The 72089-nt window shown below is 39.6% G+C and overlaps 1 protein-coding gene and 1 long non-coding RNA gene across 2 annotated transcripts; one reads left to right on the forward strand and one right to left on the reverse strand.

The window, feature by feature from the left end:
• Positions 1 to 2406: 2406 nt before the first annotated feature.
• On the forward strand, positions 2407 to 49726 carry MYB (MYB proto-oncogene, transcription factor; the record flags this gene model as incomplete). The annotated part of the gene is made up of 16 exons (XM_081313083.1): positions 2407 to 2429; positions 9317 to 9434; positions 14886 to 14957; positions 15639 to 15731; positions 17086 to 17306; positions 20057 to 20282; positions 21875 to 21955; positions 22653 to 22757; positions 25106 to 25360; positions 26785 to 27150; positions 28245 to 28387; positions 29970 to 30084; positions 30857 to 30982; positions 32979 to 33089; positions 36657 to 36764; positions 48309 to 49726. The coding sequence occupies 16 exons, from the start codon at positions 2407 to 2409 to the stop codon at positions 48423 to 48425; spliced, it is 2280 nt and encodes a 759-aa protein (XP_081169209.1). The 3' UTR covers positions 48426 to 49726.
• On the reverse strand, positions 26203 to 45124 carry LOC308659466. The gene is made up of 5 exons (XR_014024541.1): positions 44977 to 45124; positions 30875 to 30961; positions 30327 to 30502; positions 28237 to 28343; positions 26203 to 27018 (listed from the first exon to the last, which is right to left on the reverse strand). It is a non-coding gene; the product is annotated as an uncharacterized lncRNA (long non-coding RNA).
• Positions 49727 to 72089: the final 22363 nt, after the last annotated feature.

Raw genomic sequence — 72089 nt, forward strand, 5'->3', positions numbered from 1 at the left:
GGACCCAAACATTTGGAGGCTCACTGGTTGCATATCAGTGCAGTTTTCCAGAAGGTACCTGCACATAGCTGCAAATACAAAAAAGGTCAGACACAGTAAACGTATTTCATTCAGTAACATTTGGTCCTCCTTGCTTTCTTATGCAAAACATTATAAACTGCAGAGCCAGAAAAAGTCTCTGTGGTGCACACTCTTGTCCTATTTACTATTCTGTCATAATGAATTTAACTTAAATACTGCCAAAATTATAAACTGACTACAAAAAACAAGGAGGTACTATATGCATAGAAAACTCCCAAGGGTGGCAAAAAAAATCAAACAAAAATATAACAACAATAATAGAGTTGGAAGGGAATTTGGAGGTCTTCTAATCCAACCCCTTGCTCAAGCAGAAAACCCTTACCATTTTAGACAAGTGGCTGTCCAGACTCTTCTTAAAAACCTCCAGCGTTGGAGCATTAACAACTTCTGGAGGCAGGTTGTTCCACTGATTAATTGTTCTGTCAGATACAGAAGAAGAAACAAGCCATAGACTAACTCATACAGCCGTAAGACTGATACATCAGCATACAAACCAATATGATCTGGGCAGAACATGCTTAATGGCCAGCATGAACTAAGACGTTATTGAAAATGCAGGAAAGTGAAGATTATTTGAAGGACCATCTTTTCCCAGTTATAGCCACCCAACCCATTGGAGCAGAGAGAAAGGATGTAAGTCCCCTATCTTAAGGAGGTCCATGTAGGGCAGGGGTAGGCAACCTTGGCTCTTTTATGACTCGTGGACTTCAACTGTGCTGGCTCAGGAATTCTGGGAGTTGAAGTCCACGAGTCATAAAAGAGCCAAGGTTGCCTACCCCTGGTGTAGGGGAACCAAAAAGGGTCTTTCCCATGGTGATTGCCTCCCTGTGGAAGGAGATTTAAGACTGTTACTCATCTTTTGAAATGCTCGGAAGACATGGTTTTGCCAGAGGGACTGGGGACCCCAGGGCAATATGGCACCCATTAAGTAGTTTGATTGTTGTCACCAAGGAGGTAGGTTTATTGGGTTTTGTATCTGGGAGTCTGTAAACTGTTAACTTCGTAAACTTCTGTAAACTGCCCAGAAGGTGAGTTGGGCAGGCATATGCATTGGGAAAAAAAGTATGACGTGCCTTGGAAGTGTATACAACTGGCTAGCTAGGCCCTTGAATAGGAAAACCAAGGAACAGACTGCATGAACCTGGAAGGAAAGATCACTTTTTTTCTCTTGCATATATATGCAAAATAGCACCCCTTCCTACATACGTGCCCCTCACAGCTGCTCCTAATAAGATTGCTAGCTTCCAGGGGTAGGCAACCTCGGCTCTTTTATGACTCATGGACTTCAACTCCCAGAATTCCTGAGCCAGCATGGCTGGCTCAGGAATTCTGGGAGTTGAAGTCCATGAGTCATAAAAGAGCCAAGGTTGCCTACCACCCCTGTCCTAGGCTCTAAATACTGGAATGTCCCACAGACTTACAAGCCTGAAAATCAGTCTAATTTTTGCCTGTGGCTTTAACTAAGCGCTTCGCGAGCAAAGAGTCATTCAGTAGGGCGAAGTCGTGGGCAGAGGTATCTGTACTTCTCCTGTTGAATCTCTGCCTGTCACGGACCCAATCAAAGCGGGGGAAATTCTAGGTGGCAAAGGTGGTGGCAGATTTCGACAAAACAACAACAACAACAAAACCTCTCCTCAATTCTTCCAGAACCGGGAAGAAATAAGGGTGGTTTCCTCCTTGGCAAGCAAACGGGCATAAGCACCAGAGGCCGTTTGAACCAAGCACTGAACTAAAGCGTCCCAGGGGGCGAAGGCAACCCCGGGGTATCGTTTTGACGGAGCGCGTGCACTGGCGTCGCAGCCGTCCCAAAGTCCGCTGCTTTTGCGCCCCAGGAACCAGCCCCGCGTTCGTGTGGCCCAACGGGGAGGGCGCGAAGTGCACCTCCGCAGAGCGGGCAGGGCGCAGCGAAAGGCGCCTTTCCCCGCCTGCTCGAAGGTCTCTCCTGAAGCTCGGCTCCGAGCCGTTGCCGCCACCACCTCAGCCTCGCGCGCTTCGAGAGCCGAATGGGCTGAGAGAACTTCCCGAGAGCCAGCAAGAACTCGGAGCCAAGCGGCTCGAGGAGCGCCTGCGCACTGCAGGGGCGCCAGATTTGGCGGGAGGGGGAGTGTCCAAAAAGCCTTTGTTAGATGGCATCTGTTTACAGAGTTTACGCTTTCATCTCAACCTGTTTCCTCCTCCCCTCTCCGGCTCCTGAGAACTTAACAGCATAAGAACCCTTTTTAAGAGGAGACACAAGCCAAGCACTTCTTCCAGCTGCATAAAGCCCTCTCCTCCCCCGCCCGCCCACTCACCTCTCGCCTTTTCCCCCCAGTGACTAATGCAAGGATGGCCAGGAGACCTAGGCACAGGTAAAAAAAAAAAGCCAAAGACTGGAAAGTGCAAAGCAAATTTCTTTGCAACACCGAGGCATTTTTTTTATATTTTTGGTCGTTGCTTCTCGCGCGCTCTGTTGCTGGCTCTTTCGGTCTCTAGATATGTTGGTATGTGTGCGCGCGTGTGCGTCTTATTTTGTTTTATAGCGGCAAGATTCTTTGGGGGAAAAAGTTAAAAGGGTTGGAGAGAGATTGGGAACTGTTGCACAGGGTTCAGAGGAAGCGTTCCCTGCCAGTTCACCTGTCAGGACGTGCGTTAAATCGCTGTATTTAAATAAAATGCTGCATTGAAGCAGTTGGTGCTTAGCAACTCACTTTCTCCTGGGCTGTTTAGATTTTTTTCCCCACCTCCGGCGCTCATTACCGATTAGGAATAGATAATAACACTTGGATCCGTGCAAAATTTCCAGAAAGGGTGGGTGAGCATCCGACCGAATTGCAAGTTGTACGCGAGCCGAAATAATTTAAGAAGGACTCGAGAGCCGTCCCAGTCTTGCAAGGGGGCATCCGTTGCTTCTGACAGTCGCGGTCTTGCTTTGTGATCGTTTGGGGTTGCAAGAGGCGAGAAAGTGAGTACAGTCCTTCCGAAAAAAAGAGCAAAATGTCGGACCTGCAGGTAACCCGATTCCGTTTTCATTCATTCGTCCTTTCATTCATTCTTTGCGACTGGGAAAATGACAAGCAAGGGTGGAAGGAAGACTAAATCCCCTTTTTGCAGTTGTCTTTTTCTTTCCGAACCGCAAACCCATTGCCTTGGAATTTGGGTCTCTTTGTTGCTTTTTTTAAATTAAATGCTGGATAATGAAAGTTTGCGTTCGCATTGCACGCGCTGCTTTACCTCTGCGGGAGCTGGAGCATTCCCTGCAGCTCGGCATGGGACAGTTTGGCACCGCAGGAGAAGCTTGCAGATGGGGAAAGGACTGGTGGTTGTCAACTGTCACTTATTTGGTAACGGTGGAGTTTTGACCTTGCTTTGCGTGCCTGGGTTTGACAGTTTCTACTCAGGGAACTTTACCAAAAAAAAAAAAAATCTTGCGAGGTGTTCGTATGTGGTGACGGGTGATCGTCCGGGGCGAGGACGGCTTGTGGTTGTGGGGAAACGTTGCATGGTGGAGGTGACTGAGGCTACCCACTGCTTACTCCTTTTTCTCTTTGCACCGCGGTGGCATGCAGCAGCCGGGGAGCGAAAAGCTGCGCCTCGTGGTCTGCAGAAACGCTGGTTCAATGCGGGATTGTTTGCTTAATTAGCTCGGGACAGCGTCCACGTGGAGTCAAAGATTGCAAGTCTTTCTCTTTCGCCCTTCAGCAACTGGGCTTCTCTCTCCCCCTCTTCGTTTTTAACGCGCCCTCTTTTCCGCTCAGCTTTCCTTGGCACGGAAAGCGAAGGGCTAACCTTTGGAACTCGGGAAAGTTCCGCTGACTTACTTCTAGGAAGAGAAAGGGAAAATGAAGCGAGGGCAGAGCAGGCAGCCTTGCAAACCACCTAAAAGGAATCTGCGGGCCGTTGCTTGCGTGCACACAAAATCGCTAATCCGGCTGGTAGAAGCGATTGGGAAGGGAGGGAGGGAGAGGGGGGGGGAAATAGTCATTCTGCGCGCTGCCGATTTTATTTGAAGCGGTGGCCCGCTCGCCTTCCTCCGAGTTAGATCCGCAGCGCTGTGCGGGGAAGAAGCGGGAGCTACCGAGCTTTTTTGCACTTGCACTTGGGAGAAAGTGCTCGACCGTGCCAAAGGCGCCGTCTTCTCAACGCAGCGCGGGACTTTCGGGCCATTTATTTTTAAAGTGATGTGTAATAATGTTCCTCTTTGCAAGAGAGCAAGGTTGAATAGAAGGCCGGGGGGGGCGGGGGCGTGCGGCGACGGAGACACCGCCTCCTGTGTTCCAGTGGGATTGGGGAAGGGCCATCGTTCCCCCGTTGGCAACGGGCAGTACAGGCGGGGACACCGAAAATAAAACCCCCGGGGCTGGCTTCTTTCCAGCACCTGTCGGACTAGAAGGCTGGCGAGAAGGATCGCCAGTGACTGCCCTTCGCCTGACGGGCGAATTGCTCGCTTTTTCTTCAATCACAGTGACAGCGGTGGTAGTAGTAGTAGTAGTAGTAGCTGTAGTAGTAAGCGGCTGCAACAAATCACTTCCTCCCCGCCCCATCCCCTCCCTCCCTCTCTCTCTCTCTCTCTCTCTCTCTCTCTCACACTCACACACACACACACACACACACACACAGAGAGAGAGAGAGAGAGAGGTTGCACAATTGAAGTTCCTTGGCAAGAGCGAGAATTCGTGAGTGTGTGGAGTATTTATGCACAAATTAGCTGGAGGAACGGTCTTAACCCTTTCCGTTTCTGCAGCCTGACACGTCATCTCAGACTGCAGATCTGAGATCAAAAACAAAAAAAAGTGGATAAATGAAGGGACAGAAGGATAGAAAGAAAGTTGGACTGCTTTGTTGGTTGGCTTTTTTAGTTGCAAAATGTGACAGCAGCTGAGTTTACAGTGCCTTATCTGGAAAGCAAAAGAACAGTTATGGAACTCGGCTAAAGAGCCTGTAAAATTTATGTGAAAATGGAAGCTGTTGGGTTTTTTCACCTTGTCATAATTTTCGTTGCCTTGATGCCTGTTAAAATAAGTGCAACTCACTAGTAGGTAAAGCTGAAAACATACTATTAAAATCTATACCAACATCTGAGAGTGGAAAAAAATATTCAACTGTTCTGTTCTCATTACCATCATTAGTGACACAGAGCTCCTCAAGCCCTTGTGTAGAACACACACACACACACACACACACACACACTTTGCACATACAATAAACCTCAAATTCATTTTGCATGTTCATAAAACATGTCACTTGATAGTAGGGTCTGCTTCCTGGGAAGCAAGAGTCCAATATAGTTTGGTTTTGAGTATTTTATACCAGTTTTACTTGTCTCTTGTGAATTTCTAGAATAATGAGAATAGATGGCACTATATATATATATATATATATATATTACACACACACACACACACATACATACATACGTGTTTCCCCAAAAGTAAGACCCGGTCTTACTTTCTTTTGGGCTCTGAAGTAAGCTCTAGGTTTTACTTTGGGGGAGGGCTTACTTTTTGTTGGTACCTGTACCAGTACGCCGCGGGGGTGGGGCGGGGCCTGTGCATGGGGTGGAGAAGCAACGCAGCCAGCGGCGAGAGCGTGGTGGTGGACCAGTTGCTTCCCTCCACCTCCCAGACACATGCCGAAGCCACGCAGGGTAAGGTTGCCACGCCCGCTCCCACCCAGATGCCCTTGCCTCCCCCAAGCATTTTTTTTACTAACTTGCCTTTCAGCTGCATTTCATTTATCCCTTCGCTTCTCAGCCTTCACCGCGTGTTTGTGGAACTACCAGAAAAGGAAAAAAAACACTTCAATCATTAAAAAGTCTGATTGAACTTTTTTTTGTCCCACAAACACGCAGTGATGGTGAGAAGCGAACAGAGAAATGCAATGCAGCAGTTCGGAAACAAACGGGAAAAACAGTGTTTTTCCTACCCTAGTTTTTCTGTTTTTTTCCCATCTCCTGTTACGGTTGGGGGACAGTGGGGGTTAGTATTAACGTATGGTAGGCCTGGCAATGGCGTTGGGCGCAAGGCAGCAAATGGCTGCGTCATGCTAAAACTGCCTGTTTGCCGCCTCTTGCCCAATGCCACTGCCATGAGGCCGTGGAACAAGCCGGGTGGCGGTAAGGAACCTGTATACCGGTACTGTGGGTCAGATCCCTCTTCCCCGATCGGCTTCACCTTGTCACAGAGGCAGGCCGGCTTCACCTTGTCACAGAGGCTTCACCTTGTCACCTTGTCCATGCAAGCCCTTAAGTAGGGCATAGTTTTGCTGGGAGGGCTTATATTAGGCCCACGCACCGAAAATCAGCTAGGGCTTACTTTTGGGGGCAAGTTTACTTTCAGGGGAACATGGTATTTATTTGCAAAAATATGTATAATTATTTACTTACAAAAATATCTATAAATATTTATTTAGAAATTCTGATACTGGACCAGGTTACTTCAATCTCATTTATTAAAATGCATTTGAAAAATGGTATTTTAAGTGCATTCTATTACTGTATTGCCATAGGCACTCCTAAATCATCCATATTTTCTTCTATACTATAGATAGAATCTTTAAGCTAAACTTTCAAAACCTATGTTTACATTTCCCAGTTGAAAATTAAGGGGTTGCTCAATAGAATTTGAAGTAAGGCAACCTTCATTGCAAAATATTTTGAATTTTACCAATCTGCATGAATTAAACTGGATGTTTTTAGTAATTTCTGCTCTCATATTAACTTTGGAGAAAAGCTGGGGCAATCAGCAGCTGAGGTGCATTAGATGGGATTGAGGTAGCAACAGTACGAAAACTTCAGATTGTATTCGTCTTAGAGATACCTGTACTTGGGAATGAATTGTGAACGTCTTGTCACTGAAGAGTAAAACAAACCAAACTGGTGGAATTTATTTTGCATTGATCTTTGACCTTGCACACTTTGAGGCTACATTGCCATGCATATGTGCAAACTGACCCTCTTCAAAGTCATACTCCAAGAATTTAGTAGGATATATCCTTGTAAAATACGTCTGCTCCTCCTTCAAGTGCATATAAATTTTATTTAGGACATGTAAGTGGTAGGTGGGAATGACTTTGGGAGACAGGAGAAAGAGCGGCAGGCTAGACCAGGGGTAGGCAACCTTGGCTCCTTTATGACTCGTGGACTTCAAATCCCAGAATTCCTGAGCCAGCTGGTTCAGGAATTCTGGGAGTTGAAGTCCATGAGTCATAAAGGAGCCAAAGTTGCCTACCCCTGGGCTAGACAAACAGCCAGTAAAATTACAGTAGTGTCCATAGAAGGACATGGGAAGCTTTTCAGAAGAGACCCTCCTAGTTTTCTGCAGGGTAAAAAGGGTGGAGGGAAAATATTTCAGACTTCCAAGATTCTTCAATGTATCCCTACAACAGTGGTGGCGAACCTATGGCAGGCATGCCAGAGGTGGCACTCAGAGCCTTCTCTGTGGGCACGCTCATCATGCCCTGGATATGGCAACCGTCCCTCTTCAAGCAGCCGCCCGCTAATTCGCTGAGGTCCCACATGGCCGGATGCATCCTGTCATGGCTGGTTTCCATCCCCCCATCCCATCCCGTCCCGTCCCTCCTGGCCTTGCATGCTCTCTTTTTCCTGAGCACGACCCACTGCATTGCCTCCTCAGCTGTCAGCCAGCCATCCAGCTCAGAGGAGGCTTCTTTGAATTGCTGGCGGTGGGCTGCGGAGCCCCAGAGTGCACCGGTCGAGGAGCCGGCAGGCTGTGGCTGCTGACAGACACCGTCGGCCCCAATGCGCTCACTGGCCTCAATGTGCGGGGGCCGATGGTGTGAGGCAGCAGCCCCCCTGGCCTTTGCCTTGCCCCTGGCAATAGTACCCTGGCCCTGCCTCGCCTCACCCTGCAGAATGACCTCCTGCCTACCGCCCCACCTGCCAGAGACCCCCTGGATCTCCTCCATCCCTGCCCACCCCCCACAGGCGTCCCTCCCCACAAGCAACATGGAGGTGAACACGCCCACCTTGGCCACACCCACTCAATCTGCCATGACATCAGCCACGTCCACCCAGTGGGCTACGCCCACCCAGCACCCAGCGATAAGTGGGTTTTGGGTTGCAGTTTGGGCACTCGGTCTCTAAAAGGTTCGCCATCACTGCCCTACAATAAAGGTAGCGCTAATATACATAATTCATAATTCTTGCATGGACTACTTTGAAGGGCTAACAGTGTAGTTGAACTAGGATCATCATATTTGGTCTGCAGAAATCTTTTTTTATAAGTTTATTATTTTATCATAGAGAATAAAATGCAGAATGGTAAAAACAAACTGTAACAAAGGAAAAACATACATTCAACCCTAACCGCAACATAAAAAGAAAAAAAATGTACAAAAAAGGAGGAAAAAGAGGTAAATTAAATTTAACATGTGGGATCCTCAGAATCTGCAGAAATCCTGAAGATAAATTAATTTGGGGGGGGGGATGCAGAAAGCTCTCACTCTGCTGCAATCTAGTGCTCTAGAGTTTTGCCGGCCAGACATGGTAGTCCTAATTTGAACTCAGTAGAACTGTGATTCCCAAACTGTGCCCCAGGGTGTCAAGAGTGAATTCACAGAGGCACAGTGGAATATTTTACTAGTTAATACATGGAATTGTTAGTGGATTTACTGTGGTATGCCAAGATACCAAAGCACATAGTTTGGGAATCGCTCAGGGTGCTATGAACTGATTCTACAAGCATCATTGTACTAGAGTCATTGTGCATTTAATTAAATAATATGACAGTAGGATAATACAAAATACTAGTCTTCTAAAAATATAGGACTTGATTTTTATCTGAAAATTAAATGTGGATTTGTGAATTTATGAGGTGTTCTTTGAATGATTTGGCATAAGGATTCCAAATATGTACTTGGGCAAAGGACACAGCCTCTGTTCCTTTATTGTCCTAAACATTGTATTTTAATTTGAAACCATCATTGGTTGAACACCTGCCAAATGTGTAATTTACCACTGATCTAACAGCATGAGCAGGTCTAAACATGCATAGTAAGCAGAAGGTTGCCAACCTTTTGCTTGTATCTGTGGATACCAGAAACAGCAGAACCAGTTCAGAATACTAGAACAGAATGTAGAACAAAATCTTGTCTTGCAACTTTCCAGACAATTACCCCTATAACCTTTGCAAAAGTTGTTGACTTTTGCTAACTTTTTGTAGAAACTGTGATACTGAAATTAAACTCTCCCCTTTGGTGTTCTGTCTTAATTTTGCTTTCTGTTATTTTCTTTCTTCAGCATATATAGCAGTGATGATGAGGATGAAGATGTCGAGTTATACGATCATGACTATGACGGTCTGCTACCCAAGGGTGGAAAACGTCATTTAGGGAAAACACGATGGACCCGAGAAGAGGTAAACTGGCTCACGCTAAGAGTCTGTAGAAGACAAGAATTTTAGTGCTATTTGTGGCTGGCTTCTCAACAAGTGGATGAATATAAACTTTGGGTTAATAAATATGAAGCTGAACACTTATTTTTTTTCTCTCTCTTTAAGTTGCCATGATTTGGCCTATGCCAGGGATAGGCAACCTTGGCTCTTTTATGACTCATGGACTCAAACTCCCAGAATTCCTGAGCCAGCTGGCTCAGGAATTCTGGGAGTTGGAGTCCATGAGTCATAAAAGAGCCAAGGTTGCCTACCCCTGGCCTATGCCTAAAAAGACAGAGTCTGCTTTACAAAACAAACCACATATAAGTAGTTTAGAAACAAGCAACACTTTTGAAAAAGAAATATTGAATGTTGATGGCGCCAATTGTGATACTGAGGTGAAAATAGGAACAGATAAAAAGACAGTGGACTTAGAAGAAAGGCAATAGAGAAGCACTAACTAAATCATTATTATATTCACTTGGAAGCCTGAGAACAGCTGGTCCGGCAGCAGAAAACCTTGTTTCCACCACACTTCCCATGGAAATCAGCACAGCAGTAATCATGTCTTTGTATGTTGGTTCGTATGAAAAATGGGGGTGGTTCTAGGGTGGGTCACTGCTTCAGCTATTTTAAATACAGGGTTCAACCTGTTGCTATAGATCAGGGTTGTCAAACAGCCGGCCATGGGCCAGACGTGTCATGCAGAAGCAGCACCCACCCCATTGCCGGCAATGGCAAAACAGTCCCGATATGTTGCGTGATGTCACGTGACGTGAGTTTGACATGTCTGCTATAGATAATGACTGATTTCATAGCAGTTGGTCAACTGCAATAAGGTGTGTAGAAATTAGCATTATGCATTCGATAGAACATCTATAGAAGCCATTAGAAACATCAGTATTATGTGTTGCTGGGATTTATATGTCATGCTTTGGTTTCCACCATTTCATAGAGTCAGGCCCTGAGGCAATAACACATAAGCCAACTCTTCTCATTTCTAATAATTTTCATACAAGAAACAAAGACTGAAACTTCTTTCAGTCACAATTAACAATGCATATCCTTTATTCCCCTTGTGGACAGATAATCAGTTACAGAGAGAACTTAGCTTCTACAGCATGAGTACAGGATGGGTAATGACTAGGTTCGCACATTACACTTACCTGGAATGTACCCTGTTTTTAGCTTCCCAATTGTTATCAGGAAGCAAATTCAGCCAGTTGTGGCTAACTCCATAGCAGTAGCACTAAGCAATAGTGCTTAGACTTATGTACTGCTTCACAGTGCATCACAGCCCTCTAAGCGGTTTATAGAGTCAGCATATTGCCCCCAACAATCTGGGTCCTCATTTTACCGACCTTGGAAGGATGGAAGGCTGTCAACCTTGAGCCCGTCAGGATCGAACTCCTGGCAGTGAGCAGTGGAATGGTACAACTTGCCGTAGCTTACTTGCCACAGCCAACTTGCCACGGGACAACTCACCACAACCAACTTGCCACAGGAGAACTTGCTGCAGGACAATTTAACGATTCAGTTTAATTATTTAAAATAATTTTATTTATTTAATTTTTGTCATTCACATTTCATTTTTGTCCTTCCTTTTACATCATTTGTTTAATGATTCTATTCTACGATTTCTTTGATACTAGTATAACTTGTCCAAGAATAAATTGTCCTGCGGCAAGTTGGCTGTGGTGAGTTGACCTTGTTCGAGTTGGCTGTGGTGAGTTGGTCACAGTGAGTTGTCCAACCTAGGCCCATGAGCAGAGTTAGCCTGCAATACTGCATCCTAACCGCTGCACCACCATGGCTCTATAAATGTTCATGTTCAACATAAGGACTTGGGTTTGGCTAGCTAGTCTAAAGAAAAGAAGAAACAGGGATGACACGATAGCATTATTGCAGTATTTGAGGGGCTGCCACAAAGAAAAGGGTATCAAACTATTCTCCAAAGCACCAGAGGGTAGGACAAGAAACAATGGCTGGAAACTGACCAAAGAGAGAAACAACCTATGAGGACAATTAACCAGTGGAATAGCTTGCATTCAGAAATCGTGGGTGCTCCGTCACTGGAGGTTTTTAAGAAAAGACTAGACAGTCACTTGTCTGAAATGGTATAGGTTCTCCTGCTTGAGCAGGGGGCTGGACTAGAAGACCTCCAAGGTCCCTTCCAGATTCTATTCTATTCTATTCTAATCTAATCTAATCTAATCTAATCTAATCTAATCTAATCATCATGGTTAAAAGACAATGGCTTAAAATGAAATATGAACAAGGACAATGTTTAAAATATGTTTTAGACTTCAAGAAGGAATCAATTTCTAAACAAAAACTATAAGGCTGGTCACTTATTAAAATTGGTGTTAAGCTTAAACCATTCTTTGAGTATGTTCAAATAAAGTTTCTAAATAACTGAATTGTATGTCTAGAACCCCCTTCATGGATTACTGCCTTGTCGTGGCGAAGGGGCTTATGGCATTATGAGTGTTTACCACCTAACCAAATAATAAGAATATAGCTTTCTGTTTAGAAAGCTAAATTTTAAGAACTGAATGATTAGCATATTTAATTCACATGTGTAGTGTGCTCTATTTCTTTGGCACAGGTTGCCATATTAAAATAATAAATTTGCAACACTGTGCTCACAGTAACTTCAGCTGACTTGTTGGTAGACATCTAATTTTCATATTTAGGTTGCTTTAGTTTCACTAACATGTTGATATATAAACATTGACAGATCATTTTCCCAATGATTTTATAAAAATGTAGGTGCTTGTTGCACTATTTGGCAACTCTCCAAAATAGCCTTTGCGGCTTAATGTTGTGCTTTCTAAATCCTTGCTGGAGGTTACTGGGTCAAATAATCACAAGGAAGTAGTCATCAAAATTGCATCAAATTAGTATATTTCTTTATAGGGCCACAGAATAGGTTGAGGATGATTGTTGTGCTGTTCAAACCAACAATATGGTTAAGTTAGTTGAATATGGTGTCAAAGTGTTGAACTTTAATTGCATCTGGAAAAGTGCTTCTGCATGGTGATTCTTTATGTTGCGGCATAGTATTTGAAAAAATCTTTCTTTATGCTTTGTGTGTTAAACCCAGCACACTTTTAGTAATATGCACAAGACAATATTACTGGTAGAACAATGCTTTCCACTTGCAGGCACATTTTTTAGTAACATATTTGTGAAAATACCCATATGGTTAGACTTTAGAGTTCAATGGTTATTTCCCTATCACTTAACAGTGTTAATTGGGATTGGAATTTACATCACTAAGCAGTCTGGTTGTAAGATTCAATGTGATGCAATACCCTATTTAACTATGGCAATTCTGGCAGTCCCTAGCTACCATTGTTAAGCGGATCCTTGCAGATCATTAAGCGAGGAATACATGCCAGTGACTTCTGACTTCCTGCCAGCTTGCCCATTAACTTTGCTAAAGGAGAAGGTTGTAAATCAAGATCATGTGATTGTGGGATACTACAATGACTGGAACTTTGAGGCCTGTTATAAGTATCACTAATACAGCATTGGTTACTGAGCAAATGATGGTTAACTGAGGATCACCTGTAGCATAAAAAGAAGTGCTTATCTGGAGAGATTCACAAGATAATGGTGGCACTGTTATAGTGAAGGCCATTTTTGTTCTGTCTTGTATGATTACAAATAACAGTTCTTGCAACCAGGTATAATGGCAGATGGATTAATGGTTGCCAAAACATAATTAACTTCATATTTAGTGAAATTTCCAGTTACACTAACTCACTCATGCTGTAAATTAAATATCTACCAACACAAATGGTGCCAATATAGGAAGTGATTAGAGCAGCCTTCTTCAACCCAACTCTCTAGATAAGATGAACTACAGGTTCTTGATTTTCAAATAACATAGCTGATAACCTTGTTTGTTGGAAATTTGGGCACTATGGTCCAAATTGTCCAGAGTACATCAAATTAGTGGATGTTGGGATTATATGTGAAACTTGAACTATGGGAGACTGTCTTTGTATTTCTTCATTTCTATTTTTGATCTTCATTTGTTGGCTTTGGACATTTCACTATGAGAAGCTGCATTGCAGTTGCTGCCCAGAAGATTGCTCTCATTGAATTCTTCTCCCATAGTAAAATTGAACCTAACCAATCAACTATCTCCATCTAATGATTTGGATGCTAAACTTCATGGAAATTAGATGTCTACAATGGCAGATCTTGTGTTTGTTGTATGTACATCGTTTAACTTGATGTGTGGATATGCCAAATGCATCTACACAGCTATATGTTTAAGATAATGGTAGAGGCCTTAACTAAAGAGGTGATGTGTTTGATTCTTGTTTAAGAGGCAGTCTAGTCAACCAGGTTGCTCCATTTGGTGACTTTGTGGGCCAAGTGATCGCTATTTGCAACTGTTAGCTAGCTTCTGACAAGCAAAGACTTGGGAAAAGCAGAGTTGCTTAATGACTGCATATTTCACTTAGTAGCTGCAGTGATTCACTTAACAACCAAGGCAAAGGGATCTTAAGATCAGGCTGATTCACTTCATAACCACCTTGTTTAGTGATAGAAATGCTGGTCCCAGTTGTGGTTGTAAATCAAGGACAACCTACAGGGTTTGTACTACTTGAGAACCCAACCTGTTCATTGTTACGGTTTGTTTCAACCCAACCTTTGACTTAACTGAATATAATAAAAGCATATGATGCATACAAGTCTCAAATGGGGTATGTACCTAGGAATGTAGCAAATAGGCTAACTCTATTGTTCATATGATTCAACAAATCCAATCTCTGCCAGCATCAGACTGGGAAGGTGAAATTATGAAGAGGTATACATTTGGGGCTCCTTCCATCAGTTTGTCTTTAAAAATAAATTGTAATCATGGTTGATTGCCATGGAATTATAGGAATCATGGCTTCTCCAAGCATATACACACATCCCTGACTATTTCCATCCACACACATATTTGACCATGAACCTCTGATGATGCCAGGAAGGGCCAACCTGGGCAGTCAATGCATATATAAATGGATGGAGAGAGAAATAGGGACAGAATCTATATCATGTATATTTTTCTGAAGACAAAGCCCAGGCATATTAAAAAGAAAAATGCATGTGACCTTTAAAAAGTTTAATTACATAAATGTTCCTGACTTCTGTGGCAGTTTTGATCTTCAAGCACACCATGTTTTCAGTGATGATTTCAGCTTATCTTATCAGTTGACAGCTTTCCAAGTGTAAAATGTCACATTGTTTTCATTGAAGAAAACTGCCCAGTTGAGAAACGGGGAAACTACCCTGTTGCCTAAAACAATTAAATTGGAAATCTCAACTTTCATGTTTGTGGAAAGCAAGGATATTCAGCAATGCATATCTGGTCTTTCCCGTGTTTTGAAATGAAACCCCAAAATAATGGAATTTGTATCACTGTCTTAGGATGAGAAACTAAAGAAACTTGTGGAGCAGAATGGCACAGAAGATTGGAAAGTTATTGCCAATTTCCTTCCTGTAAGTAGGCCTCTTTTCTGTTTATAACCACACATTTATTAGTGTGCAAGGAGAGAGGTTGTTTCATAATTACAGATGGAGACTAAATAGGCGTTTGGTAGACTTGCAGAACTCAAATTTATACACACTTCTTTCACTTCTCATGTGAAATACAGGGCGGAAAATATAAAGAGCCTTTGGGGGGAGATTTTATGTATAACAGATGGCCAATACATCATAGATTTCACACAGAGAAACAACAAAAACTTCAGAATAGAAGTTGACTGTGATCTTGGGTGGCTGCAGCTTATTAAATTTCTAGTAAGTATGGTTTCCAAAATGCTAAAGGTGAAATATATATATATATATATATTAGTAAGAATAGTTTGCTTTTATTGGGTCAATAAATACGATCAAAAATTAAAATGCTGTTAATTATGAAAAACTACAACAAAGCACCTGGCAGCTGAAACAGCTAGATAGCTGACTTCTAGCAATGAGTAAGCTGCATGTCTGTTTTACTTCTCTCTGTACCACTGTACTTATTTTTTGTAGCTTGTACAGATGGTGTCCTGACCAGCAAAACAAAGAGGCAAATGGAATCCTGCAATAAACATAGGCAGTTTAGGTGTTTCTGGATGCCATGTTAATATCTGTAGCATTTTGTAATAATTTGCTTTGGATTTTGTTCTGCAATCCTAGAATCGGACGGATGTACAGTGCCAGCATCGATGGCAAAAGGTGCTAAACCCAGAACTTATAAAAGGCCCATGGACTAAAGAAGAAGATCAGCAAGTATGTTTGAGTAATCTGGATTTGACTACTTTCTTAATATTTAATTCCGTGTCCAAACGAGCTGTATTCCAAAAGTAAAAACTATGCATTTATGTAGAGCATTGCCTTTTTTTTCTTGCTAGAATTTATTTTTTTACAACCTCTCATATGTCCTTGAAAATTTACCAGCATTTTAAATTGTTCCGTTGAGATTGCTGTAGCCTAGAATGTTTCAGAGACCAAGCTGAGTACATGCAACAGCAACTATAAGGGGGAAGAAGGATGGAAGCAGGGTCTCAATCCAAGCCCTCGCCTGTTTCATATATGCACTATGTTATGGGTATGAAAAGGGCAGAGCTTGTAGCATGATATTGCTTTTATCATTCTGGTGAAGTCAGCAAGCTTCCTATAAGTACAGCCAAACACATTGTGGTGTCATCATTTAGGTTACTAATTAAAACTTTGGCTGTACATTCCGGCATCCCAGGGGGAGGGCCTTCTCTGTGGGCGCCCCGGCTCTGTGGAATCAATTGCCGGTTGAGCTCCGGATGGCACCGGATCTCCGCTCCTTCCGGCGCGGGTTAAAGACCCATTTGTTTGAACAGGCTGGCCTGGCCTGATGGGGAGTTACTTAGGGTTTTAATATTTGTATATATTTTTATTGTTTTTACTTTGGGCAATAATTTAATTCTTTTTTAACTTTTGTACTTTTGTAGTTTTATGATATGCCCTGTTCACCGCCCTGAGTCCCTCGGGAGAAGGGCGGTATAAAAATTTAATTAAACCTAAACCTAAAAAAGTGTTTAGCAGATACAGATTTGTGAATATTATATTCAAAACAACATAGGTTCTATTTTATTAAAGACAGTTCCTTTTCACGTTGCAGAGGATATCATCTCTAAAACATCTATTGTTGCATGCATATCATATTAAGCAAACAGTCTGTTATACTCTTCAGAAATTTGTTTTATTTACAAATACATAGTATGATCTTGTTACTGAAATTAAAGCTCCTGTGTTTAGTACGGCTGAGTCATTAGAAGAGAGTGCTTATAATTGTTATCTTGGTGGCTCTATGAATTTCAAATACAGAGTAAAACACCAGACCGAATATCCTTCCATTTCAGCAGACTGTTTCTGAGCACTGGAGTCATGCAAAGCAGATTGAGGGAGGGAGATAGACTAACTCACTGAAGTCTGTTGAAAATTAGGAAAGCTTGTTTATAAGCTGAAATTGGAATTCACCGTGGGTTTTTTTATTAAGATTTCTCTAATCAGGCCACAGACAATTATTTGATTACAATTATTTCAGATTGGCTCTATTTATATAACACTTAACCACTAGAGTTCCTTTGTTGTTGTTGTTGATTTGCAGGTAATAGAGCTTGTACAGAAATATGGCCCTAAACGCTGGTCTGTCATCGCCAAGCACTTAAAGGGAAGGATTGGGAAACAATGCAGGGAGCGTTGGCACAACCATTTGAATCCAGAAGTGAAAAAAACATCCTGGACAGAGGAAGAAGATAGAATTATTTATCAGGCACACAAGAGGCTTGGAAATAGATGGGCAGAAATTGCAAAGCTGCTACCTGGACGGTAAGGTCAGAACATAACAATTGGGGGGGAAAATCTGGATGGAGTGGGAGATTCTTTGTCTTTTTTTAGCAGAAAAATATTCCGCACTTTAAAAAGTTAAATGTTGCTATCAGTTGCATTATGATACATCAAGTAATAAGACAAGACTTTCAGGTTTAATTCCATTTATAATTTTTTAAATTAAAGTTCATTTAGTTCTACTGTGCCTTTAAAAAAATCTACAAAATTTGGATGGATTTTTGTGCATATTTCTAATATATCCAGTTTTCCTAATGCATGCTTTTGCAGCAATGACTTTTTCCCCCCTTAATATTACGTTTCCCTATTGTATTTTTTGTTCATGTTTTTCATACAAGGCTCAGTCTGAAATGCATGAGGTGTGGGGTATCATTAGATGATAATATTGCAAGTTAACAACAGGAGGGTTAAAATATACAACTATACACTTTAAAGGTTGTGTTTAGCACAACAAAGTTAGCCCTTTTGTGAAGTAATTTTCATCTTCTCTTCAGAATCACAGCTTCCTTCTAAGTGATCTACCAATCACACACCTCAAGCTCAAATGGATTTAAAAAAAACCTCTTTGTGCCATCAGCCCCCAAAATGCCTGAACTTGCCTTAATGTCTGCAAAATAGTATCACAAACTCTAGAGAAAATGCAGGTATCAAGGGAAAAAACTATGCACATTGGACTGTGAAATATAACTCATATAACATTGTGAACTGAGCCAATTTTCCCATCTACATTTTGTGTGATTGCAAGAACAAGCTTGATAAGATGTATGTTTTGGGTTGAGTCTTTATTAATACAGCTTCTTTTTAGAGGTCATTTTCTCAGTTGTGTCTGATCTATAGATTCCTTCATATAATTGCATAGATCAGGGGTGTTAAACTGCCAGCCCGTGGGCCAGATGCGTCACGCCATAACCGCACCTACCACATTGCTGGCAATGGGGAAAAAGTCGCAATACTTTGCGACACATCACATGACATTGAGACTTTGACACCCGTGGCATAGATCATCTCCTGTATCACCAGCAAGCAAGAAGCATTCTACTTAATACTTCTGTGACAGTCAGAATTAGATGAAAAGTGAGACTTGCTTATGGAGATTTCCATGAGCTCTGTATAGAGATCCATGTCCCACTATTCAGATTCCTGTGGATGCAAAAAAGAGGAAGCATAATCAACTTCCTTTTTTTCTAATTAATGTACAAAGTACTTGTAGTGAACATATTTTTCATAATGTAATAGCATATCTTGAATTGTTTTAAAGATTGCAAAAAAAATAATCCTACTAGAAACTGCCCGTTGTATGATTAAGCTACACTAAAGTGGACAAAACACTTAGGCCAGGCATGTGAAACTCGCAACCTCACGTGACGTCACGTGATGTATCACGACTTTTTCCTCATTGCTACCAATGGGTTGGGTATGGTTTCAGCATGACGCGTCCGGCCCATCGGCTGGCAGTTTGACATGCCTGACTTAGGCAATCTGTTTTTCTGAGGAAAAGATGGAAATAGGTCCTAAGTACAGTAGTCAACTATTAACAACAATTGTTCTGCCCCCATAACAAAAGTAATAGATAAGACCTATTACCACCTTGCCGTTTGTAGACTACCTTAACACTCTTCTAAAAGCACATACCAAGGTTTGCCCAGTTTTGCTAAAACGTCTAAAGGTAACAGAACCAAAATGGATGAGGTGCAGGGGGCCTGCGATCAGGTCAAATAACATCTATTATAATACAGCTCCATTGACTTTAGAAGATTATGGAAGTGATTAATTCCTTCCATCCATCCCTTTAACTCAGGAGTGTCAAACTGCCGGCCTGCGGGCCAGTTGTGTTATATGGAGGCCGCGCCCACTCCAGCTCTGGCAATGTGAAAAAAGTCACGATACATTGTGACACGTCACATGATGCAGCGAGTTTGACACTCGTGCTTTAATCACTAATAGCCCATGAGGAACTTGGGGAAGAAAAGCTTATTTTTCCAAAAGTTTACATAACCTTTTTTCCCCCAATGTGTTCGCAAGGTTCTGTTTAAATTCAAGCAACACTAACAGTGTTAACAGATTCTTATTGCTCTTGTATTTCTCAGATGGATTTCTATTGATTTGGGCTATCTCTATATAGAACTTGAATTCAAGAAGCTGTTTCTTTCATTTGCCTATTTAGTTGGTTTAATTCATTAGTCTAGGATGGCTGGCTCAGGAATTCTGGGAGTTGAAGTCCATGAGTCATAAAAGAGCCAAGGTTGCCTACCCCTGGTCTAGAGGGCAGAGGAGGTAATAATTCTTGCATTAAATATGTGGATTGGTTTCATCCAGCCAGACTTCTTTTAGAATGGCAGATTTCCCTTTATATTTCACAAGTGAAGAGCCCTGATATACCAAAAAATCAGGAAGTTGCTCCACGTCCCCATTTGAACTTTTATGTTAGGAGTGCAGTGTCTGGGATCGGAGAAGGTTAACGTGAGTTGGCTTCAAAAGTGGAGGAAGATTGTATGCAGCTATGTATTATTGTACTTTGTGGCTAGTTAAAAAGAGATGGAGGATTAACTAAAATGCAAAGTGAAATAACCATCTTGAAACTTGAAGCTCTTACTAGAGTTCTGAAATGTTAAATAAAATTCATAGTAATAAAATAATTGTTTTCTCCCAGTCAACATAATCAGGCCTGAAAATTCTATTTGTGCAATATATATATATATATATATATTTCTTTTGTCAATGTTCTTGTGCAGAACCGATAATGCTATCAAAAACCATTGGAATTCTACAATGCGTCGAAAGGTTGAACAAGAAGGTTATCTTCAAGAAGCTTCAAAAGTCAACCAGCCTTCAGGTTTTTCAAAGAATAATCATTTAATGGGTTTTACCCACACTCCACCTTCTGTGCATCTGGCAACAGACACTCAAGCCACAGCGGCCAGTGACTATTCGTATTACCATATTTCTGAGACGCAAAATGTAAGCTAATGAAAAACAGTTGGATTACAAATTAGATTTCTCGGCAGTTGAAATAGTGCAGTTGCATCCATGATACAATTTGGCCAGTAGTATCTTGTTTGGATATGAAGAATCTGTAAGCCAAACTACCAATAAGGCTTACGTAGCTTTTGGTTGGATCAACATTACAGCATTGGATACTCCTAGATTAGACCAGGTGGCCAGGAAAAGTGCTAATTAGGATTTCTCAGTTTAGTTGTAGATCTTTGTGTAGATGTATTGTATTAAATGTGGAGATTTTCTAAATAAACGAAAGCAGGCCTGTATTAACTTTACTGAGAATAAAGTGTGCTTAAATGGAACTCACGTGCATGAACGTCTATAGGATTGCTCTCTAAATTGCTTCTTCTTGCAAACAACTGTTGTCAGTAAATGTGCTCAGATAGCTCAATATTTTTGACTGTAAATCACAGTGGAGTAAATGCACCTATTATCCTGTCTTGACGATACTGTAAATGTTTTAATTTTTTAACTTAAAAATACATTTGAAGTAAACACCAAGAAATAATTTAACCATCCTTTGGATCTAAATATATACCTTTTTCCTAATCTACACATCTGCTAGTTTATAAACTGGCTAGAGAACAAATAATTAGCTTATGCAAATATACTGTACATGGTTATATATCATAACCATTAGTTATGGTATAAAATAGATCTAAGGAAATCTCCAAAAATCCAGCAAGGACCTTTTTAAAAAATGTAATTGGTTATTATGGATGAAATAATTTGAAAGAAAAAACTATTCAAAATTTGCAGGCCTGGCAAAATGTCAACTTATAAGACAAGTATGCATATTTTCTTTGGGTTTTTAATTTTAACTTTCACAACATTTGGGGTGAAATGGAATGTTGAGGTGAGGTGAAATATAACTGGATAGCAAAACTTCATTTCAGGATTTAGTAAGTCATATGTTTGTGCTTTTTTATGTAACAATAGGTAATTTATTTATTTATTTTTTGCTCTTATCTGGGCTATAATAGAACGGGTCTTCAAACTCGGCCCTTTTGTGACTCATGGACTTCATCTCTCAGAATTCCTCAGCCAGGCATGCTGGCTGAGGAATTCTGGGAGTTGAAGTCCATGAGTCATAAAAGGGCCAAGGTTGAAGACCCCTGATATAGAACATGTTATTCTAGATTCACTTCCATACGATTTATCCATATTTTTCTATCAGAATTTATGAAGCATTATCTATTGTAAACCAGCAATTAATTCTAACAGGCAAGAACAGAATTCTTTAATTTTCTGCTGGATATGATTTAAAAAATGTCATTCCAGGAGTAGCCCTAATGGTAGTGGTCATGATGCCATCAATTTGTTAGGGTTCTTTTCATTACTAATTACCTGGCAACTTGAGAACTTCCTTGTAAATTTTTATTGAAATGATTAACTTCGAGAGATCACACAATTACATTTCAAGGAAATAGAATGATTAATGTGAAGGCTTTTGTTGTTTCTTGAAACCAGTTATGTAATTGGGAAGCATTTTAGCATGACAAATAATTTACATTTTTTATTTGTGTTTTATTTTGTTCATTTGTTTGGTATAGGTCTCTCCTCAAATCCCATATCCAGTAGCACTTCATGTAAATATTGTTAATGTACCCCAGCCAGCTGCTGCAGCTATACAGGTAGATGATTTTGAAGATAATTTGAAGAGTCAATTTGATGTAGATCTGATATGCAAATTAGATGCAAATACTTTTATCTTGCAGTCAAGCAAAAACTAAGCTCTTTCATGTTTTATGGCAAATGCTAAAGAAGTAATTTTGTAGATAAAATGCTGTGGCTAGCTTTAGCTTCAGCAAATTTGATTCCAGTCTTGAAAAAGTGTGAACTTCAACTCCCAGAATTCCCCAGCCAGGAATTCTGGGAGTTGAAGTCCACCTATCTTCAGGTTTACAAGATAAGGAAACACTGTTTAGAAGAAACTGGCTGAGCAACATACATTCAGGTTTGGTGAGGAAAAACTGCAAAAGCAGAAGGGGGAAATATATTCCAGGAAAGGAGGCATACTCGGTTGAGTTTAACCTCTAATTTGCTCAACCCAATTAGCAGGGAGCCAGTATTATAATTTACATTGCTAAAAAGGAGATCAGAGAGGTTGCAGTATTGAAATGAGAAGGGCAAAGTTAGAAATCACTGCAGAATGGTATCATTAGTCTCATGTCTCAACATGAATCTCTATAAAAGTTTAGTCCGGACATTGTTCAGTGGGTAGAAGTCTCTCAGGCCTATCTACAACATGGCATGAGGCATTCTTATCATGGTGACTGCAGCATCTGGCAGGGCCTTTACTTTTTTCCCCCCCTTAACTCTTAATTTCAGAGACACTATAATGATGAAGACCCTGAGAAAGAAAAACGAATAAAGGAATTAGAGTTGCTACTAATGTCGACTGAGAATGAACTGAAAGGGCAGCAGGCATTACCAGTAAGAATGTCACCATGTACTTGGATGGAGGGATAGCAGCTTTACCCCAGTGCTTCTCTTCGCTTCCCCCCCCCCTCTTTTTCCTCTTCCTTCATTTTCTTTCTTTTTATGATACTAATTGGGACTCTATATTTCCATTGACTGGGACAAAATATTATAGCCTTCCCACCCGATTTATGCTGAGATGAAATATGAGATATGAAGAACTTAATACTTTGCATAATGGAAATGTAGTGTCTACTTCTTGCATTTTTCCTACATGGTGGATTTCTTCAGTTATGTGTTATTCTTTTGTCCTGTGATTCTGAAACTTCCATAGAATATTTAATTTAATAGCCCCCCCCCCCAGTTTCACCCAGTGTGTCATTTGACACTTCCAAAATAATGCAAAGTGAAAAACCACCTGGATTTTGCAGTTCTCCAATGAAGGTGCAAAAGCGAATAATAAACTCAGAAATATTTTTAGTAGTTGATATTACCTAGAGAAATGGGTTATTGCTTGTTTACAAAAACATGCTAGGCAAAATTGCATACAAAATGCATCTATGTGGACAAATATACACAGAAACATCTATAATTTTTATGCAGTTTAAAAAAAAAACACGCAGTCAACCCAGTGTAGAAATAGGATGAATTGGAACTTAGGGGCATAAAAATGAAAACTTGAGAGGAATCCAAATGGACATTGTGTTGATTCTTCCTTTAGATATTAAATATTTAACACATATTCGAGCCACATTGATGTAGTGGTAAAGATACTGGCCTAGAAACCAGAGGTCTTGGGTTTTAGGCTTTCCTTAAGTATGAAAGCCACCTGAGTGACTTGGGGCAGTCATTCTCTCTTAATCGAACCCGCTTCGCAGTGTTGCTGTGAGGACAATAGGAGGCAAGAATATTAAAGGAGCAATAGTAATAGGCAACTTAGGCATTGAGAAAATCACCACCAGTCAATTGAAAAAGGTAGCTTTCCTTGGAACACCCACATCCTGCAACAATTGCTTTAATACCATCAAACAACACGTGCCTATCTTAAGTCCTTGGGGAGGACTCAATAAATGGATACAAATGCCAAATCCAGTGTAAACATCTGGCTTATTGTGCAACCAACCATAATAGTACTAATACAAGATATATGTAGCTCTTCCCTCCACCCCAAACCCAGTAGCTCTCTTCTCACAGGGCATATGAGCAACACTACAGGAAAGAAGCAGGCAAAGATTGAAGCCTTTCTCTGTCGACACCCTGCTTTACTTGCTGCTTTTCAGAATGCCACAAGCATCATTTGCCTGGGCTACTTCTGGCATACATATTGCATCGTGGACATGCTGCATCTAGTTTAATTGGCTTGGGAGACTACAGTTGTAATTCCAAGTGGTTTGGGAATCACAGTCCAAGTCATGTCATGATCTTTTTCATGTTTTGGTAATGTTTTTCTTTAAAGAAAGTTAGATTCTGTAACTGCATGCATCAAACCAGAGCTGGCTATTACTTTAATACATAAATTTGTTTTCCTTCCATTTCTTTAAAAAGAAAAAAAATAACAAACCAGTTTATGAAATGACTTAATACGGGTATTGCATAAAAACCCAAGTGGTAGCCAGCAGAAACTTCTGTGTATAACTGAATTCTGTTAATATTTACTTTCTAGTTAATATGACAAAACAACTGTGCATGACATGTTAGTTTGAGAACTTCTAATTTTTATCTTACATTTTGTCTTGCATGGTTATACTGTAAAGAGACTTCTATTAATTTGCTTTTCTGCTTTCTTAACTGCATTGATTTTACAGCCTTCCATTGCATTGGTGTAAGCTGTAGTGCTAGACAGGGATAGGAAGAAGTCCCCCAAAAGTCAATGCTGGTTCTAATCTTGACCCAGAAAAATAAGTCACACCAGTTCAGGTAACTTCAGATACGATATGAGCAGACCTGAAAGATTTAACTTCTAAATCCTTTAGGTGTAGACAAGCGTGAGCTTGCATTAGAGAAAATCTGCCATTTCCTTGCTTCTCACCAGAAAAATGAATTCAGCTACTTTGGTGAAATAACACCATGATTGTGTGGCTTACAATTATACTTGCTTGCCCAGGATGCAGATTTGTTGCCCAAAATGAGGTAATGCCAAAATGAGAGCTATAAATCTTCTACCCTTCTAAAACCCGCTTTTGCTGCACTGATGAAAGGAAACATCTTGACAACTGTTTCATAGGCATTAAGTGCTTAGATGATGCAACCACTTTTATCTTTTCCTTCAACAGCCATCTGACGCCTTGTGCAATTTCATTGCTAAGTTCCTTCTGCCTTTCTCTTTCTTTTCCCTTCTCATCCCCCCTTCCCCCTCTTTTTAGACTCAGAGTCACACTTCAGATTATCCAGGATGGCACAGCACCACAATTGCAGACAGTACCAGAACGAGTGGTAATGGTGCAGCCATTTCCTCTTTGGGGGAGCATCATTGCACTGCATCTCCACCAATGGACCATGGCTGCTTGCCTGAAGAAAGTGCATCCCCTGCAAGGTGCATGATTGTTCACCAGAGTAACTTCCTGGATAATGTTAAGAATCTCTTAGAATTTGCAGAAACACTTCAGCTAATAGATTCCGTAAGTAGAATGATAATCTTCTAAAGTGTGACTGCGTTAGGGGACTCTGCATGCTATGTCTACGACAGTATGCTTTCTTATATAAGGTCATATTAAATGTTCTGGCCTCCAGAATAAAAAGTTAAATACATGTAGTCCTCTACTTACGACCACAATTGAGCCCAATATTTCTGTTGTTAAGCGAGATATTTGTTAAGTGAGTTGTCCTATTTTACGACTTTTCTTGCCACATTTGTTAAGTGAATCACTGCATTTGTTAAATTAGTAACACAGTTGTAAAGTGAATCTGGCTTTCCCATTGACTTCGCTAGTCAGAAGGTCACAAAAGGGGGGATCACATGACCTGGGGACACAGCAATTGTCATAAGTATGAACCAGTTGCCAAATGTCTGAATTTTGGGGACATGATCATAAAGTTATAACTGTGAAAAACGGTCATAAATCAATTTTTTCAGCACCGTTGTAACTTTGAATGAACTAAGTGAAGTGTTGTAAGTAGAGGACTACTTGTAACAGTTTTCACCATTGCTATATGGCTACTAAAATGTTTGGGTTAAGTTTCTTAAAGTTCAGTCATTTATATGGCTACTCGGAATTAAGTCTTATTAAGTAAATACAAGTATTTCTGAAGAAGAACAGGTTAGCCTAGTTTGAAGTTTGCCTAGTTTGAGGAATATAATATTTATTAAATCATATAAATGTAGAATGCATTTATCCTGGAAAATTTGCTCAATAGGAATATTCAGATGAAACAGTTATTCACTGAATAACCACGTAGAGTCACCTTGTAGGAAGATAGGTGGCATAAAAATTTAATAAAAAACAAACTATAAATAATATGTGCCTAATTATAGCAAAATCATTACATAAGCTATAAAAGTAATGTGATATTACATCTTTTGTTTCAGTAATATCTTAGACTTTTGGATCCCAGCTTTTTTATAGTGCTAATGGGTTTTTTTAATCATAATTTCAATAAAATCATTGTATTAAGGATTCTAACTAAAAGAGTAAGAATACGTATTACTTTTAGGCACTAGTTTGAGACGAGCGTTTTAATAAACTTAAGAGATTCGTGAAATTTATAACTTTATACATACTGATTGATACACAGTTTTCCATGTAAGGATGTTGCTATTGTATAAGTTTAGTCAGTAGAATATGATTGTGTAACAAGACTTTACAATTGATTAAACAGCCAGTTTGAGATATTTCTTTTTTGAAATAATATCATTAGGGTGATTTGTATCTTAATTTTTACATTTCGGAATAGTATTACAACTGGGTCAAACTCAAATTAAAAAGGAACCGATCTTTCTCCTTTTGTTAATGCTGTTGTGTTAGTAATCCAGTTGAGCTTCTTAAAATAGGTGGGAGGAACATGCACTCTCTCATAGATTCGTGGCTTCCCCCATTGTTTCCAGGATCTGTCGTCATGGGGTGATCTCAGCAGTTTTGAATTCTCTGAAACATCAAATGCTTCACCTACCCAGGTTCCCTCAGAGAGAACCCCACAGCTTCAGAAAACAGACAGCAATGTGTGTAGGCTGGAAGGACACTCTCTTGCAGACTTGAGCAAAGCCATGTTGAGTCAGGATTCCTTTGCCTTACCAAAGTCCTTGACTGGCTCCAAATGTGGCCCACCTCCGTTGGTCATTCTGCGTGCAAAGAGAAGCCATCCCATGAACCATTTAGCCAATGGTCATAATAAATCCTTCATTCTTACTGAAGTCAGCAGCTCAACTCCTAAGCATTCCCCTGTCAAAAGCCTGCCTTTCTCTCCTTCCCAGGTAGAGCAATTCTGTTTAACTGTTACTAATTCTCTAAGTTAGTAAGGTGTTAACAACATGGAGAAACTAATCTTTGGGGCAGATGACTAATCCCTGCTTTGCTTGTTAATTGCCTTCTGATTTTGAATCTACCCACTGTTGGGTTTAGAGAAACAATCTAACTTACCTGAATATTTAATTCTTGATGATTTGGGGAGGATTTGTTATCTGTTTGCTTTATTCTGGCTTGTAAATTCTTTCATCTGTCCTGTTTCCCGTAATCATTTTTTATCTCATCCATTTTGCAGGATGTTTCATATACGGTAGTCCAAGAATTTGGTTAAACAATAACTTTCAAATTATGTACTAACAAATTCATTTTTAAAAATTAAAAAACATTAACCTAATAAAATAAATTTGGATGGTATTGGAGGAACTGTGCAGTGTGACTTACAAATCAGTTGAATAGATATATTTAAATTGTCTTGGTTACATAGAAGATTTAAACATAAATGGGTTTGGTTAAATAAACCGCTAGACTTTTTTTTTTTTGGAACAATCTAAAATGACAAGTTAACAAATTCATCTATACTAGTATTGCAGTTCTGTTTTGTTTTTGTTTGTTTTTTTAAAAAAATTGTAAGTCTTTTGCAAACAAAATCAAATATTTACATTTTAAAAGCTCTGTGCATCCTTTACTACCCATGCTGTTAAAGCAAAATAATGTTTTAACAAGGTAAATAGGAATTTATTTTTTCTTGTTTCTATTTCAAAAAAAAATCTAGTGTTGTTCTACTTTAGCTGGAGGATACAACAATCTTCAGAAAAATTTGTTCTTCCCTGATAGCTAAAATTCCACTGAAAAGATAGTTGTTCTTTAAATATCTTGGAAGAAATCTAAAGAAATAGATTTGAATAATCTTAAGCAACAGAAATGTAAAATTTTGGAAATACACTAATCAAAATGCATAACAGCATTTATGTTGTTACATGAAATTAGTACTGATATACAGAGTTACACTGTGAGTTCCTTTTCTTCACTTCTCTTGGTTTTACTTGATTACACTATTTCAAAAGCTAAAAACCATTAATTCCATAAAAATATACCTTTGCAGTTCTTCAGCACTTCTTCTATCCAAGAAAGTCTGGATCTGGACAATCCCACTTTAAGTTCCACTCCACTGTGTACTCATAAAGTCGCTGTTACAGGAGCTCTTCAAAAAGACCAAGCGTTTAAGAGCCAGAAAGAAAATAATTTGTAAGTCTTCTTAAATCATACTTTTGGCAGCCGTTTCAACTCTCAATGAGAACGTTGCAGCTATTTTGTACATGTGTGGAATTGCTGTGCAAATTATGCTCCCCTTTGCCTCAGTGAAAGATAGCTTGGTGCTTAAAGCACTCAAGTGAAGTTGCCCCTTTCAATATGATTAAGGCAGCAAGTTACATAGTAAGAGTGTTGCCATGGCTTTTGAGAGTTATGTCTTCATATTATCCCTTACAGCAGAATCCTTTCTATAAACTGCTTGTAAAATGTGTAATACAGGTAGTCCTCAATTTATGACCACAGTTGAGCCCAAAATTTATTTTGCTAAGTGAGAAATTTGTTAAGTGAGTTTTGTCCCATTTTACAACTTTTCTTGCTACATTTGTTAAGGGAATCACTGCAGTTCTTAAATTAGTAACACGGTTGCTAAGTGAATCTGATTTCCCCATTGACTTTGCTTGTCAGAAGGTTGCAAAAGGGGATCTCCTGACCCCAGGGCACTGCAACCGTCATAAATGTGAGTCAGTTGTCAAGCATCTGAATGTAAATCATGTGGCCATGGGGATGCTGCAATGGTCATATGTGAAAAACAGTCATAAGCCACTTTTTTCGGTGCCGTTGTAACTTTGAATGGTCACTGAGTGAACTGTTTTAAGTTGAGGACTACCTGTATAGTCCATTCTGTACTCACAATAAGTACCTTATTTACACCATTAATTTACTTGACTTAAACACTTGACGTTGAAATTAAAAACAGGCCTTGTTTTAACAATGGTAATTGAGACCAGCAACTCTATTGCTCTGTGATGCACTTGCAAAGTACAGCATCATGTGACTTACGTGTGAATTTAACATGGCAATTGCCCATGATCCCAGTGGTCCCCCCAGTCATGTGATCCCCATTTGCTACTTCCTGCCAGCTTTCCCGTTGACTCTGCTTGTCAGAAACCAGCAGTGAAGGTTGCAAATGGTGATCTCATGACAGTGATGCTGTGACTGTTGCAATTTTGAGCCAGTTGCATAGTGGTCAAATTGCGATGATGTGAGCACCGGGATGCTGTGCCAGCCACAACCATGAAGAAAGGTGATCGGTCTCCTACTTCAGCACCATCATAACTTCAAACCAATGCTTAATAAGGACTATATGTGCAGCACTAATCAATTTACTATTATGTACAGAATCATCTTCTAAGCTAGTGTCTTCAAACTTGGCCCTTTTATGACTTATGGACTTCAACTCCCAGAATTCCTCAGCCAGCATGCCTGGCTGAGGAATTCTGGGAGTTGAAGTCCACAGGTCATAAAAGGGCCAAGTTTGAAGACCCCTGTTCTAAGCGTTTGAATAATTGTGTGAAAATAAATTTCAAAAACAAACAGACTTAGCTTGCCTGTAAGACAAGCCAGTGTATTTCCATAGTGTAAATGAGAGAGCGAAATGGGGAATTTGCAGCTGTAACACATTCTAATTTTTGCAATATTCTAGTTGTATTTTAAGCAAAAAAAAATTCAACTAATGTCTTGTAACTTGTTTCTCTCTCTCTCCCCCCCCCCTCTTTATTTCTTTCACTTTGGTAAGTTTCAGAACTCCAGCTATCAAAAGATCAATATTAGAGAGTTCTCCAAGAACACCAACTCCATTTAAAAATGCAGTTGCAGCTCAAGAATTAAAATATGGACCCCTAAAAATGCTGGTAAGGAAAAAAAGGGCACTAGTTTAATGATCAATCAAACCTTGGTTACAGCCATGTGGCCAGACGTCAGGAAAAAAAATAAAAGCAAAAGTGAAAATATATAAAGATAAAAAGAAATTACATTAATGCAAATGTTCAGACCTGAGGGAAAGGCAGATAGTGTTTATTGTGGTGAACTCAGAAAGATATATGCAATCAATGGCCTGCAGAAGAACTGATAAACAGAAGTCGTGCTGTCTTACCCTGAAATTTCTTCAAGATAGGATTTATTTATTTAAGTCGTTGGGGATTCTTTGTAGAGAGAGTGTGATGAAAAGGATACACACTGATGAAAGGAAATACTTTTGTAGTACCCGGATAGGAGAAGGCATGTCTTTGTCCAGCCTGGCTAAAATTAAGTCCTGTCAGAATTTCAGAACTGTTAAAAGAGAAATAGGAAGGTAGTGGATGGTTTAATGAGGTTTCTCTGGAAGCTCCAGTAGGACATAATCTTTGGGAAGGGAGAACATGACTGCACTTGGCTATATAACAAGCCAAGAACTGCATGCCGACAGTTAGCAGGATCAAATTGGATTTAATTTAATTTGCGTCCATAAGTGATTGAAATATAGATAATATGGTTTTCCCCCCCCCTGAGATCACACTAAACTTTTGTGGCAATTTTGGGAAGCAATCCAGGAGTCCCAATACCAAACTACATAAACCTCTGGGGTTTAGCTCTATTATAAGGCATTTTCTGCTGTTCAGGTGTATTTCGCTCTCTTCCTTTTAGCCTCAAACACCAACGCACCTGGTAGATGACCTGCAAGATGTCATCAAACAGGAGTCTGATGAATCTGGCATTGTATCCAGCCTATGTGAAAATGGTTCCCCTTTGCTGAAGAAAATCAAACAAGAGGCAAGTTAAACCATATTTACTTAAGGTTACATTAAGCTCCGTTCAGTTTGCCAACAAATGCTTCTAAATCATTTTAAGCACTGCCTCGAAAAATCAACTTTGTCAGGTTACTTTCAGAAAAGAACTTGCTGTTCTAATTTACATTTTTGAGAAATTAATCAGAATATTCAGAAATGGTTCTAAACTTTGGTTAATTGAAAGTAACACATGAAATTGCCAATAGAAAGTCCAAAAAAAACCCCTAATAGTCCTATAAAGATAGTACAGTGCTGATATTTCTGACTTCCAATTTCATGAAATTCCACTATGCAGGTAGTGAACAATATTTTGCTAGGGTTTATTTTACTCTATTAAGATTAGATTATTTTGGATATCATTAGTAGAGTAATAATTTGCATTTAACAAAACTTGTCCAGGCTTATAATCCAGTCAGTGAAAAGACATCTTTCAACATAATACGCAATCTTTAGTAGAAAAGAAATGTCTTTGAAATCTGGCTAAATTCATGTTACATCAATCAAATAACAGCAAGTTTAAATTTGTTTAAAGTGAACAGATCCTGAGTGCTAGTGTTCAGTGTTAGAGGTGTGCATGACACAGGAAATCCATTTATTTCAAGCTTGGAACAGGTCTGCCCCATTCAAAATGCTCTCAGAATGATTTGAATTGGCTTGTTCCATTGTAGTAATTGAACACTTGAATGTTCTGTGTTCCTTTAGAACAAAACTCAAATTATTTTAATTATTCCAGTTCTAGTAACTTATTACCAGCTGCTACCAGTACCTCCTTGCTTTTCACTTTAGGGCATGAAGAGTAAGTGCGGTGATGGTCATGCTGACTGATGTTTACATCCTAACTGCTGAAAACTTAGCCGAAGATAAGGTTTTTAATTGAAAATATTAACATAAAATGCTTAAGAGACAATAGGAATGCAGTTCATCAACTGAGAAATCTACTTTGATTAGCATCTATTATTACCCACCTTTTTTTGCCCATTCAGCAGAAAGAAATATTTTCAGTTTTCTTAAAACAAACCTTATGGGTCACTCAGCCAACAAATGGCAGGGCAAAAAGAGCAGCTAGATTATTTAATATTATTTTTAATTAGTACGTTTCCTTGTGAGATTTTCCTCATGTTTTGACCACTTTTTTGACCTTTTTTTGTAAATCTTTTTTTCTTTCTTTCTTTTGCAGTTATCTTGTCAGCTAAAAACAAACTCAGTAAAAGCAACCGTGTCTTTTCCTGATGTTTTTGCTTGCATAGAGGGGTGTCTAGTGACTGCCAGAGGAAAACAAAGGCTGCTAGTGCTTTTTGAATTGTATGAATAAATACTGCAGTAACATTACAAGTTCTGAAAGCATGTGTATGCATGGCAAATTTGAGCAAGCCAGTATTGCACCAGTAGTACTTACATTTAAATAGCTTCTGTAGCATTAATAATATTTCTGTGTGAGGCAAACAGTGCACACAAACATGCACTTTTGCATTAACTACACCAGTGGGACCCACCAGTACGTTCAGACGAACTCAAACATCATCTTTTTGAAAAGCAATAATTTACCAGGCAGCTCCAACAGTCTTCTACATCTGCTTCATTGTTTCCTTTCTAGCACTTCACTCCTGTATTACCCCACATAGGCGCTAAACCAATAGCAGCAAGGACATAATGGGTCTCTACTGCTGCATTGGTTGAAGTGGAAAAGATTTGAAGAAAGCAGCCCAATCATAATTCATCAAACAGCCCAGTCCAAACACTCCAAATGCTTTCATGTTGGAACAAAACTCTGTGTTTTCTTTCACACCCCAAAAACAGCTGTTTCAAATTCGAAACACTTCACTTATCTCTGTTGCTTGGGAGTAGGACAGTGGAGGACATTGTATGCTGACTGAATTAAGTCTGGTGCCAAAGCTTGTGTCAAAACGCACTTGCTGTTAAGCAAGACAGAATGTGTCAATCAACTCTTATTTTAATATGGCTTTTGTTCCTGCCTGCAGGTGGATTCTCCAGCAGGGAAAGCAGAAAACTTCCTTTGCTCAAATAGCTGGGAAGGGGAAGGGCTAAACACGCAGCTCTTCCCATATGCATCATCAGCAGAAGATGTGCCTGTATGTATTAATGCCTTACATCTCAACATCTTGGGCTGGGGTGTTTTTGTTGTGGTTTTTGTTTGCACAACCTTGATTGTTCTGAGGCCAAAAGAAGAAAAGAATAGCCCATATCTGGGCATTCCCCAGATTATGGTCAAATAATAGCTGGAAAAAGCTTGTACAGAGGAGTTTTCCACAGGCTACACCTTGAGGATGTGGTGCCCATAATTTTCACGTTCTGTTTTGGAAATGCAAACATACTAGTATTTTTAAAAAGGGGAAATTCACTTATTTCAGCATGAGGCAATTAATTCAATTTCTCCATTGAAAACAATGTGATATTAACAGGTGGAGGATTTAAAATTCTTTTATGGCTTTTTTAAAAATAAGGGAAACAAGCAAAACGTAGATAAAAATACATACAGTGCATATGTGGTAAGTGCTTTTTTTTAAAACAGCAAAGAAAAAAGGTATATCATTTTAGCAATAAATAGTTGCACTTCTATATATAGTTATTGAATGCAATTATACATTTCTAGAACATTTATATAACTATTCCATTTTTAACCTATTGTATTTTGTATAAATAAGTCCCATATTTCATTATATTATCCATATGAAGTCTATGACTATGGCAATCTGCTCATAGGTGGCAAATATGGTGATATTAACAGATTTAATGTCAGCCTGATTAATGCCAAAGTGTATTTTTTTCTAATGCCTATCTCTTCCTTTTGTTGGGTAAAGATGCACTTAATACATTTTAAGATAAAGATTTCTGAGATGTTTGCTAAGTGATGAGGCAATGAAATCCTTTCTTACTTTGACCAGTAAAAGAGGTATTAATCAGCATCCTCTATAAAAAGCATAAACTAATACAATATAAATAGAATTCAGATGCAAAATAGCTTAGTCAACAAGATACCGTATTTTTCGGACTATAAGACGCACTTTTTTCCCCAAAAGTGGGGGGGAAAACAAGGGTGCGTCTTATGGTCCGAAGGTGATCCGTATGGCCAGCCCCAACCTCTGCAAGTGGAAAGCAAGGGAGATTGCCAGGAGCACGAATCGGCACGTGCTGAGAAACGCCGATCTCACGCTCCTGCAATCTGCCTCGCTCGGTTTCAGCTTCCCTTGCTACAAGAGAAAGCAGGCTGAAACGGAGTGAGGGAGATTGCCAGGAATGCGAATCGGCTGATCTCGCACTGCTGCAATCTCCCTCGTTTCAGCCTCCTTTCTCTTGTAGCAAGGGAAGCTGAAACTGAGCGAGGGAGTTTGCAGGAGCGCGAGATCAGCCGATTCGCATTTCTGGCAATCTCCCTCGCTCCGTTTCAGCTTGCTTTCTGCAAGAGAAAGCAGGGCCGCTTCCGCGGGTACTGCTCTAATGCAGAGAGGGAAGGAAAAAGAGGGAAGGAAGGAAGGAAGGGACAATGGGAGAGGGAGAGAGAGAAAGAAAGGGAGAGAGAGAAGGAGAAAGAAATAGGGAGGGAGAGACAGAGGAGAAAGGGAGAGAAATAGAGGGAGAGGGAAAGAAAGAAAGGGAGAGAGAGGAGAAAGAAAGAGGGAGGGAAATGGAGAGAGAGAAGGAGAAATAGAGGGAAAGAGAAAAATAGAGAGGGAGAGAAAGGGAGAGAGAAGGAGAAAGGGAGGGAAATAGAGGGAGAGAGAGAAAGGGAGAGATAGAGGGAAAGAGAAAATGGAGAGAAAGGGAGAGAGAGGAGAGAGAAAGAAAGGGAGGGGGAGAGAGGGAGAGAAAGAGAAGGAGAGAGAGAAATTAAATTAGTAACATGATTGTTAAGTGAATCTGGTTTCCCCACTAACTTTGCTTCTCAGAAGGTTGCAAAAGGCGATCACATGACCCTGGAACAATGTGATCATCATAAATATGAATCGATTGCCAAGCATCCGAATGTAAATCACATGACCCTGGGGATGCTGCAACAGTCATAAGTGTGAAAAATGGTCATAAGTCACTTTTTTCAGTGCCATCGTAACTTTGAACAGTCACTAAGTGAATCATTGTAAGTCAAGGACTACCTGTACTTTATCATTTTTTTTCCTTTTTTGGTGGGGGGTCAAGTTTTTTACACCTTGCTGGGCGACTGGTGGTACTCGGACATTGCCTTGTCCTAAAAGCGGTACAATGGATGAAAAGGTTGAAAAACCCTGTTTTAGTATACCGGTACTATTTGGTTCAGAATATTTTTTTCTTGTTTGCCTGCTCTAAAAACTGGGTGCGTCTTATGGTCAGGTGCATCTTATGGTCCGAAAAATACGGTATTTTGGGTAAATATTTATACTTTTGTCAGTTGTATTGTTATCTAATTTTGGAGGTAGTAGCACTAGAAAATACTTGGCTTCTGAACAAAGCCTGTGTTAGACTACATTTTTAATATTTTGTCAGTCATGTTTTTATGCATGCCCTCATTTTAATCTCTTTCAATTCAGCATATTGCATGGGAGTTTTACTCTGAAGGTTATTACAAAAATTAAAATTATTTTCATTGAGTATCGTTTTCCTTAGGAACTTGATACAACCACTTTTTGTTTCAGTAACTAAGATTTAAATTTAAAGTTTACTAAATTCTGACAATGCAATCCAGCATAGTACATGCAAATGCCACACTAACTATTCTATACTGAAAGGTTTTGGTATGTGATCCAGTGTTCCTTAAACTCTTCCCAAAAATATTTTTCCTTTTCCCTACTAGTTTACTCAATATTTGTTACCCCTCTCAGTAGCTACTTAAGGATAATTTCCTTGTCTGCTTAATTGCCAGTGTTTAGTCCTGCATTATTTAGTAACCACTTTGTTAACATTATATGTGACTTGGTTTGGTCCTACAACATCAGCGTAATGTCAGTTCAGACATTCACTTGAAGTTCTTTTAAAAACTCCTTTCAGATAAATTATTGTGACAAACTTGTGACCAGTCCACAGTTGCAGCCATCGCAGTATCCCTGTAGTTGTGTGATCACACCTCAAGCGCTTGACAAACCAGTTCATGCTCATCATCATTTGCATCCTTCCCTGCTTGGCTTCTTACAAGCTAAGTCAGTGGGGAAGCCAGTGGGAAATTGCAAGCTGTCACTTTTTCACCCAACTGCTTATAATCTATAGGTTTATAGTACCTGGTAAGATTTTGTCAGCCAGCTGGCTTACCTGGAACTCCCATCTCTTCCCTTTATGGCCATGTGAATACCTTCCTTAATGACCCGTGCAGTCGTGAGGTTACAACTTCCAGGATTGCCATCACTAAGCAATGCAGTTATTTGATATCATGTTTTATGATTGCATTGCTTAGTGCTGGGAATTCTGGTCCAGTATTGTAGTATTGCACCTTACAAAAATGTCTTTTAAAGTCCTTCTAATTTTATCTGCTATATGCTTTATTTTTTCAGAAGATTCCAATATTTGAGTACTCCAAAATTTCAAATATCCTTTAAGTGCAATCTGATAGTATGGAAGGAGGATGGAGAGAGAGAACCAAACAGTCCTATAACACTGTATCATAAATAATCCATTCAGTATTATACATCATTTTTACACGGTTAAGATTTTAGTGTGGGTCTTTTTTCCCCCAGAATCTGCTGACCAGTTCACATTTAAAGATGCCTACATCAGAAGAAGAAGACAACAGTCATAAATTATTCACATTTCATAGAACTAGATCATCAAGTAGCCCACTTCAGGTAAAAAATTTCTTTTTGTTAAATTCCATAGATAATCATTGAACTTGCTTCCGAATAGAGAAATAATTCTTCTTTCAATTCAAAGAATAATTGATTTGTAAAACTTGAAGATCTCACTTCATTGTATAAGGGAAAAATGTTATAGATGTGTTTGAATAAGAATTGAACACAAACCTAATTTGCTATTGAATCCAGTATTATGGACCAAGTAGAGTATTCCAGGAATAGGAAGCTCTTGGGAAAACGTTATAATTGAACCTGTTGACTTTTGGTACAGTAGTGGAAAAGTGACATTATTTTCTTCTGCAGTAGGGGGGAGGGAGTGTTGGGGGCACTATGTTGAAGTGTAAAAAAGGAAGCCAAGAAATGATGATGATGATGATGATTTTTACTCCCCACTTCTGGTGGCCTTGTTTTTGTAACAGTGAAATATGAACTTCCTCAGATTGGGTTATTTTCATTCAGATACCACATGAAACTCAATTTGAAGTCTGATTTTTGAGTGGAAAGGAAGAATAGCAAACACTGCAGGATTGCCTTTTTGAGTGGTAGAACTCAAGACTTCTTATGAACGGGAATGAGAACCCAAACATCTTCAGATAGATTTGAAAAGAACTTTGTAGAACTACATTGGTAGTCTGCATGGAAAATACTGAGCTGGCCGGATCAATGCTTTGACTCTTTTAATTAGCTTCCAGTAGAAAACTGATGTAAAAACCTTAGCAGTACAATCCTATGGATGTCCGCTCATAAATCGTTTTGAATTCAGCTTATTCCCAAACAGTTGGATATACATTGCATCTTTTATAATCATAAGAAAACCCCTGGAAGATGAAACCAAAGAGCTGTGTCTAGTTTGCTATTTAGTTTCTCAATGCATCTCTGCTAGATTTAGATTTAGATTTAGATTTTATTAGATTTATATACCGCCCTTTCCCGAAGGACTCAGGGCGGTTTACAGGGCATTTTAAAATCACATCAATATAAAATACAAAGTTAAAAGAGAGTTAAAAGATTAAATTATCCCTGAAAATAAAACCCCAGTTAAAATTCTCAGCCTGGGTCAGAGAGCTCAAAGAACCAAGTCTTCAGGTCCCGGCGGAATGAACGAAGGTCAGGGGCAGTCCTGAGCTCTATGGGCAGCTGGTTCCAGAGGGCAGGCGCACCCACAGAGAAGGCCCTCCCCCTGGGTGTTACCCGCCGGCAATCTTTTACCAGCAGCACCCTGAGAAGACCCTCCCTCTGCGAGCGCACTGGACGAAGGGAACTTGATGCTGGCAGCAGGTGTTCCCTCAAATATCCCTTACAGGAAGCCTGTAAGTAGAACATAATGATAAGAAGCAACTCTCAGTGTTTGGTAGAATCTGGGATAACTACTGTAGACAAGATTAGATTCACGTGCTTCATTCTTGTTGCGACATAAAATGGCCTAATGATGAAAATCTATTTCACCTATCAAGAAAGTGATAATGCTTAAACGTGTCTCATAGGCATAACGCAAGAACATTTGCCTCTGGCTTTGCTATTTGCAAATATAAATTAGACAACAATCACTGCTATGTTGGCCAAGTTCGTGAGAATTTATTCTTAATCACTCCTACAGAACTGAGCCAACAGAATATGTAGACTATTTTATTACTGCTATTTATGTAAATAACTACATTAGAAACAATTATTCCCTAAGTAAATGAAATAGAAATGCCTTGTTACCTTAACTTAAAGTTGGCATTAGATTATTTCTTTAGTGTGAACTCACAAATGGGAAATAAATGGGCTTCTTTCCATTCCAGCTCTTGGGTAGCCAGAGAATTTTAAGACTATAAATGTGTGTTTGTGTGCAGTTGTTTAGATCATTGATTGTGGGAACTCAGATGGTGTACTTCCTGATCCATTTCCCCTTTCTAATCAGGAGATAGAAGCTATTAAGTAGTCCATTCAATGACTGGGTGGGCTGGATCACAAAAAAGGGAAAATATGTTTGTACATGATGTTTCCTCCCTTTGTTAACCTAAAAAGATGGTGATGCCTTTTATTTATTTATTTATTTTATTTGACTTATATACCGCCCTATTCCCATAGGACTCAGGGCAGTTTACAGGGCAATTAAAACCATAGAATACAAAAGTTAAAATAAATTTAAAACAATTAATTAAATTTAAAGCCCAAAAGTTAAAAATTAAAACTTTAAAACCCAATTAAAAACCCCTCAGTCTAGGCCAGACAGCTCAAAGAGCCAGGTTTTTAGGTCCCGGCAAAATGAGCGGAGGTCGGAGGCAGTCCTGAGTTCCATAGGAAGTTGGTTCCAAAGGGCAGGCGCACCCACAGAGAAGGCCCTCCCTCTGGGAGTCACCCGCCGGCAATCCTTCACCGGCGGTACCCTAAGAAGGCCCTCCCTGTGGGAGCGCACAGGACGATGGGGAATTGATGCCAGCAGCAGGTGTTCCCTCAGATAATCCGGGGCCATGCCATTTAGGGCTTTATAGGTCATCACCAGCACCTTGAATCTCACCCGGAGGGCAACTGGAAGCCAATGCAGCTCGCAGAGAAGAGGTGTTGCACGGGAGTATCGGGGGACTCCCATCACAACTCGCGCGGCTGCATTCTGTACCAGCTGAAGCCTCCGAGTGGTCCTCAAGGGCAGCCCCATGTAGAGAGCGTTGCAGTAGTCTAGGCGGGAGGTCACGAGCGCATGGGTGACTGTGCGTAGGGCATCTCGGTCCAGATAGAGATAGAGAGCTGTATGGAAATGTACACAGATGCTAAATTTCCTGCCCTCCACAACTGTTCCAGGTATTTGGGCACAATCCATTTCTGGATTGGGTTGCCAGCTTTCATTATGTTTATTCCTCCTTTGGTCATTTTCCCAAGGAGCTCTGATGTTAATACACAGCAATTTAGTTGTGGTATTTCTTTCAAGAAGCAAACTAGCAAAAAAAAAAAGTTATGAGGCTCCTCATTCAACATGTTCTAATTCATTCAATGAAGGTGCTTTAGTAGTTGTCTCTGTTGCCTATGGAAACAACAATTCAGACGTAGAGGTGGGATGGGTGGGTGGGATTCTGTTTGAAATAAAGTTTTCATGTAAGTGTTGCTCGAAGATAATATTTTTCTGCAGAAGCACCACAATTCAGCGAAATCCACACTAGGGGCTTTGGAGGTCAATAATAATTTAAAAATGACTGCATAGAGAGATAAAGAAGAGCTGCCACTATCAAAGGAGAAAATATCTTAGACTAATAGATTGAACAGTGTTGACTTCACTACACTTGGACAGTTAGAACATTCATTCAGTCATTCCTTCTATTAACTCCCAAAGATTAAGAAAGACATTTAGCTATGCTACACTCAATGTGCAAAATTATTTCTATATATCAGGCTATATTTTCAATATACATATACTGTATGAATTGATAGATAATTCTAATCTTTTCTTCCTGTATACCAGTATGCAATAAATTTTACTGAAAATATTTGGAGTTCACTAGCACAGACAGTGGCGGATGAAAGAAGACTGGTTTGACACAGCCTTGTTCCCTGAGTACTTATTTTCAGGAAAAATGTAATGTGTGAATCTGCCATTAACGTTGAGTAGGTTTAAGGAAGCACCTTTGCCCAGTCTTGCCTTTACTGCTCTCTCTTCCCTGGAGGTTCACTTTTACTTAACTGGATATCCCAGTTAAACTCTGGAGAGTTTGTTTACTGTTCACTCTTCCCTGAGGCAACAGAAGATGTGTTACAGGATACGTGAGGTAGTTTTGTTGCCAGAAAAAGGATATGCAGGTAGGATTCATGATGTAACAAAATGAACTAAGAGTGACACAGCTGAAAATATTCCATGGTTTGATGATAATAAAAAGTAAAGGTAAAGGTTCCCCCGCACATGCGTGCTAGTCGTTTCCGACTCTAGGGGCCGGTGCTCATCTCCCATTTCAAAGCCGAAGAGCCAGCGCTTGTCCGAGGACGTCTCCGTGGTCATGTGGCCGGCATGACTAGACGCCAAAGGCGCACGGAGCGCTGTTACCTTCCCACCGTAGTGGTCCCTATTTTTCTACTTGCATTTTTACGTGCTTTCGAACTGCTAGGTTGGCAGAAGCTGGGACGAGTAACAGGCACTCACTCTGTTACGTGGCACTCGGGATTTGACCCGCCAAACTGCCGACCTTCTGATCGACAAGCTCAGCGTCCCAACCCACTGAGCCACCGTGTCCCTTGATGATAATATGTGAACATAAACATGCAAAAGTTACCTTTGTCATCCATATTTTAACTTTTAAAAAAGTGCTACCAGGAAATCTGCTTTGAAAGAAAGAAATGCGTTTCGTAAGAGAGGGTAAGAGGATAACAAGAATTGGCCACAATTTCATAGCACCTGTGGTCTAATGCAGAACAAGCAGGCCGCCACTGATGTGGCACAACCAAGTTAAAAGTAGCCCCAACTAAACTCTATGGAAAAGAAGGAAACAGAAACACGAGAACCACTGTTGGTTTCATCTGTGTTTGGCATTGTCACATGGAAGTTAGTAAAAATTTAGCGGTTTATCGTAAAGGTGCTTCTGCTGAGCCCAGAAGAAGTGCCCATCAGCTGGAATGTTGCAGCATCTCCAGGGTCTTGGGATTTACATTCAGATGCTTGGCAACTGATTCATATTTATGATGGTCACAGTGTCCCAGGGTCATGTGAAGTGACCAAAACCTGCTGCAGCTTTGAGTGAGTGAAATTGTAAACGTCTATTATTAGGAAGGAAGCTGTGGAAGTATTCGGATGCTAATATTGACTAACGGCATTCCTGCAAGAAACTTTTGCTATTGTGAGAATGCTTCAAAATGGATGGATTACCACTCCTAGAATTCTATAGTTAGCGTGACCATTATCATTTATTCTGGGACTTGAGATGTATAATTCAGACCAAGGATGGCTGCTATAGGTCCTGATCACTCAAACCTGCCTAGAGAATGGGACACTGTTTGGGTGGTGTGTTTTGCTTTTGAGCAATCACCTGAAGAAGACAACGAGAGGGAACAAAAGCAGCAGAATTCTATTCACTGTAGGCAGCAAAAGCTCATTGGTTTCATAGTGTCCCCTTGGCTGTGGAGATCTTTTTCTATTCCCCTGTAAGCAGATAGGCTCTAAATCCAGGGGTAGGCAACCTCGGCTCTTTTATGACTCATGGACTTCAACTCCCAGAATTCCTGAGTCAGCCATGGTTGCCTACCCTTGCTCTAGTCATAATTTCAGAGGGCTTGGAAGTTTTCATTAATGTCTAGCAAACTCTGATTGTGACTTTCCCTTCCCTTCTTTCTGTAGCATCCAAAGCTTTTGTTTTATCCTAAGCATCCATGCAATTACCACATCTGTGCCTTAGAAAAATAGCTCTCTTCTTTCTGGATTACTTTTATACTATTTCTCTTTAATATCATGACGCTTTCTAACTTTGTATTATAAAATGAGCAGCTAGCAATCTGAACCCATTTAATAAAAAAATATTACCAGAAATCAAGGACTATTTAACATTCTTTCTGTTTTTGAAATGAATGTGTCTGTGTGTGAATAAACAAGTATGGAATTAATAGCTGAGAATTCCATGGGCTCGTGTGCAAAACCAACTTCTAAACCTGGCATATCATAACAATTGAAAGTATTCCCAGCTCCTATGAGAGCAAAGTGAATATTTTTATTTAAAGCTGCATATGGTAACTAATACAATGCATTTGCTTCAGTATTAGTTCACACAAAAACATTGGTGATAGTATTACAAGTGGGATAGCAATCTCAGCCTAGATTATGAAAAGCAAGAAACTAAGGCCATCATTTGAACCTTGTAAACACTTTGAAAGGGAAACTATTCAGACTTGATCTCATGAATCAACCATCTCTGTTTGCTTACAAACAGAATCCCAACGTTGTGATGAGCTTTAGGGTGTGACTATTCCTGGCAATTATCAGGTCACAGAGTGTTTGTAATGAATACCAATCCTTACTCATTTCTGCAGGCTTTAGATAAAAAGGTCAGGCCACTGTTTACATTATATATCATGTGAAACGAGGGCAGCAGCCAGACAGGGACTTTTAATTTTTTTGTAATTGCTACCACTTATTTATTGACTGGAATAACATCTGTCTTCTCCCTACCAAATAATGAGCCATATGAAAAACTTGGACCTGATAGAAAATAAAACCTTAAAGCTTGTGGAAATCATTTTATAAAATGTTCAAAGCTGAAATACATTCCTGTACCCTTTGATCTATTCTCATTCAATTTTTGGATATTAGAATGAAGATTGTTCAGGAGTTGAATTGTCATCAATTGAAGCCTGTTAACATATAATTAAGGGACACGGTGGCTCAGTGGGTTAGGACGCTGAGCTTGTCGATCAGAAGATCGGCAGTTTGGCAGTTTGAATCCCGAGTGCCACGTAGCAGAGTGAGCGCCTGTTACTTGTCCCAGCTTCTGCCAACCTAGCAGTTCGAAAGCACGTAAAAATGCAAGTAGAAAAATAGGGACCACTATGGTGGGAAGGTAACAGCGTTCCGTGTGCCTTTGGCATCTAGTCATGCCAGCTGCATGACCACGGAGACGTCCTCGAACAAGCGCTGGCTCTTTGGCTTTGAAACGGAGATGAACACCGGCCCCTAGAGTTGGAAACGACTAGCACACATGTGCGGGGGAAACTTTACCTTTTACCTAACATATACAGTAATTGGTTGCCTTAACAGCATAGCTTTTGCAGACAATAGAGTGTAAAGAGGGAACAATTATTGTGGTCTTCCAGTCATCAGCCATGAATGCAGTCCTCAACAGCCACATTTAGCAAGTTGCGGAGCCATTCCATAAGTAAATCACAACCGTATTTTAAGATTTCTCCAGTTGCACAATCTACATTAGCATTCTTACTATTTTTTTAGTACTCTCACAGCGTTTATTATTTTCTTTGGATCAGTTTTTTTCATGGACACCAACTCTTCAACATATTCCTATACAAATCTCTGAAACACCCTTCCAGCATTCCCTCACGACTGTTCAATCAGGAATCAATTTCACCAGTTTTGTATTTAATTCCTTTCATTTCTACTGGTGATTTTTATTTAACCATCTTCGCTCAATTTTTTATTTTCATCAAAATCTCTGTTTTTTCTCTCTGTCTCTTTTAGCCATAATCCTTCAAGGAACAGGCCTTTCTAGTCAAAAGTTTGTTTTTAATGATCTTTTTCTACATACGTACCTACCATACAATACCTTTTCTTTTTCCATCACTCATTGTCTAATATGCATTTTTGAATATTTCTCATATTTCCTGCTGGAAGTCTAATACGTAATACTTTTTCATTCAAGACAATACTTTTTTCTTGCAGTTTTCTAATTTCCTCTACTTTTATTTCCATTTTTCCCTCTTCACGCTACCAAAAATTAAAAATGATTCAGAATTTTTTTATCAACCTTGAATTCTTTGCTGATTCAGTCTTTCATCATAAATAATAATCATTTCAACAATCACATTTTTAGATTTATATTCATTCTTTTGCAAATAGACTTAAGCTAAAACCAAATTTTCAAAGCAAACAAAGCTACAGTGTACAACATACTTACTCATCAAGCAATTATCATTGAGTTTTTTGCAGTTTTGCCCAGAACTCATCCCTCGTTCTCACATACTGTATATCACTGTTCTTTAGAATGTCATATGCGGCAATTCTTAACCTAAGAGCTGCCTGCAATTAGTGCAGGTTCGCATCCCACCAGGCTCAAGGTTGACTCAGCCTTCCATCCTTCCGAGGTAGGCAAAATGAGGACCCAGATTGTTGGGGGCAATTAAGCTGACTTTGTAATAATGCCGCTTGGGGTGTGTGTGAAAGCCCTAATAAGCAGGCATATACATAGAATGAAGGCTACTGCTAAGCTTGTAAGCCGCCCTGAGTCTTCGGAGAAGGGCGGGATATAAATGGAATAAAAATAAAAATAAATAAATAAAATATTTCCATATACAAAATGCGTATGTATGTGCTTGTGTTACCCTATTTTCTACAGCAGACTACACAAAAACAGATAATTTCTGGCATAAGTATTATCACTTCTTTTCAAAATTAAACTCAGTCACTTTCTGACCATATCGATCAATTTCTCAGTTAAATTGAATCTGTTAAATCCTTTCTCTTAGTTTGACAGGCAGTCAGTTTTGGCCAGTATGTTCTGGATATGTATCTTAATCAATATACCTGAGTGCTTTTCTTTGTTAAAAGAAGGAAACCTCTCAGCCAATCATTAGAAGGTGCTGGAACACTTTCTTTCATGCCTTATCCCATATCATGTCAAGGAACATCCACTGCTGGCACTACTCCCTGCAGATCTTACCAGAAGCTCATCAATTTTCCATGATCAGAACCATTTTGGGTTTTCAAGTATCCTTTACAAAAAGAGATCAGTCATTCTGGCAGCAGCTGCTATTTCCCCTGAGCAGATCTGACTCAGTGGAGTTAAGCAGTGTTGAAAATTACTGGAACTCTAACCAGCTGCTCAAGAGAGTGGAGGATGTCTAGTGAAATCATGAACAGCACTGTGGCATATCTGTGAGGTAAAATATATGTCACACCTGCCCTTCACTGTGGTTTGCAGAGGACTATGCTGTGTTAAAAAAAAACCTAATAAAGTGGGAGGGTGCTGTTTTACAAATCCATAGCTACATATTTGGACTGTTTTTGTCATGAAGGTTGATTGCTTAATGACAGGACTACTGAAAACCAAAGAACTAAGGGAGAGAGATAGATCAAGAAAAAAATGCATAGTTAACTCAGGTTCACATTAGAGAGTTAAATTCTTTGTCACATCACTTGTTTTCTGTGGGGATTTAGATGGTTTTGATCTATTTTAATTTTATGGAGTTTTATATCTGTGGTATGGAGTTTTATGGCGTTATATCTAAAATCGATTTGTACCATTCTTGGTTAAATTGTATTTTAGTTCTGCAGCGTACTCAAGGTAGTAATACCATTGAAAAAATTGGTTAAATTTTATCCTTGTCTGATGCTTGTATCACACCACATCATTTTGGGAACGTCCTGCTTAAGGACCATTACCAAGGTCTGGAATTTTAAAGAATAAGTAAGGCGTTGCTTCATCGAAAACTGTACTTTGATGGATGTACAGTTTAGATGTCATTGGAGATCCCAGTCACAAAAACCTCTATATGGGTTTGGATGGTCAGTGAAGGACCATGTTTAAAAAACATATATATTATTCCATGCCATAATGTATCTTTTCTGTCACAGAGATAGAAGGTTGTGTATCTGTAGGTTTTATAATTAGGGTTGCTGGAATTGCTGCTGTGAAAGTACCAGTTCTGATTGCCCAGCAGTAAATGTTAACAAATGGGTTAAAAGAAAGCAATACTTATCTCTATCAGCAAATCCCATGGTATGTTGACATTTTTGTCCTTCCTGATGACTAGAGGCAGCAAGAAATAGTTTGCAAGACTACAGAACGAGTTTATCACTTTCCAACAGTGTTGTGTTCAGTTTTCAACTTTTGTAAACATTGCAAGCACAGACTGTAGTTAAGAAATGTGTTTCTATTGGAAGACCTTTCACTTTCTCCCCTACATTTCTCTATGGAAGACTGACCCTCCCTTTGTGCATTAGTGTAAAGATTTTGTTGCTTCTTTCTTGTTTTGGAACATTTTTAAGTGTTAGATTGGTTTTAATAGACTGTTTTTCAGTTCACGACATGCAGAATAGAAAGCAGTTCCAAAGGCGGTAGCAGAGTGCTAAAACACACAATGCCTGGTGTCTTAGAGGCCAAAGCCTAAAAACTTGAAAGGATCCAGACAAACATAACTATAATAATGTTAGAGGAGGAGAAGTAGAAGAAGAACTTCAGGCACATATTCCCCTACCGCGTACCTAAAAGAGCACTTGGGAAGTTTTGCAGTTGTTATTTCTTCTCTTATCCATCAGAAGAGCCTTAAAAGATCTTAACATCCAAGCAGGATGATGATGATGATGATGATGATGATGATGATGATAATAATTAATAATAATAATAATAATAGTAATAATAATAATAATAATAATAATAATAATAATAATAATAATAATAATAATAATAATAATAATAATAATAATAATAATAATAATAATAATATTGGAAGGGATCTTGGAGGTCATCCAGTCCAACCCCCTGCTCAGGCAGGAAACCCTATACCATTTTAGGCAAATGGCTGTCCAGTCTCTTCTTAAAAACTTCCAGTGTTGGAGCATTCACCACTTCTGGAGGCAGGTTGTTCCACTGGTTAATTGTTCTAACTGTCAGGAAGTTTCTCCTTAGTTCTAGGTTGCTTCTCTCCTTGACTAGTTTCCATCCGTTGCTTCTTGTCCTGCTTTCAGGTGCTTTGGAGAATAGCTTGACTCCCTCTTCTTTGTGGCAGCCCCTGAGATATTGGAACACTGCTATCATGTCACCCCTCACCCTTCTCTTCGTTAAACTACACATACCCAATTCCAGCAACCGTTCCCTATATGTTTTAGCCTCCAGTCCCCCAATCATCTTTGTTGCTCTTCTCTGTACCCTTTCTAAAGTCTCAACATCTTTTTTACATCGTGGTGACCAAAACTGGATGCAGTATTCCAGGTGTGGCCTTACCAAAGCATTGTAAAGTGGTATTAGTACTTCACTTGATGATATAGAAGAAGGAAGTCTTTAAGATTCACTGATTCCCTTAGCACAGGACAATGGAGGCTGACATCATGTTGACTCTTATCATGCATTTTATCATAACCCTGAATTTCATGTTACCTGCTGCACCCTATGATTCATATACTGAATAAATAACCACAGTGCAACATCAGAATTACTCTCATAGAAATGCACTGAAAGTAACACGACAACCAGATCAAAAGCAACCAATAATACTCATCTTTTAAAGGCATAAAACAGAAGTTTGTCCCTGGTCACGTTTGCAAAGCTTTAATAAAAGGTCGAGAGGACATTATAAACTTAGCTTCTGACATGACTCCTACTATTGTACCAGTAGCAATTGTAATAGAAGCCTTTGGAGGGAATAATGGATTCCTAATCAAAATGTCATGATCCGTTCTTATCCTGACAATCGGAAACAAAGCAGATTGGAAAGAGAGTGACAAGTTAATTAGAAAGCTGGTAACAAATTAAGAGTAAACAGGTTTTTGGAGGCCAGGGTTGAGCTCTTGTCTTTTTGACTGGTCTTTACTAAGAGACTTAAGCCCCTGTGAGTACTTTGCTTCCCAAAGCAACCCTGCTTATGTGTTTTAGATTGCAATCCCATTGGCTTCCCTTGGGACATCTGAGACAGGGACAAGTGATGAAACAAGCATTACAATTCCGTACACGTGTTTTAGCTAACTGAGGTCAAGATGCATGTACAAAAGCCAAGGTTTGTGTCCATCATCAGTTTATCATTGTGGTTTGTAAGGCAGCCTTTAGACTTCCGTCTTCTCAATGTCACACTGCTAGGTGTTAAGTAGTTGGAGCAGAAAAACCCTGTTTCTCAATTCTCCTCTCTCCTTTTTGTCTTTAGCATTTTAGCACCACATGGGATTCATCTTTCTGTGGGAAGACGGAGGATCAGCTGACTTTCTCCGACCCAGCACGCAAATACATGGGTGCATTCTCAGCTCGAACTCTGGTCATGTAAAAGTCCACCAACAAGCATTATGTTCTCTTTTTCAAAACACTTAACAGTTGATTTGGATTTACCATTCTTCTACATGGGAGGAAAACATTTTTGTATATTTGTTTGTTTGTTTGTTGTTATGGTACAGCATTTGGGAGCAGCACAAAGTGCATACATTCACAAAAGCATATATATTAATCAGGTTGGAATTCGCCCAACTTTAAAAGGGGAAATGGACAGATCAGAGTTCTCTTACATTGATGATGTTTTACTCTACGAAGTTATCAGGTATTCAAATTTTATGCAGTTATTAATAATGCAGATTTTAAAATCAACACAGTGATTTTAAATGATTAAAAATGGGGAGATCAAGTGCACAGTATTAATTCAGTGAAGAGTTGCTACCTGAGTTCCAGTGCCAGTGAAAATGTTATCTAGGTTTTTGTGGGTTTTTTTTCCTTTTAGAGAGCTGGCACTTAATCAGTAGCTTATGCTAAAATCATTGAACAAATGTCTTGGTCTGAAATACTGCAAGAAAAGCATTACTGCAAATGCTACTATGAAAGTTAAGGCAGGGCCATACCTTGTCTGTAAACGCTCACTTACCTTTAATTATTTGAAGTACTGTTCTGCTTAATGGAGATCTAGATAGCTTCTCCTTTTTTATTAAGAAAATCTTGCTTTTATTTTATTTTTTACTACTGTATGAAGCATAGTTTTATGAAAACAAATTATATTTTTATTCAGTAATTTAATTTTGTAAATGCCAATTGGACTTCGGGTTGGGTTTTTTTTTTAATTTGTAACGTTCTTTGCTGTTGCAGACTTTTGCAGCAATGTAGATGGACTACTAAAGAATCGTAAAGATTTATATAAAAAAGAAAACCCTAGTCGGGGAGCAAGTAGCTATCTTGACTATGCACTAGCGTTTCTGATTTTTGCAATATTGTTTTGATGCTCCCTCTTTTCTTGGACAAGCAATATTTTGAAACACTTCTTGAGAGCTTTTATGTGCCTACGTGTATGTATTTTCAAAAGTTTTGAAAACATAGAATACAGATCTTTAGTATTTTGGGAGAACACAATCTTGCTTACGTCTTCGGTTACTGTCTCATGTTTAAAGATTCCATACTTGGACTCTGCACAATTCAAACAGAAAATTATGGCCTTGGGACTGCCATAGCTGAATTTTTCTCAGTGTGAAGAGAAAGTGGCTTCTTTTTTTATGTCAGACATCGCTGCCTTAATAGAATTAGGTGCAGCCTTGTCTGCACTTTTTATAATACACTGTACTGCCTTGTCGATAAATAAAGTGTGGCGTTTTGTAACAATTAGCTGTTTCTTTATTACCTTACATAAGCTGGCATTTTAGCAAACTCCTCAAGAGTGTCCTTTGACTATATCCATTTGTTCTGTTAGTTTTGCGAAATTCTAGAATGTGTAAGCTTCGCCTATTTTAAGTCTGAGCTGTTTCTGCCATTTCAAAACTAAAACAACCAAATTCTTGTTTCATACAGTACGAGTCTGTGTAGAGAATCATTTTATTTTCTCATGGGACAATATGGCAAGGTTTTAATAGTTCTATCTACAGTCATTTGAGATGGTGAAACTGCAACTCAAATGTGTATTTTTCTGAACCTGCACAACTCCTCTGTCTGCCTTGGAAAAGGTGGGGGTGCCTTTAAAGAGCAGCCAGAGATACAGAGAAGGTACTTGTGGATCCAGATACCCTAACCTGCTTTAATTACAGTACATCTCTAATGTATTTTGTGACTAGGTCACATGGTTTGCTTAGCCTTGGTTATGCCACTTTCAGAGGGTTCATACAATAAACAGACATAAGTTGTGGCATTAGGCCCACACCAAACAAATGCTTCCTGATTAAGGCAGTGAAGGAACCCAACCATCTCCTGAGGGCATGGTGGTGGGGCAACAGTTTGGGAATTGTTTGGGCAACAATGTTACAATGTTATTGTTTGGGCAAACACATTTAAGTGATTTTCCCCTAATTTTTTTCATAGCGCGTAAAAACGTAGAGCTATCAAAACTTTGCCTGTAATTTTAAAAGCAACTCAAGGGCCCTTGAAATTTCTGATATCTATATACAAAAAAAGTGTCTTATTCCAGAATTTCTAGTTAACTAGTGGCTTGTACCATGGGATAGATCATGAAGATATAGGATTTGAGTTTTGATACATAATATCCTACATTTGTAAAGAGATCTGTTTTGTCCAAAGTATTCACACAATAAAAGCCAAGTAAGACTGGATTGTTTTTAACTTCAAAATGGCTTCTAAAAGGTGCTTTGATTCAACTTTGACCTTTATTACAATTGAGGTGTGTTGCAGCTTCAGAAGAATTTGTCATAATCTCTAAAAAAGCAATGGTAATTAAGCCTTTGCAGAAAATGTTACAAATTACATGGCATAACCAATTCCCAACCTATCCATGAGAATATTGCAAGAAGATTATTAGGGAAAACCCCATTTTATCATATAATAATGTACTGTGCATCTTTTACATCCTACATAACTAATTATTTACAATAAAATTTGCTTCACATTTTTATGTAATTATAAATATCAGATAGGCATTACACCAAGTTTTCAATGAATGTTATTAAGAATTATCTAACACAAAAATACATTAAAAAAGAAATATTAAAAATTAACTCCCTAAAAAGAAATAAAAATAAATCTTTCCCCTTCATCCCCAGCAGTATATTCAACATTACCTTATTACTATCTCTTAAAATAAAACTAAATATATTTCATATCTCCCCATTTTCTATAAACTCATCTCTAGATCTTCAACCCTCTCTATTAATCAGCAAAGGTGCAGTAAAAATTAACAAAATTACCTAACTACATAAGTAATTAATTCCAATTAATATACCATGACAATACCAAATAGATGAAATTTTCAAAGATCCTGGAGCACTGGGGAACTACCAGAGGACTGGAAAATAGCTGATGTAGTTCCCATCTTCAAAAAAGGAAAAAAAATGGATCCAGGAAATTACAGACCTATCAGCCTGACCTCAATACCTGGGAAGATTCTGGAAAAGATGATCAAACAACGAATCAGCGAATACCTAGAGGCAAAGTCATTACTAAAAGCCAACATGGGTTTGTCAAAAACAGATCATGCCAGACAAATCTTACTGCATTCTTTGACCAAGAGACAAAATTAGTGGATCAGAGGAATACTGTGGATATAATTTACTTGGAATTCAGTAAGGCATTTGATAAAGAAGATCACAACCTACTACTCGATAAGACAGAAAAATGTGGGTTAGACAGCATCACCACCAGATGGATTCGCAGCTGGCTGACTGGCGGTACTCGGATGTGGTATTCAATGGAATCGCATCTACACGGAGGGAAGTGTGTAGTGGGGTGCCCCAGGGCTCTGTTCTGGGCCCAGTGCTCATCAATGATTTGGATGAGGGGATAGATGGGGAAGTCGTCAAATTTGCAGATGACACCAAGCTGGCAGGAATAGCCAACACTCCAGAAGTCAGGCTTAAGACACAGGAGGATCTGGACAGAATTGAACACTGGGCGCTATCTAACAATGAAATCCAATGGTGAAAAAGGTAAGGTTCTACATTTAGGCAAGAAAAACCAAATGTACAGGTATAGGGGTACCTTGCTCAATAGTAGTAACTGTGAGAGGGATCTCGGAGTCCTAGTGGACAATCACTTAAATATGAGCCAGCAGTGTGCTGCAGCTGCCAAAAAAGCCAATACTGCTGGGCTGCATTAACAGAGGGATAGAATCAAGATCACGTGAAGTATTAATACCATTTACAATGCCTTGGTAAGGCCACACTTGGAATACTGCATCCAGTTTTGGTCATCACGATGTAAAAAAAATGTTGAGACTCTAGAAAAAATATAGAGAAGAGCAACAAAGATGATTAGGGCACTGGAGGCTAAAACATATAAGGAACGGTTGCTGGAATTGGGTATGTCTAGTTTAACAAAGAGAAGGGCGAGGGCTGACATGATAGCAGTGTTCCAATATCTCAGGGGCTGCCACAAAGAAGAGGGAGTCAAGCTATTCTCCAAAGCGCCTGAAGGCAAGACAAGAAGCAAAGGATGGAAACTAATAAGGAGAGAAGCAACTTAGAATAAGGAGAAACTTCCTGACAGTTAGAACAATTAACCAGTGGAACAACCTGCTTCCAGAAGTGGTGAATGCTCCAACACTGGAGGTTTTTAAGAAGAGACTGGACAGCCATTTGTCTGAAATGATACAGGGTTTCCTGCCTGAGCAAGGGGTTGGACTAGATGACCTCCAAGGTCCCTTTCAACTTTATTATTATTATTGTTATTAAATTGTTCTGTTACATTACAATACATGCCCTGCCTCTTAGTATATCAAAATAACTCATGCAAGTGCATAAAAGTCTGAATTGGTGTTATGATATTTCTTCATTGTCCCATAATCATCTCTATCAACAGTGTAAACTGATGTTCTTTACCCATTCAGTTATTGAAATCCCATAGTTGAAATTTTGAACTGATAGGTTTAACAGAGTTGTGTTCAAGAATTCTTACTCATTTGCTGATGATACACAAAAAAATTCAATAGCATGTTGCAAAATTTCCCTACTCTTTTCCACCACTATTAACTGGCATTTATTTCTTCCATAGCTCCCCATATAGATTATAGATTATGATAACAGACTGATCAGTAAATTTAGATACCAATTTAACTACAACCTGATTGTGGTATCCCTATTAATTCTTGAGTTTTGAAGCATATTAAAATGGATCCTATTGGATGACTCTAATCATACAAAACTGGACAGATCTCAAGAAGAGAGTAAACATGGCTCATCCTGTTATATGGCTCATCCTGTGCCATATAACTAGAGAAGTAGAAAAACAGGGTGAAGGAAGGGTTAAGCACTGCAATAAATTATGCCTTTCTTCTGCTACCTGTTAAGAAGTTTGGCAAAGATTCAGGTTTTCAAACTAGAACTACTCAGATGAGTTGTGAGTATAATAAAATAGCCCAGCTGTAGTGTAGTAAGTTATGCAGATGATACCACTCTAATGGCAGAAAGTGAAGAAGAACTAAAGAGCCTCTTGTTGCGGGTGAAGAAGGAGAGTGCAAAAGTTGGGCTGAAACTTAACATTAAGAAAACCAAGATCATGGCATCCGGCTCTCTCAATTCCTGGCAAATAGATGGGGAAGAAATGGAGGTAGTGACAGATTTTATTTTCCTGGGCTCCAAGATCACCGCAGATGGGGACTGCAGCCAAGAAATTAAAAGACGCTTGCTCCTCGGGAGGAAAGCCATAGCAAATCTAGACAGCACACTAAAAAGCAGAGACATCACCCTGTCAACAAAAGTGCGTATAGTCAAGGCTATGGTCTTCCCAGTTGCAATGTATGGCAGTGAAAGCTGGACCATAAGAAAGGCTGAGCGCCAAAGAATTGAGGCCTTTGAACTATGGTGCTGGAGAAGACTCCTGCGAGTCCCTTGGACTGCAAGGCGATCAAACCGGTCAGTCCTAGAGGAGATCAAACCTGACTGCTCTTTAGAAGGTCAGATCCTGAAGTTGAAACTCAAATACTTTGGCCACCTAATGAGAAGGAAGGACTCAATGGAGAAGAGCCTAATGCTGGGAAAGATTGAGGGCAATAGAAGAAAGGGATGACAGAGAATGAGGTGGCTGGATGGAGTCACTGAAGCAGTAGGCATGAGCTTAAATGGACTCCAGAAGATGGTAGAGGACAGGAAGGCCTGGAGGAACGTTGTCCATAGGGTCGCGATGGGTTGGACACGACTTCGCAGCTAACAAGTGTAGTAAATTAGCCCAGCTGTGTCACTTCTAAGTCTCCTTCCTTAAACTACAACTCTTTAACATGTTGATTTTCTTTTCACTTCCTTTTTAGATAGAAGATGTTGGTTCTAAGATAGCCACTTAGCTTGGCCATCAGTGTTAGACTTCCCCAATGATCACATTATTTTAATGTGATAAATTTATATACTCCTGTCCTCTGCCTGTCTCTTTTTTCATATACACACACACCAGAGAATTGCATGGCATTTTTCAACAGCATAAAATGGAGACACTATTAACAACTCTTAGAAGCAATAGAAGAAATCAACAATAGCAAACTAGTTGTAAAAACAAATAGTCATAGTTGCTGGAAGGAAAAAAAATACAAAATCATGTTATGTATGCCACAGTGAGCTCTGGGAGAGAATGGGGGGTATAAATCTAAATAAGCACAGTAACAAAAGCATAACAGATTGTAGACATATCTATCAACATTATCCAGACTGCCTCCTTCACATGTTGTACCATAGTGTCTGTTAGCCATAGCCATCATGACTTTTGTTGTATTAATATAGCTGAAAGTCCAGTATATATTGGGCAAAGGTGGTACTTATTTCATTGTTTAGTTACTACACTTAGCTTTGCTTTTTAAATTTGTTTCAATATACAATATATTCTAAAGACACTACTGGAAATATTAATAAATATTAATGTTGAGCTCTGAGCCCCCATGGGAGCCCCCATAGCAAAGGAAGAACTGAGCGTATTAATCACACTCCTGGAATGAAGAGCTGATCAACCCATTACATACAAGGGTTTCCCTCTATATCCATGTCTGTCATTTACCCTATACCTCCTGCATGTTTCATCAGAAGGAATTCAACAATTCCAAGTAGAGATTTAATCTAGACTAATTCAATATTTCAAAAGTTTTACTGGAACCCGCTTTACTCAAAAACAGGTTTACATTCCTGGAACATGCTTCTAAGAAAGTAATGAAGTTGTAACAAGCCAGTGGTTTCAATAGAAAATGTGACTCTGTTTTAACATGCAGATTCTTCGAGATGAAACAAATCAGTATGGTCATCTTTAAACAGAAGAGTTGCTATGCAAAGCAGTTTCAAGAATCACACAAATCTTTGTTGAAATCAAGCACTTTTCAAGGTTCTGCACAGCATTGCTCACCCTCCATAGATTTGAGGACAGAATTTGCCAGAAGGAAGGTAAAGTGAGGGAAGGAAGGAAGGAATGAATGAAGGAAGGAAGGAAGGAAGGAAGGAAGGGAGGGAGGGAGGGAGGGAGGGAGGGAGGGAGGAGATGGAGATGGAGGAGTAGTAAATAGGAAAGCTGAAATGTAAAATCTTGGAAATTGACCTTATGTCATCCATATTTCACAAGCTTTCAATTTCTTTGCATGAGGTATTATGAGAAATGAGAGAAGAGCAGGGTATAAGATAGCTGAATCTTATAAGATTTATCTAGTTGAAGACTACATAGTAATTTCTTTTTTGGTTTTTTTAAACATGGGGAGGTAGGACCCAGCTTCTGAACAGGTCACCAATCCCTGATTTAGCAACAATATGTTGCCTTCAAGCATGCACAGAAAACCTCAAGTCACTTGAATAATATTTCTGCACACTGTGATAAAAGAGCTACACTGCAAAGCTTTTATGTGTCAAACATACAGAGCAAGTTGGTGAAATTGAGCCACCGAGAAGCCCTTAGTATCTGCCAGTACCAACATATTGGAAATACCAGTCCCCTTCCCCAAGTAGACTTTATTTCTAGGAATGCTTCTGAGTCCCAGGTACCCCTGGAGGCCTTGAGAAATAAAAATAAATAAATTAAAGACTGCAGTCTGGTGTTGGTTGAGAAGCATGTCCATGTGTCACGCTTCTCCTAAAAGCCAGTGCTTAATTGAGAGGATATATCCTAAGATCTACCAGAGAAAAGTTTATCCCCAAAATGCAGTCTTGGTTCAAACAAGAGAAACAGTCCCAGATTGGGACACCAAGAATACAAGGCAAGACAACAGATACACACCACATCTTTGAATGCATCTGTTTTATTACAGAAAAGCACAATTGTAAAAGTATATATAAACATATATAGAAACATATATAAAGGAGGTACATGTTGTTGCTTTTAAAACAGAGTGAGTCACCATGATAGCATCACTGTAAGGTTTTGAGGATTTATGCCCACAGAGAAAAGCTGCACACATGGTGTGTGATGTCACCAGTTTCCATCTACATTGCTGAACATGAATCTTAATTAGACATGCTTCTACACTGCTCTCAAAAATGTGACTGTGTTCCCAGCATTACATCAGTAGCATTTAATCTCAGAATGTTGTAGTTGCCCTGCAGAACTGACACCCAATATAAGCTGTTAAAATACTACTAGCTCAATCATGTAATATGTCCGGGGCTGGGAAATCATATGGCTGCATTTTCAGAAAAATGTAAAGAAAGTAACAGAACTGAAATGGAAATGGGCTGGTCACATAGCAGGTGCTGGCAGGTGGAGCAAGGCAGTCATAGAATGGATCCCACTTGTTAAAAAGCATCCAGACCTAAAACAAAATGGATCAAAGACATCAGCAAGTATGGCAGCCCAATTGGCAACAGAAAACTCAGGACTGTATAGGTTGGAAACATGTTAAAGAGACCTTCATCCTGTAGTGGATAGACAATGACTAAGATGATGATGATGATGACGACGACAAAATACAATAAAGCAACAATAAGTTTATTTTCCCCCAGGATGTACTTAAATATAGTTTAGGGTAGGTTTGCTGAAATAAAACAATTTATAAAGATCTTTTAAAACCCATGAGGGAAGGAACTTTTGTGGGTGTAAAGGTTCCATTCTAGAGGCAACTATCCACAAGAAGACCTGCTGTCCTGTCCATGTCACCCCAACTTCAGGCAGAGCAGGACTCTTAATGTATCTTCCAGAAATGTAGTAATGGATGGATAAATTCAGTTCTGGCGAGAGGGTGCCTAATATAATCCACTGTTTATTCTACATCTGCCGAATAAGTGCCTCCTCAAGAGACTATTTATTTAGATTATTTTATCCCAGCTGTATTATTTTTATAAAAAGCTCAAGGCAGTGAACATAGCTAATAATCCTTCCTGGATCTAAAGCTAAGCTGCAAATGTTCAGGTGATGCTGCTGAAACACAGAATGAGTTCAGTTGATGTCAAAACTGGCATGGTTGCAATTCTTGTTTGTATCATTTCTTTTGAAATATATATTGTGATTTTATTAATGTATTTATTGCATTGCAGTCTGCACAGAGCCAGTTTGGAACTGGTGGTGTCTAAATAAAATAACTGATGTAACATAAATAAGTTTAAAAAGTTAATTTTTATTGTATGAGTCTTCCATAAACTATATACTGTTAACAAAGTATTCTGGGCCCTCTGAAACTATTCTCTTCTTTATTAATCTTAAAGTACTAGGAAGTTTACCTCTGGTGATGCACTTTCAAAACTGGGTCAGAATTCTTGATGACAAAGATTACTTAATGAGCTCCTAATGTTTTCGCAATATATACCAGAAATTTAAATGTGTTATCACTTTAAAAATTTGCAACAGAAACCTTCCATCAAAATTTTCCTTGCCCTTCCTCACCTGGAACTACATTTTCTATACAACCATCATTAAGTCTAAACCCCCTCTGAGTTGAGCCTGAACTGTTCTATAAATGACCAAACAAAATCTGTGTTTTCCATAAATCTCAGCTAGGACAATCTGGATTGGGCAGAGAGAAGGAACTAGGAAACCTATCATCAGATTATGTAACCAGCCTTTCTTACATCTGCAAATGGTAACAAAAACCTCTACTACTATATCCCTGTAGCAAGAGAACCAAATGACTCCTTTCCAGTTCCTGAATGAAATTGAGTCTCACAGTCCAGTCTATTGCTGGTGGTCTCTCTCTGTGCTTTTTTTGTATAAGAAAAACGTGCCGGAACTCACACATGTCATACAACCCGCCTTGCCTATCCTGCAAGGTTCCATCCAAAAAAGGTGCCGGAACTCCGTTCTGAGCGTTCTATGAGAAAAAAAGCCCTGTAAATCAGAAGCTTTAGAGTAAACTGGCCACACCAGAGTGTATTTATAGGTTAGAATTAGTTTGCTTAACGAAGAGTTCAGGGTTGAACAGCAGAACTAGATGCCTACAATGAAATGTGTTCATTTGTGAAAGATAGAAGGTAATTCAAGCAATATTTGCATGATCACATTAACTTAAAGAACCTTCTTTAAAGTTGTCCTAACAATGCCTCCCATTGTTGAAAGACACAGCTGTCTCTGCTGATCTGACACAGAGGGGAATTGTGCTGTCACAGAGCAAACATCTTCACAACCATTCATAAGAATCCAAATGCAAAACTTCTGACTACTTTGGCAGCAAATGGAAGCTTTGCTCTTTAGGAACACCTGGGCTGAAAAAGCTCTGTCAACATACTATTTCTTCCTTTGATTACTCTTATCTAATTGCCATCAAATTTAAGACCACAGCATGTGAGAAAAGGAACACACACATCAGGCTAAAATGCTTATTAAAATGTTGCAATGAATAAGAATGAGCTGTAATTATTTACCTTGGGGTATATTTACTTTTGGCTCTGCAAAAATACAGGTAGCATGCCATAATTCTACACAAATATTCCACACATCAAATCTGCTGGTAACATAATTGCCACCTTTAATAACTACGTTAAGTCATATGCATCTTCATCTTTTTTTATCAAAGCTTATCCACTTTGAAAGTGGCAATTGATCTATTACTTGGCAGGTAATAGCTGAGAAAAGGAAATGCCTGTCTACTGTAACATTGAGCATGCTAATTGAGGCAAATATACCCAAAGACTTATTATGCTTTTGAAGGCAGGGGCAATGTACAGTAGTCAACTAACTTCTGTGGAATTTAATTTGGCAGACACAATCAAGCTTTCATCCAAACAGTTCTGATGATATTTTTTTTAAAATATCGGCAGAATTTCTGCTTAGTCATGAAAGGTATTTAAGGATCAGTGCTCAAATTAATCTGATTTCAGGGCTTTGGCTACATGTCTATCAAAGACTGTTCTTTGTACTATTGAAGGTGGAAGTTAAAAGGGAACCAAAGATCTTTTCCTATACACTGAATTAATAGTTTATTGAATATGTGTATTATATTACCTGCAACTCAGCCCAGATTTAAATCAGATGACTTTTTAAGCAAATGGAACTGGAAGTCAATCAACTGATCCACATCCAATCACCTTAGAGTAAGGCTGCATTGAGTCTCTAATCTAAGAGACTATCTTGAAGAATTTAGGATTGAGTGGGGTCTTGTTGCTGCCTTATAGAGAGAGGAATCTATAGGTGGAGGACCACTGGTCCTATAATTGATACAAATATCTTCATTGCCCATATTCTTGCCATTTCTGTTTGGTTAATAATGGCAAAAACAGATATTTGGACAGAAGTAGTTCATCAGAGAGCTGATCCATTTAATTTTTTTCTCATGGGGAGGTATTGGAGGAAAAGTCTGAATAATCCATCCATTTCCAACCAACAAGAAAAAAATCCTTGATTGAGAAAAAAAAAGATCTTACACTGACATAGCAACATAGTTCTCAAATTCAGCAACACTCAGAATGGATAATTCTTCTGGCTTTCTTCTATCCCTATCCCTATAGGATTGCACTGTCCAATAATGAAAGACCACCAAATTAAAAAATAATAATAGCAAATTATACATGCAATACATATAGATAAATCTGTGGATATCAGGAGGAAGCTCAGTGACTTTTATTTTGAAATTTCAGGATTGAATCAATAATAAATAAAAATTTGAGAAAATGTATTTAAGGAATACCATGTTTACTTATCTCGTAATTAAGATTCTAGCCCAATATCTCTTCATTTTTGTAAACTGCTAAATTAGCTGTCTAGCATGAAGTCTACTTCTCTCTTTAGTGAATGAGCAGGAATCTGCAATCTACTGTCATTTATTCAAATAGTGTTTTATTTATTAAACATTTAGAGGGAATTAATTACTTGTAAAAAGTATTTTCGATAGGCTAGAAGTTTTTCAGTCTTGGAAATTTGTTTTTTTTTTAACCTGTGCAAGTAAAATCTAAGCCTAACTATACCTACTTGAGACACTAGTATAACTTTTTAGCTTTTGTGGAGTAGATTGTTGACTGTTGTTGTATATCCAATCTAGTGGACAAATTGGATCCTGGCTTTTATTCTTCCTTCAGTCTCAAATAATTCTGTAATTTTGCAGTATGTTTGGCTTATCCCAGACTTTTTCAACTTAATGGCCTTCTGATATGAGAACTATATTCTAAACTTTTGAGAAAATATTTGAATCCATAAAGAAACATTAAAAAAATCCCCTCAAAAATAAAAAGTGGATCCCCCATAACTCAAAAGTGCATTATAGACATATTAATATCCTGTCCTAGGGATATATAGCTCTTTCTTGTCTAACCCCCAAGCATTAACATCTGTTCATATAAACTTTTAAATTCCTAAATTTCCCAACATTGGAAACAGGATCATAGAAGGGCTTTCAGTTTCATTTTAAGTCCAGTACTGGATCTTAGGGGATAGGAATGCAGAAAACATACTGTCTAGAGCACAGGTCTGCAACCCGCGGCTCCGGAGCCGCATGCAGCTCTTTCAGCCATCTCCTGCGGCTCCCAGTCCTCTGCCATGTGCAGTCCCCGCCAAAAAAGTGGGACTAAAAAAGTTCAACCAATCAATTCAAATATGCAGGGTAGGTGCATATCTCGCCTTGGCTCCACTCTTCAGTCAAACCCTGTTCTGCGCATGTACGCGCATGCGCACACATTTTTTGCGGCTCCCAGTTTTTCCTTTTGTGAGGGAACCGGTTCCGAGTGGCTCTTTCACTGTTTCAGGTTGCTGACCCCTGGTCTAGAGTAAGTCCAAAAATAGAAGAGGTTGCACTTCTTCAACATAGCCCATATTCACTAGGCCAGGGGTGTGAAACTGCCAGCTCACGGGCTGTTTGCATCATGCAGAGGTCGTGCCCACCCCAGCTCTGGCAATGCAAAAAAAGTTGCGATATGTTGCAACACGTCACGTGACGCGGTGAGTTTGACACCCGTGCACTAGGTAGGCAATGTAGAAGGAAGCTATAGAAACTATTAGGAGGATAAAGATGTCATCTCTTGAAAGGCCAAGACACAAAAGTGGGAAAGCAGTAGTGTTTATTACTTATCCAGACGATTGATAAACAGCCAGGAAAGAAGCCAGGGTATAAGGCTTTAAAGCAAGCTGATGTAACTGAATTTTCAAATTAATATTATTCTAACCTAAATTAGTGAGGCTAAAGGGGTGTTTTATCATGGATTACAGGAATGTACTGCTTTCATTAGGTATTTCTACCCCTTTTGTTCATGACTGTGATGTGGCAACATGTATACAAAACATGTACAAAAAGATGCTGCATTCAAAATTTTGCCACAGCTTCCACTGATGTTGCTGGTCTCTACTGATTTTTTAGTATCATTTTAAAATTGCACTGGCACTGACTAGACCATATCCTTCTCCAAACCTGGTACCCCTTATATACAGTATGTTTGGACCCAAACTCTCAGAATTCTCAGTGAGCATAAAAATTTTATTATACAAGCTGTAATTCCTGAAGTTCAAGTTGAAACATATCTAGAGATCAATAGAAAGCAGTCCACAAACTAGTTAAACAATCTGAATTGAATTTAGCTCCCAGAAATCTCCATAAATGAATTCAGCCCGTGATTGGAGAGTAATCCCCTATTTTTTTTCTTTTATTAAAAGTGAACGAACAGAATCAAATAAAATGCTGGTCACATCTAATATTTTATGTGGTGCAGCTGCAACTACACATAGATGTCAAATGGCCCAGAAGAACTTGTGGATAGACAAAAGTGTGTCCTGAGGAAGCTCCGCCTTTTAGAAAATGCCATCTAAATTTCAGTCAAGCTCAAGAGTAAAATACAGGTAGCCTTTGACTTACGATCACAATTGAGCCCAACATTTCTGTTGCTAAAAGAGACATTTGTGAAGTGAATTTTGTCCCATTTTTACAACATTTATTGCTACAGTTATTAAGTGACTCACTGCAGTTGTTAAGTTAGTAATTTGGTTGTTAAGTGAATCTGGCTTCCCCATTTTTCTTTGCTTGTCAGGTCCCAAAGCTGATCACCTAACCACAGGCAGGACACAGCAACCGTCACAAATATGAGTCAGTTGCTAAGCTTCCGAATTTTGACCACATGACCACGGGGATGCTGCAACAGTGGTAAGTTTGAAAAACAGTCACAAGTCACTTTTCTCAGTGCCGCTGTAACTTGGAACAGTCACTAAACGAACGAGGACTACTTGTAATGAAAAAAAAAGAGCAAGTACACTTTTCTAGTTAATTTGGCAAATTCACCAAACTCTTATGATATATAGACAAAACAAACAAGTGGATTAAGTTACAAGGAAACAACACCCCAACCCCGAGCCTAGTCTGTGGGGAAGATCACAAGTGAGTTGATTCGTATTTTTTTCCGGTGAAGTAAAAAAAAAACAACCAGGGGCGGGGGGGGGAAGCTGCTTGATCACGTTGCATTCTCCTCATCAAAAGGGAACATCTCATTCAACTCAAAAGGCAATCAAGAACTGAGGAGGTGACCGTGCATCACGTCACACGTCAGGTGTAAACCTGCATCCCAAAAGAGAGCTTTTAGCACGCCCCCCCCCCCCACAACGCTCCCATTGCTTAGGTAGCCCAGAACGCCGCGTCGTCTCCAGTTCAGACTGAAACGCGAAGTGATGTTTCTCTTTCCTGGCGGGAGCCCTGGCTCCCTTTCTTCCAGGGTGGCCTTATTGATAAAAGCCTGCCCATTCCCCACTGCGTCAATGAGCGTGACTTGGTTGGCAGCTGGGCCTTTTTTCTTGTTTCCCATTCACAAACAAAAGGCGGGGCCCGTAGCCGCGCGCTCTTTGTGAGGGCCGCTCTGCCCGCTCGGCGCTCGGGAGCCTGCGGAGTGATCCATCGCCCCAGATTAGCATAAAGCGAGCAAAGACAATGGCTGCTCGAGTCGGCGACTTAACGCCGCGCCCCTGGGAGATATTAATTATCTGCTTTATAAGTCCTCGAGTTGCGTCACTTCTCTGGCCCGTCGCCCCGTTTAGGACTTGAGAGATTCCTCAGCGTTCCCCTGCGCCCTCCCAGAGGTGCAGATATTCCCGCCCTTTTTCTTTTTAATGAGTTTGTGGGTGCAAGAACGAGCTAGCGAGCCAGTCAGCCAGTCAGTCAGTCAGTCAGTCAGCCGGCGCTCACGACCGCCCAGGCTTCGAAGGAAGGCGCGAACCTTGCCTCCCCTGGGAGATATTAATTATCTGGTTTATAAGTCCTCGAGTTGCGTCACTTCTCTGGCCCGTCGCCCCGTTTAGGACTGAGAGATTCCTCAGCGTTCCCCTGCGCCCTCCCAGAGGTGCAGATATTCCCGCCCTTTTTTTTCTTTTTCTTTTTAATGAGTTTGTGGGTGCAAGAGCGAGCGAGCAAGCCAGTCAGTCAGTCAGCCGGCGCTGACGACCGCCCGGGCTTCGAAGGAAGGCGCGAACCTTGCCTCGCCTTGCTGTGCCGCCTTGCCTGCGTGCCATAGCGACACAGCACCTTTGATCCCTGGGGAGGGGAGGCGGAAGTTGGTCCTCGCTATTAAACATTTTTATAGATAGCAAAGTCCATCCTTTTTCCACCTGCAGCCAAAGCAGCGAGGCAGCTGCTAGAACAAAGCGAGGGAGCGAACGAGCTGGCCAGAACGTGTCTGGCCGCAGTTGCCAGGTGCAAGCTTGTTTTTCTCTGACTGGAGGGAGTCTCTGGTGACTTGTCAGGGTTTGACGGAGACTCAGTAACCCTTTCTTCCCCGAGGGGAGAGGGTTGAAACGGGTTCGCGTTCTCCGAAATGCCGAAGCGAAAGGGCGCCAACAGCGCTGCTTTGGCTTCCCTGCCCAATTCTCCAACCCTTCGGGGCCCCGGACAACCTCGGCTTCATAAGCCAGTTGCTCAACTTTAAGGGTGATTTTATTGGGCAGAAATGGGGAAGGCAAAATGGTTGCGGTGAGAGCAGGAGAACCCCGACTTTGAAGAGTTGTTTTCCTCCTTCGGGCCATCCTCTTTATACTGAAACAATTTCGGAGGAATTAATGAAAACAGCAGGAAGCACATTTACTGTAGTTGTCTGCCAACGAGAGAAGATTCATTGCTGGGTTGCACAAAACTTTTTGCCTCTCCTTCCCGGGATACCAGAGCAACGCAAACAAAATGCATTGATCCTCCTGCCTCCTTCAGTACAACTATCTGTTTAAAGAGGAAATTGGTGTTTCTAAGAAAGATCAGTTGGTTCTGTTGCAGTAGCCCTTTAGAAGCAACAACACATTAAATCTATGCAATATAACTGCATATACTATGCTGTTCACTGGGTTTTTATAAGATGGCAAATGATGTATACAGCTTGCGTATATGTAAAGCTTATCTTCATATTGCCCTAACCATGGCAGAATTATTTTGCCTATTCCATTTCAGCTTCAGGGAATGCTGGCTACTTCTGGATGTTGCCAGCCACGTGGACAGAACAGGACTTAATCTTTAGTGTTGCCATTCTCTAGCCGTACAAGTTGAAGACGGTGTTGTCAACTTATCAGTGTCTCCCACTTCACTATTGTGCTTCTCTTTTATGAATGTACACAGGAACATGTGCTATTTGGGGGCATTGGTTGGTTTAGCAGTCTTTAACAATTTAGAAGCAGCCTGTTATCTTTTAATTGGGCAACTTGAAGAGTGATTAACATGCTGCTCCAAGCACCCAAATGCATTAATCCAACACCACCCTACCTTATGGTGGTTTTCCCCATTGGCTGGCAATACTAGGTTAGAAGAGAACCAAAGCTGGAGGAATCAACTTTCTGTAATTTGACCTGTTTTGAAATAATGACAGCAGAAACCTCCACTCTTGTTATCGTGGCAGAATAGGGCCAAGCAATCAGGTCAGCACAATTTATGGTAGCATATTTTTTGACTGGCTCAAGGATTGGCAACTAGCATTTTAATGTGACCATTTGGCTCTTATGTATTGAGTTCAGAAAGAGAGCTAGAGGTCAAGTCCTCTAACTCTTGCAAACAGGATTTTTTAGATTGCATTATTTGCAGCTTCCTTCTATTTATTTGAGGAACCATTCAGGTTCTACATAAAATGTAGAGAGTTGAAAGAATTCCTGCCATAACCTTTCTTCCTCTCCCTCAGATTTAGAGAGATTATAGCAAAGCTGCACCCGTTTTTCCAGCCTGCTGGCTATATTTTGCACAAGATGCCATCATATTCCCATAATTACAATTACCTGTTTTTATTATTATGAGAAAATGAAACCCTCACATTATGTTGCATCAAGAAGCAGCCAAGAAGAGATGCAGGACTGCAAAAAACAAACAAATCCTTGAAAGACTAAAAGAGTTACAATGATACAGAAAGACTACATGACTCTATCATACACAATAACACTTAAGTTTTAGGAGAGGTTAAATGTTCTCTCTTATTTTAAGGCCTTTGGCTTTTTTACTTTTTTGTTTCTGTGTGTGTGTGTGCACTTTCAAATCTGTGTTGCCCTTTGTGACTGTAGATTAGTCCCTGCAATTTTCTTGACAAGATTTCTGAAGTTGTTTGCCCTTGCCTGCTTCTTATGACTGGGGGAGAGTGACTAGCCCAAGGTTGCCCAGTTGAATTTGTGCCCAAGGCAAAACTAGAACTCACGGTCTCTTTGTTTTTAGCCTGGTGCCTTAATCACTATACCAAACTGCCTCTATTTTAGTTACAGATGTGGCAAAATAGCTAAAAGTTAGCATCTCAGGGGTCATGTGAAGAAAGAAAAAAAAGGATTAAGTATATGAAAACTGCAACTGATAGAGGAAATTCATTCCAATTTGTCTAAATGTATAACCCTTTAATTATAAATTGCTAAGCAGTATTTCCCAATTATTTTTGCAGAGTTCAAGTAAATGGTTTGGATTCACCAACTAAGTCTGGCTTTCTGTCTGTACAGATAAATATTTCCTTACAAAAAGCATGTATCAAATTTGTAACAGAAGCCCTGTAATTAAAAATAGATCTTGTTAATTACAATATGTCTTATTTCCAAGAAATATGTACAAAGCATCAATCTCTAGCATTATGTAATATAACAATTCTACCCCTGAAAGATGGGAAAGTTCAGGTCATATACTGGTCAAGTCTCCTTAGAATGCTTATGCTTCAAGGCTGAGTTGGACATAAAGATTAATAATGTGGATGGACAACAGAGAATGAGGTGGCTGGATGGAGTCACTGAAGCAGTAGGCGTGAGCTTAAATGGACTCCAGAAGATGGTAGAGGACAGGAAGGCCTGGAGGAACATTGTCCATAGGGTCGCGATGGGTCGGACACGACTTCGCAGCTAACAACAACAATGATATTTAGGAGATTTCATACCTGATTTTACAAGGCCTATTTGTTCATGGGTGTCTACATGCTTCATGGCCTCCAGAATGTTGAGTGGAGATTGTATACTAATTGACACAGTGGCTGCTTACATGTGGGTTGAGGTGAAACCTAGCAATAAAGTCTCAATGTTTCATGGAAATAGAAGCAGGATGTAAATATTTGTACTATCTAATATAATCCATAATTAAACACACAATGATCTCTACAATAGAAAGTTAAAAAAAACTGTTGGACTGGATCCAGAGGATTGTTTCTATCAATACAAAGGGCCCTGAGCTGATTTCTGCTGGGAATATTTCCAGTAGACAAAAGGTGAAGGCAATGTCCTGCAGTTCTGCCCACTTTGCAGCCTTGACAGCTCACTCTTCCAGAAAGTCCTTAAAAGTTCCAAGTCATGGAGGAATCATCAAATATCATTGACTTTTCAGTTCTGCCAGTGGAAAACCTCAGCTGCAATAAAGACCTCTCATTGATGAACCCTTCTGTCCAAGGCAGGATTTTGCTGGATCCAGCCCACCGGCAGATTTGTGTATACATCATGAAGTGATTAAAAGCCAGTTATAAATCTTAGGAAAAGTGTATAAATAAATGAGTAAATAACACTTTTGCTGTTATTATCCAAAACATCCTTGCCCTTGAATGGCTTGGTTCACATTCATCTTTACTGTAATTCTTCCGTATCTTCACTATCAAGACACGCTCTGTTCCTTCCTTACAAACCATCTAGCCTTGTGATTATAACTCGGCCATTTTGCAAATGCAGGTGTAGTTGAGCTATTATTTAGGGTCGGAAGTGGATTGCATTTTCATTCACTGAGATTAGATGAAAGACAAATACTTCAGGATGCCTTGAAACTCTCTAGTTTGTGCAGGAACTGAAGCTTTAGCACCATGGTGATAATCTAATGATGCAAAAAACTTGGACACCCTTCAATTGTGACAGAACAATGAGTGCTGTCAATGCAACTTAGGTAGGTCCTAACAAATGACAAACTGGGGCTGCACATAATTCTTCTTCTTCCTGTGTTCTGCATTCCGGCTCATTATTCAGTCAGCAAGTTTTATATATGAGAAAGCTAACAAATAAGGAACTGCTTGAGAGGATCCCCTTGATCCTATACTGAACACTTTGCAGAGGTTAGATCTTGGCTCAATAAAAACTTAAGGTGTAGTTCAAGGAGAAAAATACATCTTTGAAGCACATTTTTGTACCTTACACACTGCCGAAAATGAAATGTCCTTAGCCTTAATACCCATTCTTTATGTTCACACAAGGGTTATTCATTATAGGACCAATCAATAAGGTCTCTCACACTCTGCCGCTTTGTTGAAGTAACACCAACTCCTCAGAATATCTACCAATAAAGTGGAGATTAACACAGGACGACACTGGGTGCAACTGTACATTGTAGGTTTTCTGATGAGCAAGGGCCCTTGGTAGCATAAAGCCTTTGTTTGCATTGAAGCGCATACACGTTCATCCATCCATCCAAAATCTATCTCGGCTGCAGATATCTGAACTTCATCATCATCATCATCATCATCATCATCATTTTAGCTATTGTCTATCCCAGGAGTAAGGAAGCTTGGCTCTTTTATGAGTTGTGGACTTCACCTCCCAGAATACCTGAGCCAGCCTAGCTCAGGAATTCTGGGAGTTGAAGTCCACAAGTCATAAAAGCCAAGGTTCCCCATCCCTGGTCTATCCACTGCAGGATGAAGGCATCTTCCGCATGTTTCCAACCAATACTTATACTATATATATATATGTGTGTCCTATAGAGTGTCATTTAATAATGTCGGTGGAGTAGTGTTTATTAGGAATATTTACTGGAAGTGTTAATGTTTCACTAAAGAGGATTATTATAACTAACCATCTTTCTTATTAAACTGAAGTATTGGTCTGGTCCATCAATAATTTTGTCTTGTATATGAAGATCAAACAACATTTGAATGGTCAAACAGGATAAGGTAAAAATAAGGCATTAGCCTTGACCAGACTCACCTGTCTTTTTATTATGTAACTTAACTTTTATTGTATTTTAATGGTTTTGTTTTAATTATGGGGATTGTTTACCTTTGTTTGAATTGGGGGCACTGTCCAGAGACAGAGGTGTGAAATGGGTAGCTATATAAAGAGTGATAGTCAACTCCAGCATGAATTCAGAGAAAAGTATATTTTGCACACCAAATAGTGCACAATGATAACAAACCAGAAAAATATCAAAAGAAACAGAATTCTCCAAAATTTGGGAAAACTAGGGCTATGCAGATCTTCGAAGGAGAATTTCATTGCTGAAGTTTTAAACAAAAGTCCTCTTCTTGGTGTTTCCATTAAGCATAATAGTGTCCAATGCCAATCAGCAGAATCCTTACCTAACTTTCCTTTACAATAACAGGTCCAGGACATGTGTTTCTTAAGGCAGACTAGCTGAGCCTCTGTGTGATACTTATTGCAACTAGTTTCACAGAAGTATGTTGTATTGAGTCAAGACTGTCCCTTAGTAATTTAAAATTTATAATATTACAGTATTGGAGTACCTTGTTTGCCATCCTGAAATGTGCCAGTACAGTCTGTCCTTTTTGTGCTTGTCTTAAAGACAATGTTTTTAGACAGCCTAAGATACTTTGTACAATAACATTAAGGTCACAGAACCAGAAGAAAGGTACATAGAAATTCAATAACAAGTGAGGCCTGTGGTTTTATGCAAGAGGTGAATGTTGTTTATTTGACTGATAATCAGTTACAATCATGTTTAGCTGATATATGGAAAAATTTTAAAGTCCAACAAATTCGTATTTGACTTCTGGTAGAGAATTTAAAAATGAAACAAAACAAAACCAGTGAAGAGGAAACTATATGAAAAAATGAAAGCAATCCTATCTCCCTTGAATGCTCATGAACTACTCAAGAATATGGTACTGTAATAAAAAATACTGCTCGAATATATGTTACAGGTCGAAAAGGTACCTGTCAATCCCAAAGTTTACCAAGTATGTTAAGAAAACTCTTAGAGGAAAAAAAGGATTGCTTGTGAAAACTAAAATCTGTATGATATGGGCAAAACAATCATTTGAATGAATGAACCTTTATTGTCAAAGTACAACCATGTATACATTGAGATTGGCTGAGCCTCCCTTCGTGCCCTCCCACCACAACTCACAGTGACAACAAACCCACCATCTTGTTACATCATGTGAACTAATTACACAACACACCGGCCTCACAAATCAATCATACATAAAATTATTTCCCGTTCAAGAGCCTGACAGCCCATGGATGGAAGCTGTTCTTCAGCCTGTTGGTACGGCTGGCTATACTCCTGTATCTCCTACCCGATGGTAGGAGAGTAAAGAGATACCGTCCAGGGTGTGAGTCATCCCTGAGAATCTTCCTCACTCTTCCAAGGCAGCGAGCCCTGGTGATGTCATCCAGTGGTGTCAGGGGACAGCTCACAATGTTTTGTGCTGTGCTCATCACCCTATCCGCGGCTGTCAGTCCAGCATACCAAACCACATTACAGTGCGAGAGGACGCTCTCTATAGTAGACAGGTAAAAGAAGGTCATTAGCCATTGTTCTACCCTGTTCTTCCGCAAGACCCTGAGGAAGTGGAGTCTCTGTTGGGCCTTTCTGGCCACCTGGGTTGTGTTGACTTTCCAGGTAAGATCTTCACAGAGGTAGACTCCCAGGAATTTAAAGGAGGAAACTCTCTCCACACAGCCTTCCCCTGATGTAAAGTGGGGCAGGTTCCTCTCTTTTCCTCCGGAAGTCTAGCACCCTCTCTTTTGTCTTGCTGATGTTCAGGTGCAAATTGTTCTCTAAACACCATATGGATAGTTTTTGTACCTCCCCCCTGTACGCTGTTTCATCTCCACCTGTAATAAGACCCACTACAGTGGTATCATCTGCAAACTTAATTATCGCAGTAGATGGGTTGGACGATACACAATCGTATGTGTACAATGAGTACAGCTAGGGGCTAAACACGCAGCCCTGTGGTGAGCTGGTGCAAAGCTCAGGGGGGTGGATAAAACAGACTCGACCCTCACTGTTTGTAGCCAGTCCCTTAGAAAGTCTAATCCTATTGCAGGTGGAGGGGGAAAAATTCAAGTCAGTCAGCTTTTCAATAAGAATGCATGTATGAAATGCAAGCAGGCAATAAAATATTTTTAAGCATTTTGACAGGATATTCCTGATATCTGAACAAGCAAAGGAAGACACATCCCAACTGAAAAGGAGGGCAAATAGCAGCAAAATGAGGTTCTACAGTGAAAAACTGGGAAAAGTACTTAGGTCTACACGTATATGAAATTACTTTTTCCAGTTTCAGAAAGACTGGTTTTTCAACGGAAATATTTTTTAAACAAATCTTTAATTTTAGGAATAATAATAATATTAATAGTAATAATAGTAGTAGTAATAATAGTAGTAACAATAGTAATAATATAGAATTAACAATGATAATTTTTTTCAACTTTCACCACAGAAACACATGATGGGACGTGTGATCTATGAGACTAGAGGGATCATAGATTTGAAGTGGGTACATTGAAGCTGATTAGTAGAAATAAATAATGTGAATCTAGGCTGTTGGGTGGGTTCAGAGACAAGAGAAAGAAAGCAGAGAGTTTACAAGGTCACCGTACACAAAACTCTGAATGACTACTGTTTTGAAAACCATCCAAAATAATAAACAAAAACAAGACACTGGAAAAGCTGGACAATATCTGATTTTAAGACAGAGGATATGAAGACAGAAATAAGGATGGGTCCTCTTTTTGCCAGATATTTGGTAATCCTGACCTAGGGGGTGCCCTAGTAGTGTTGAGATCACAAATAACAAAAATAATAGTTTAAATACGCTGGAATTAAGAAACCTTCTTTGAGAGGCACCATTTGATGGTGTGAGAACTAAATGAGATTGCTGCAAAGGTGAACTGGGCACATCTTCATTACCCAAGTAAGTGCCTGGGCCTGGCCTCATTTTTTCAAAAGGAAAAACTGAAGAATTAATCAAGCAGACATGACAAGAGACAAAATCTTGAAGTCTGGATGGTTTGGTTTTTTTTTAGCATTATGAAATAACGGTGGTAAACTAATATAAAACATTGATAAGGCAGAATTTATCAATCATCTTGAAGCATAAGAATGAATGTGGCAACAGCCATGGTAATTCCTACCTGAAAACTATCAGCAAGCATGGGGAGGGGAGAACCCAGCTAGCAATTTACTTGGCTTTTCAAAATGCAATTGACAAGCATACACTGTAAAAAGGTAAAGTTTCCCCCGCACATGCGTGCTAGTCGTTTCCGACTCTAGGGGCCGGTGCTCATCTCCGTTTCAAAG

The sequence above is a fragment of the Vipera berus genome (genome assembly GCF_964194415.1).
Source record: "Vipera berus genome assembly, chromosome: 1".
NCBI lineage: Eukaryota > Metazoa > Chordata > Lepidosauria > Squamata > Viperidae > Vipera > Vipera berus.